Below are 54,602 nucleotides of genomic sequence, written 5' to 3' on the forward strand. Positions count from 1 at the left end.
TTGTATCTTCCTGACTGACTTATCCTTTCATTGCAGCTGCCGGAAAACTCAGGCTGCATTGGACGGTTGTATGCTTGACCAGCTGGGCATAGAGCGCCCACACTTAGGCTACTTTTCAATGCCTCGCATTCACCACACTGAGCGGCCGAGACCAGAGAAGGGCTACCGCGACGACTACCCTCAGACACCCAAGCTGGAAGACGACTTCCCAAGGCAGCCTGCAAAGTATTTCACGCGTTCCGCCTGGAATTCGTAATCAGGTGCCACGGTTCATGTAGGGTAACTCTTTTGCCATGTTACTTGCAGGTAGCTGTAGAGAGTATGACCATAAAGCTTTTCTGGTTGAAGGCGGTTTTGCTTGTGTCATTATTTTATTAGAAGTCGCACAGGAAAGCGTTTTTCTTGATAATTAGGCAATATGCCACTTCACGCAGGTACTTTTTATTCCGATTGAGTCAATTAGCACTGAACTCATTGCAGACCCAGCAATGTTGTATGGCCTGCTTCAGTTGCAATTAACCCCAATCCTAGTTGATACCTGGCCAGTTCGCAAAGCTCAATCGATATTTTCAATCAGAATTGAGGAGCTGCTTCTGCTGGCCTTATGGTCAGGAAACATTACTAAAAATGAAACATGCAGAAAGATAAAGATATTGCTTGGAAAGCTGTAGAATTAAAGATAACTGTCTATTTTGACCAGTTTGTCTTGGTATATAAAGTTTTGTGTATACTTTCAACACCAAGTTGGAGGTGAAGGTGGAATTAATAATTTTCCATACTGCCTGCTAGCACCTGTCATTTCATCGTAGACTCATTTGCTACAGCCTGAATTATTATTATGGCAGTGCCACCTGCCATACTGTTGGTTTCCGTAATGCCTTCAGCAGAGAAGCATGGCAGGCGAGGGCCACAAATAGGCTTTTCTGTTGGTTAGGTTTTGTTAGTTAGGTTGTCTTCACCACATAAAACAGTATGGTGTGGAAAATGAGCACAAGAGACCAAAGGCCACCACCAAGCAGAACCTACGTTCACCTAGTTTCACAGTGCCAGCACTAACAGAAGGTGCCCAAATTGATTGAAGAGCACAGTTAGGACAAGAACTGTTTGCAACGGCACGGTGCATCCAATATATTGAAAGACCAATGAAATCCGAGTTCGTTACACAACCCGACTTGCATATACTTTTACTCAGGACTTAAAGGGGATAGCCTGGGTGTTCAATATTGTCACGTAGTGGTGACGGCAGTCGAAGCAGTGATGAAGACGGACAAAAGGGTCTTCTAAAAGAAAACTGTTTATTGGGCTGACTTGCACCCAAAATGGACTGAATCACTCGGCGGCGGCAAAGCGACAAACGTGCTCGGCGGTCGTCGAACAGAATGCCCGCCGCTGTCGGCCGTGCTCAATTTAAAGCTGACAGCGAACTTTCGAGATAAAGCGTGCAAAGTTACTAGAACATTCCGGAACAACGTAGAATCAGCTCTGCCTGGCTGCGAACAGTCGAGATAAATCTAGTCGCGTCTTGCATCGCAAACAAAGTGATAAAGTGGTGTGGCGGCAGATTTGAAAAACGAACAAACACTGCAAATACTCGCAGCAATATAGCCAGTAATTCGAAATGTCTATGATTAATATATACAGGCATGACTGTAGTATAGCATTTTGGAAAAACAGCATGAAAACCAGGAGCTTCGTGATTAGAAGAAAGAGCTTGCTTGCATTAGCAGTGGCAGTGGCATGTAGTATTATGAAAATTTAATTATGTGCCTTTTCTGCAATATTGCTCCAGTTTTTTGGCACACTAACAAAGTTCTTTGGGTCTCATGTTTTAATGCCATTCACGTGGTACCACGTAGCTGTTTCATGATGTCCACTGTAATGGCATTTGCAGTTTAATGAGCTTGGCACAACTCGTTCACCTTTGAAATGTGTATGTACTTTGCTCCCGGTAGCCTATATGAAGCAGAATGATTTCCATTGAAACATCAATTTCTCAAATTACAAAGAGCTTACTCATAAATGTCAGTAAGGTCTTTTACTTATTACAGTGCCATTCTTTGCAAAATAATTTTAATGCAGTTGCATTTCAAGGTTTATGGGCAGCATTTAGAGCTTGAAAGCAAAATTATCTATTTGGGTGAAAATTACTAAGTGTCAAGGCATTGTCAATATTGTGGCATAATAGTATGACATGGATTCTAGATGTGTTACACCAGCTTTGAAAATAATTACATGAAGGAATTTAGCAATTTATTGGGTCATTATGGCACAAGGCTATAATTCATCCATTATGTTTTGTAATTGCCTTTATTACTAGTAAGACACCGAAACATATCATTGAGGCATCACTGTTGATAGCTACATTGCAGTGCATGAGAAAATGGCCATAAGTCTTAGTGCTAATTTGTCGTAGGATTTGTACTTTTATGATACGGCACTGTGGGTTCGATTAATAGTATTTTTCCCACCCTGGAGAAATCAGGTGCTCTCTATTATTCTGTGATAGGTCTTGAGGCTGCCGTTATCAGTGAGCTGTTGCTGCAGCTGTTACAGCTCTACTGGTGCAGTCAAAATTTGATTTGACGAAACTTGCTATCACAGAAATCGTGATTCAAATTCAAATTCACTTTATTTCTGGTAGAAAGCAAGTATACAATTTTGATTTACCAGTGGAATTCAATCCTTAATCAAATTTTAATGAATGAATGAATGAATGAACGAATGACATAATTTATTGGTTGAACATTAGGGTATCCTAATATGTAACTAGAATAGCTGACTGGTACTGACGAGAGCCAAGCAGTCTGAAATGAGTTAAACTGCCCACCATTTACAGTTTTAGGGAGGCAAACACTTAACACTAGCTCTTCTGCCTGCCATGGTATTTTTGGTCTTGACTGCCCACATTAAGCTTATTGCGGTAAAAGACCTATGGTGTTCACCAGTTCCAAGGCATAGCCACATCTCATACCCTTCAGTGGAGAAGATGCAAACAAGACCCTCCAAATTTCCTTGTGCCGTTTTGTATGAATTTATTCCGTGCAACGCTTAATGCCTTTTGCCTTTGCATCTACCCTTATGACTCACGTTTAGCGTTAATTACCTCTAGTTTCTTTGTCTGATGCTTGCTCATGTCTGATGCTTGCTCACACATACACAGTGGCTGCATTCGGTTCTCATGTGTGCTTAAAGAGGTGATCGACCCACCACGGTGGCTAAGTGGCTGTGGTGACTGTCTGGTGACCCCAAGTTCGCAGAATCAAATACCAGCTGTGGCAGCTGCTCTTTGATGAAGGCAAAGCACAAAAACGTCCGTACGCTATGTGATGCAAGTGCATGTTAAAGATCCCTAGATGATCTAAATTACTCCGCAGCAATTGACTACAGTATCCCTCACAGCTCATGTACTGAAAATGCAAAAAAGACAGCTACAATAGAAACAGCAAAACAAGAAGATATTAGTTAAGGGGACCAAATATTAGTTCATTTGATATTCACTTCTGTGTCATGAAGGCCACTATGTGGAAGTGTTAATTGGTCCAGCTTGTATTTGCTTTCCAACATCTGTTATGTTTGTATTTTTGTTCCTGAATTATAGTTATCATGTTTGTGTTTCGTTTGGTGCTGACAATTCATCTTTTGGATATTAAATCCTCTATAACATACCACCATAAGAAAGGTGATCGCAGTGGAAGCTGGGCTTGAAATTCTCAACAGAAGGTGTGGCTGAACATTCTTCTGGAGATGAGACCTACGCGGCTTGCTGGCTTGCTCTTTTACCGAGCATGTTTTCCCCAGTGTGCACTTTCATCTTAAACACACATGGGATGTTATTGCTTATGTAACTGCTTTTCTACTCGCTCCTGAAACCCTTTGCTGACCTGCAGCACTCTATGAGGCAATCTCTTAATTTACCTCACCATCCTTTTGACAACCTGCCTGTTTTTTTTATTTTTTATTACTGCTTGTTGTCTTCACAAATATTTACTGCAGTGTACAACCAACGGCAAAATAAGTCAGGGCATGCGACAGGCGGCCAGAATCAGATAAAACTGCATTGTCGCGCCGTCTGACGTTGCACTTCTGGGGTCGAGACATCGCAGTGCCCGTGCGCGTCCTTTCATGCTCGCAGCCATATCTTTTGTCACCTTCAGAGGACTAGCTGATAGCATGCAGCGTTTGGCGGTAGAGGCCGCTCTCTTTATTCGCTACCTCACGCTCGCACTTTGACGTGCGCCCGCCGAACTGCGAGCGTTACGCTCTGAATAAAGAAAGCGACCCCTACTGCCAAACGCTGCATGCAATTAGGTAGTTCACTGCAGGCGAGCAAAAAGACAAGGCTGCGAGCATGAAAGGACGCGCACGGGCACTGCGATGTCTCGACCCCAGAAGTGCAACGTCAGACGGCGCGGCGATGCAGTTTTATCTCATTCTGGCCGCCTGCCGCATGCCCCGACTTATTTTGTCACCGTTTGTACATTTCATTAGTACAGGGTATTGTGGCTTCATATCAGTGCACGTGCCATTTCTCTGGCCTCTTTCATAGCCTCTGCCCTGACTCCTATACCCATGGTGATGTGGCCTCATGAGTTGTCTTTACTATTCATAGCATGTTCAGGGCATAGTTTTGCAGGTCAAATAGTGGTTATGGCATGCAGGCTAGTTTGAACCTGGGCCTCATTCGTACCTTGTCAGAGTCTTTTGGTTGGCTGAAGACTGAGGCTTGGCTGAGAAAATGAAATAAGAAGGTTGCACAGTTAGTATCAGAAGTGAAGAGCATCCTTTCTTCCTCCGCTTTGTCGTTTAGATCACTCAGGTCCAGCCCTTCCCTTCCAGGAAAACAGCCAATCAGGCACCATACAAATCAGGCACTGGCTGCCATGGCACTGTTCCAATATGCAGCATCTGCTGCTACCTAATGTCGTATCACAGAGCTGGTAAATTGGCAACTTCCTGAGTGTAAAAGTTGATCAAGGGACTTTCTGCAAAGCATAACGAGGTGCGACATCGCTCAAAAAAGCTTGAAGACAGTAGCAGGGTGCTTGTTGCTAAATACAGCTGCTGAACAGCTGCTGAACAGATGCTTAAAATTGCCTCTTTGTCCGGCTATTTTGCTAACTTTAACGGCCGTCCTTCTTTTGAGCTCACTGTTAGACGATGGCTCTGGGCTTCCCATTCTGGGACGGAGTGAACATTTATACTTAGGAGGGGGCATGCACTCCTGGCTTCATGAAGCATTGGGATTTTGTGTCTTTCGGTTGTTTCACTGTTTGCAGAGATCTGTTGTGAACTGAAGACAGGTCTATAACAAGATGCAAACTTGTCAGAAATGAAGCAAACTTTGCAGTCCTGCCTGTGCCCCGACCCCTGACAGCCACACCAGTGAAAGCTCTCAGTGGTAGCATACAACACCTTAGCCTTTATACTCTACACTTAACATCAACAGAGTAGCCGAGTGCAAGTTTTACCGCATAGTTCAGCCACTAGATGGCTCAATTCGATTTTTTATTAAGAAAATTTCAGTTGCATCAAACATGACTATTGTGTTGTGCCATCTGGTGCTAAGTTAGCCACAAGAAAGATCTTTCACGCTACATTAGATGTCATCCGGCTACTTGCTGTGAATATTTGATGCTTTCATTTACCAATGTCAACAAGGTGGACTGTTTTCGTGGTATACTAGCTACTGTAGTTTTTTCTTACTCAGAAACAAGCTGCAGTGCCTCTCTTAATCATTATTATTCAATAACTGCCTGGAACTAGCCAATCAAAACTACAATGAAATACTGCCAAAAGCGCATCCACCATTGCAACTTAGTATAGTGAGCATCACTACCTAGTACTACCTAGTTTATACTACTACCTAGTTAAGTAAAGTACTACCTAGTTTATACTTGTTTTTGTATTAATTCTTGATCTGAATAAGGCTACTTTGCATAACTGAAGCCCTTGGATTCCGTGATTCCACAAAAAATTGCCTATTTAATCATTTTTCGCAGATTTTTGTATTCGTAACCAAGCTCTCCTTTTTTGATAAATTTGTTGTTGCAGGCATCAGTAGGTATGACAGAACGGGGGGAAAATGAATTGTTTGCCTTATTTGCATGAATACAACACAAGGGGGCTTTGAGACCACAGAAAAAGTTTTTAAAAATACACTATTACAATAACAAAGATCCCAAACCGTAACTGGAAGAGGATTCACTGTAGGTCAGGTTAATCTACCTGAAAAAAGGCTAGAGGTTGCAAGCGTGCATGGACTTTGTCAACAATGGCTAGTTTTAGCTGCTGAGTGGAAAGTGTACCTGAAAACTGCTCATGAACTGAATTCCAGTGGTACACTTCACACCGTTTCTTTCTAAGCAAGACGAACAAGGTGAAGATTTCAATGTCCTGTCTTTCTGGGCTGGAATGGAAGTGACCCCAACACACTCTTCCATTGCAGTCGTTGTAGACGTCTTGTATTTAACAATCGTCATTCTTTGAGTGAAGGTATTACGAAACATTGCTTGATGCTCAGGTGCAACAGCCACCTTCAATTTTAGAAGACGAACCTCTGCAGCATTCAAGCAATGTGCTCAAAAAATAAGTTTTCGTGATGTTTTTTTCATGTGTCTTATTCTTCCCACAGAATTTCACAGGTTCTTAATTCCGCATTCGCAGAATTTCGTGGTTTTTTTTATTCTGCATCCACAGAATTTGGAATATTCCAATGCTGAAAATTAGGGGTCTTAGGCGTAATAAATTCTATAATAAATTAAACTGTACCTTGTACTTCTTTTTAAAGAATTGTTGAAGTGATTAGCGGTGCAGTTATCGAATATTTATTCATAAAATTTATTCATAAACATATTTTTTTTTATTTATTCATAAACATATATACAGCAGAAAATGTTTTTTGCTTTTCAAAGCTTGCTGTGGTAACTCAAAATCTTAAGCATGCAAGAAAACGTGTGGCATGCCCATGTCTACGGCCTGAGTTAGTCAGACTGCTGTACGAAATTTATTATCATCCAGGGCTATCCAGGGCTAAACCAGGGCTAACCATGCTTGCGCACAATAATTCATGATTAGCCCCATTATACTTCTTCTTCATAGGTTCTTTCTATCTGTCGGCACTTGGAAGGAGCTTCCCAAACAAGCATCAGGTTACAAGTTTAAATTTATTTTTCTATATCATTGTCCGAATTCCTCAGTCCCTCTCAAACACACAATTAAATAGCGTTACAAAGCAAAGAGCACCAATCGGGTCCGAGGTTCAGCCCCCGGGCGGCACTTCCCGCCCCCCGATGGTGTTCCCTTTTTCCCTGGGAGATCGCCGTGAATCACCATTGCACACACATTCTCGCCACTCTGGTGACACCATCGCACAGCTGGGCCTCATGTGCGGGTCCTCTAATTCTTGGAAGAATCTGTTTGCCATCACTGCCGTCATCGCCGCCGGCCCCACTGCTGTCTTCACCAAGGTCGGGTGCGAACCTTCGCGTATCATACCCGCGCAACGACGTCGGTGCTGTTGACCTTACTGAGCTCGCCCCACGGCACCACCCGGGTGCAGCACAACCACCAAGCCAGCGGCCTTCACGCATGAAGTTCTGATGCACGCCCGCACCCGACACATGGGGGGTTACTGAACGGCGCGACACCAGGGCTAATCCCTTTAGGCTCCGGCGACGACTCACCACTGTGCAGTTGCCGCCACCACGTGCAGATGGCTTATCGCTGCATCCGAACGCTGTTGTGCGTCTCGCCGTCTCATCTTCTGTTGACCGGTCGTACACGAGGGGGAATGTTGTTCTATTGTACTAAGGCAGGTTGGAGGAAACCGCTTGTTTCTGGTCCTCAGGCGACGTTGCAGCATGTGTCGAGCGTAACAAGCCCCAAGCTAAACCCTAAACCACCAGTGGTTCTTTTCTGACATTTATTTGCTTACATACCACCACTAACTTTGACTGTCATCACTTTAGTGGAAGGAGTATGAGGATTTGTAATTATGGGTGAAGTGGCATTTCAGGAGAGACGGTGCTGTTTTTTTTTTTTTTTTGCACACTGACTCTTTCCTCTGCAATATTTGTTGAAGCCAAATGTGTCATGGGACATGTAAAGTCCCAGGGAAAATGTTCAGGCTGTTTTCCAAATGCCTTGGACTGTTGCCAGCACATGTAGTAAGGCTTCTGTGGTGCTTTTGCTCCAAAATTGCAAACAGTGGTCTGCTCTCCTTTACTTGCTTTCTGATGCTTTGGGTTTACAGATGCACTACAGGACTTCACTCAAGGCCTTGACAGCAGCTTTGGTCGCATGTGAAGTGGACCGTGTTTTTTTAATGAAGACAGTAGAGCTATCTGATTAGTAGAGGTTACAAGCCAACAGGGCCTCAGATGTTTGTGTTTCGTTTGTAACATACTTTGAAATCTTGCTGTTATAGATCACTAAGTGACCCAAAGCTGACTCCCCTCCTAACCTGCAGCACCCATCACTGACCTTCAAACTGCAGAGTCAGTGTGACATTGAAAACCTTGCACTAATAGTGGCAGAGCTTAGTGTAAGACAGTAGGCAAAAGAATGGAATGGTTGGCGTGGCAACAGCCTCAAAGCAGGATAGGTTAAAGGCAAATACAAAATAGAATGGTCCGGCAGAGAAGGCTTTTTTCCAGTGCAATGGAAAGGCAACCTACACGAGAGAAGTTCATGGGGCTAATGCTTGACTCGTCATCAGCTGCAAAGTCCACTGCAGCCTGCGCACACCCTTAACAAGCACAGTGCAGCAGTAGGGAAAAAGTACAGAGAACAAGAATCGGTTGGACAGTCTAAAAAATATGAATGTGTCAAAGTGCTGATGCTGTCAGGCAGCTATACTATAAGAGCATAAATCAAGATATGTTCCTCGTTTGTTCACATGAGTAGCATAGACAGTGTGCACCGACACAGTTATAGCCACATTTGTGGATGCAGAAAACACCTGGTTAATGTAGTGCTTTTCTTCTGATTTGAGCTACCTGCGGTCTGTGCAAATGTTGGAATACACCTGTACTGGAAGTAATGAAGAGCATTGCATATGTGTCCTCTCTCTCATGCCTGTCATTGTATGCACTGAAAAATGCGTTTTACACCAACTGTAGTAAACTATGCCCAGCTCTGTGCCCTGAAGCAGCAGGAGTGGGAGTTTGACTCAGGTACGCCAAGCCTTCTTTGGCTTTGGCAGGTCTGAATTTGACTTCGTTCATTGCAAGAATAAAGAAATAATTATGTTGCTGCCTCGCACAACTTAAGTTCTTTTCTCTGAAAGACCCAAGAGGGGCGTTTGTCTCGTAGCCCTTGCATTCACTACCCCGTGAAAAGTATGAAAGGTGCTTGACAGTTCCAGTGTTTGGTTGCTGAGGTCGAGGGGTCGAATCCCAATTAGGGCAGCCGTGTTTCGTTTGAGACGAAATGCATAAACTCTTATGTGTTGAGCAAAGTCTGTGTGTGTTAAAGAATCACGGGTGATCGATATTAATCTGGACCCTTTCACTATGGCATTTCTTACAGTCCATGTACAGCTTTGGGACAAGCCACTTACTATGCCATGCAATGTTCAGCACAGTACTGTAGCTTCAGTATGTGTTGCACATGTGTTTGATGATTGCTGCTAACTCTCATAGCACTTCATAATGTAACAGGAATGGGGTGCATGATTGGGTAATTACTTGTGGCCAGAAGAGAGTGGTGAACTGTTGTTCTGGAGTCACTGAGAAAGTCATCTGAATGACTAGCAGGAGCATTTTTAATTCTGCGGGCAGATCAGTGCCAAAAAAAGGAGCAGGTTGGATAGTACAGCTTGAGAGGACTTGCCAACTTGTGGAACTTCACATACCATCTGGTTTCTCCTGATGCTCCTACCACTAAAATGATAGAGTAGCTGTCATTTTCGTTTATTTTGAAAATGCACTAAAAAAATATGTTGCATGTTACTGTTGCATTGATGCTTATGATCTTCTTTAATTTGTTGTCACTTTTTGTGCTGTGTGTCTCTTCATTTGTCATCAGTTTTGTTGTTAATCTTGTGGAGTCAGCCGACAACTCTGGAGGCAAATCTTTTAATCAGATCCATTGTGCATGCTCACTTGAGAACTTTTGTTGTGGCTCTCACCATGCAAGGACCAAGCAGTTCTTGGAGGTCATTTAATGTAGTTCTGCACTGTGAAGTAAAGATAAAGTGTTAGTGCTTTGCAGGTAAGTGGAATTAAGTGGATTTCACAGGTGTAAAACAAGAATACAAACAATAAAAATAAGAAAAGCCACTCCAGGCACAAGTTACTTCTTGAATGCACAAGCTTTTGGTATTACAAAAGAAGCCCTTTTAATTAGTCCGAGAAAATATTTTCTGTTTGCTTGTGAAGATGTAAATTTACTGCAGTTACCATTGCAATAACAAAGGTGGATGAGTTACGCAGGAGCCCCTATGGTTCCTTCTAGGGAATAGGCACACATGAATAACCACTAAGAAAACAGGTACCTCATTGGGCATAGAAATGCCTAAGGATAAAAGAGGCACCAGTTTTTCAGATTGTGATTCTTACTGTGCACAAATCTGCCAACTTGCAGAGACCTATAAAGGACCCTGAAATGATTTTTATGGTCATATTCTAATGCAACAGATCTCTAAAGGGAGTCTTTGTGAGTATCTGAATCAAATTTAAAATCTCTGCATGGACCCTATAATTCACGAATGATTTTTAAAAATTGTTGCTCACAACCGATTAGGGGAATGCTTCACTGCGTGTTCTTGGCCTTCTCATCGGGCGTACCCAAGTGACATGGATGGGTGTGGCAGGGTGCAGTCCTAACTTTTTTTTTCTCGTGGGTCGGTGTGTATGAGTTCGGGGGGTAGAGTAGCACCAATTTTAATCTGGATGCTAGCTTAAAAGGTTTTGCGGTGCAGTAACACGTGATGGAATATTGATTGTTAGTGCGCTTTTCGTAACATTATTAAACATCTTTTTATGGTCCTTTTAAAGTGAAAATCTAGTTCAATGGCCTGTAAACACCTAATTTTAGTTGCATGTTTTCTTTGATCAAATTATGCGTTACGCATTAGAATACAAGGGTTACCGCATGGTATTCGCCTACAACTGCTAAATAAATCATAATTTAGTTTCTACTCTCATGCTGTTTCAGTATCGGTTTCATCACCGAACGATGGCTGTGACAAAAAAGCCTTTAGTACAAACGCTGATACGTAATTTAATGCACTACAACACGTAAACCAGCCTGCTTCAAGAGCTGGAATGACAACAAGCGACATTTCAGCAGTTATGTTGCCTTTTTTTTTTTTGTGCCTCACATGACCGAATTAGCGTGAACTACATGTCACAGCCATCGTTCGGTTGATGAAACCGAAACAGCGTCAAGAAGAAATTCAATTAAAAATTATTTAGCGGCCTTAGGCGAATACGATGTGCGATGTGGTGATCCGTGTACTTTAATGTCTAACGCATCATTGGAGAGAATAAAACAAGCAAGTGAGAATTTGGTGTCTATAGTACTTTAAGCATTTTATGCAAGCATTTATGATCAGATGTATTATGAAAAATATGTACTATTGCTGAAAATAAAAATAAGCATCTGATTGAGCATTACCTTGAGCTTTTACACGTCATCATCAGCAAGTAAACTTAAAAAAGCCCGCTTGCAGCACAATAGTGAAATTTTGCATGAAAATGAAATTAAATATCGCAGCAAGAGTGACAAGGTAAATATCTAAATCACAAATGGCAGGACAGTCACCTACCTGGCTGTGGTTTCCATCCAACAGTCTCTCCAGCAATTTGGCGGTTGAGCCAGTTCTCTAGTGGTCGGAAGTACTTTCGAACAGCCTTTCCCGACAGCTGGCTAGTTCCAGCCAAAATTTGGAGGACGTCTTGCCATGGTTTGCTTGCACCGAGCTTCAAGCTCTTTCTGTGGGGCAAAGAAAATCATCCTCGCATTATGAGAAATCAGGTTAAGCAAGATCACCAATTGGGCAAGCTGGTATACTTACTTTTATCCTTAATATTACTTTACTTATACTTTTTATAGTTTTTATACTCAAGTAGCTCAAATCAAAACAAACTCTGTTGGTACTCAGTGTCCCCATTGCTTGCCTGTTCCTTGCGAACGTGCCTTTCACACTAAGTGAGAAATGTGGTGTTCAGGGAAATAGAACTGTAATAAATGTTCATTAGCAGTTCAGTAAAGAGACGAAGTTAAAAGATATTCATTAGCATCACCCCCTCACTACTTCATACACTGGTGGAGCGACATAGCGTATACCTAGTGGTGATTTGCGTCCCAAAGACTTCTGACATGCAACAGTTGGCTTACTTCAAGATGTCTCCAATTTTCTTCTTGCCGTGAAGCTGACAGTCAATAAGATCTTGTTCCCTATTCTGTGTGTCCAGCTCGCACATATATTCAAACATCTGGAATGTCAGGATGATGGATACAAACTTCCTGAAACCAAAGCATGTAAAGCATTTCTGTATGCCTATGAAAGGGGTATGCTTCTTCCCACCCACTTGCAGCAATGTGACAGAAGCTGCTCTATTGCAGTAAGTTAAGATTTTTTTGGTGAACAAAATATGCAAACCATCTAGCCTTCCTGCCTTCCAGGACAATACATATTGCTGATGTCATCGACCGTCCAAGTCAATGACATGAGCAAAAGGTATTGTCCTGGAAGGCAGGAAGGTTAGCTGGTTTGCATATTTTGTTCACCAATTAATCATATAATATTTGAGCATGACCGAAAATTCCAAGTGATATGAAATAATATAGGTCGAAAGAAGAAAGTGAAGTCACGATTTTTTCTTCTAGTTTTTACTTTTGCTAAAAAACCAAAGCAAATGTAAACAAGATGTGCACATCTAGAAAGGGCATTGAAGTGGTTTTTCGAGGCTGCAGGTGACTGTACATATACTGAAATATGTAGATAAGGTTATCTGAGCAAAATATTTCTTTCTCATAGTTTAAAAGAAAGAAATTTGTCAGAGACATTTCAAAACTAATGCTGTACTAAAAGCCTCATCAAGAGTTGGTGTTATTGCTTTTACGCTACTATATATTGTTTTTCTTGTTCATCAGAATCACAGTAATGTTGTTAGATGAAAGGTGGTGTGGCCGCTTGATAGCTCTGAAAGTGTTGCAAGTGATGCCAGAGTTTCAAAACACTATTTGTGCTGTTTGCACAGAAATTATAGTACTTAAAACAAGCAGCCATAGCATAGTTATAGACCTTGCTTACAAGTTACAATATTGTAAGTGATTTTGCAATACCTTCAAGTGGCCAAGCTATGAAAAACATACCCAGGTAAGGTTAATGGGATTCTGCTGGTTTCTAATGGTTTCATCTGGTCCCAGAAGGAAGCCTTCTGGTTTGCTGCTGGTTCAAATGGTTCCTGTAGGGCACCAACTGTTTCTTTGCTTGGATCTACTGGTCCCAGAAGGAAGCTTTCTGGTTTTGTGCGGGGGTCTAGTGGTCCCAGAAGGAAGCCTTCTGGCTTGCTGCCGGTTGAAATTGTCCCTATAGGGGGCCTCTTCTGGTCCCTGCTGGGAGCTTCTGGTTCTGAAGTGGGATCTACTGGCTCCTACTGGGAACTTTTTGTTGTTCGATTGACAACTTTTTTCTGTTTTTGTTGTAATGGTGTTCCTCAATTAACAATTTTTCACCTAAATCTCTTAGAGTTTTTTCCGCTATAATTTGCAAAAAGAGTGTTGAAATTTGATGAGAAAACTATATATACATTAACTGCTCTCCACTACCACCTGTGGGATTCCCTCATTGAGATAGTGTATAGCATGGGCTCATAGTAGCACTTGTATTAAATGTGAGTGTATGTTAGTTTCTCATATAAGTTATGTGTATTGCAGTGTTTTGTTGTTGGTCTTGTTGATGCTTGCTACAATTAAAGCTATGTGTTCTCACTATAGGCAGATCTCCGTGGTCCTGCAAGGCGACACATTTCAGTGTAGGTTACTTCTGTTTTCTTGAATTTTTGGAGTGTGCTTATTATCATTAAGCAACTCTTTAAAACATTTTGTAACTTGTCAGAAAGGTTTGAAAGCTAAGGACATATCACACGGATGGTTTATCGAAATAAATTTTCCTGCTATCAGCAGCTGCTGGTTCCAGCGGCTACTGGTCTAGCAGCTACTTGTTCCATCAGCTACTGGTCCCAGCAGCTAATGGGCCCAGCAGCTAATGGGCCCAGCAGCTATTGGTCCCAGCAGCTGCAGGGAATGGGCCAATAAACCATTGGAAGGGGGTGCCATAAAAAATCCCATTTGGACATTTTCACCTGGGTATGTACAGCATCTAGCTGCTGTACATTGTTTATCTCCCTTTAAGTTAAGTTTGATTGATTGAAAATATGTTGATTCCACTTTGTTTTGCCTGGAAATGCTACAGTGCAGGAATTTACGAAATTTGCATGCAACAAAGCTAAACTTTTGGTTTATTCTATGAGCTATGAAATCCTTTTCAGGCAACACAAAGTTTCATTGCACAAAATTTACAAGTAAAAAGGATGCCTTTTTCGTGTTAATTCAGGCTTGCATGTATGGTGACTGAATGGCAAGCTACATTATGCAGAGACTGATGAGAAAGGCAAATGAAAGTTAGTAGTGCATGGTGTATATGCTGGAAGAAAACGCAACGTGTGCTTCACTCTTGGTGGATAGAAGCTGCATGCTGCACTTGAAGAGATATGCCCTTTTTGGACTCACCCTAAGTAAGGGACATGAGCAAGCACATTGGGATCCACACCTGCATCAAAGTCTTTTGATCCTCTCTTAACTGGTGGAGAAATTCCCTGGTAGAGGGTTCTGCATAGGAATGGAAGAGATATGGGAATTGTGATATGTATAGCAACTGTAGTACGCAACATGTACATTGTACACTCCTCTCTTATCTTCAGCTGAAATTATCATGCAGAAAGATTGTTACCATGATAGGACATCTCTCTTTGCCAATAACAGATAGATTGATTCAGATATTTTACTTCTCACAAATCCTTACAGGTGTCCTTCAGGTCACCTTTACTTTTCTTTCTGGCCAGTTCAGATATTCTCGAAATGACCAATCCTAAAACATTGTCCCAACGTCATCGTGATGGTCACACAAAGGTGGATATAGCGCTTATTTGTTGAACAGCGCAAGAAAGTGAGGATGGATGGAAATTAACATAGCAGCATTGCGTGTTGCATCCTAGAATGCATCCTAAGCCAGGATTCCATGCAGTACATTTCACATTGCTGTAACTTTGGTAAATCATTGTGATAACAGTCATTCATAATCAGGCAAAATATGAGCTCCACATTTGCTACATATATTTTGTCCTGTGAAATGTAGCCGGGCATATCATCGGGCAGTAGAAGATTGTTCATTCATATACAAACCTGGCATACAACAGTATGCATGTTGCAACAGTGTAGCCACCATCAATTCATTACATTATTTTTTTGTTATTTGGAGGAGCAAAGTTTGTTACTGAAAGCTGTATTCTATACTAAAATCTGTTGGCACTTGCTGATATCCTGCTTAAGTCAGTATAGTAGCACAACCACTGATGCTTTTCTTATTGTGTGGTAATGTGAGTTCTGCTGATAATTCTTGTCCCAGTCATTAAAAACACACAAAGAAGCAACCCTCATACGTACCTGTACTTCCAGAACCTTGTGTTCATTTCATCTAAAGGTATGACTCCTGCAAATATGCCTCCTCTCCACCTGTCAACTAGGAATGCGTGAGATAAGAGTGGAAGGACATGCAGTGCCATCCTCAAGAGGTGTCTTATTTGATCTGTGTTGAACAGACACAAGCAAAACATTGCAAACTTATGTTAACTGGAAGGGTGTGAGGTGGTTGATAAAAATGTATTTTTTACTATTCATCAACAAATCAACAAAAATCAGTATACACTATATGTAATAGACGATGCGTTTGCAAAAAATTCTGTTGAGTAGTATGGTTTGAGTGGGAAGAAAAGGTTGGTACCACATGCCACCTTTTTTTTTACTAGAGAGGAAAGGAGAAATTGTCAAGTATTTGTTATAAACAGACTTTTTTGTCAATGTCTGGATTACAAAAGCAGGTGTGTTTGAGCAATTGTCTTGTAACAATTTTGCTGTTTGTCATTACTCCCGCTGTTCAATTCTGCATGTTCCAATGACAACACACACCTGCTGCATGCTGTTCATAAATCTGTCCTTTCAGTTCAGTTCAGACAGAATATTTATTCACGTCACCAAGATGTTAGGGGCATAGACAAAGAACTCATAATGTAGCTTCATGGCTCACTTGAGCCTTGGACAGATTCTTAGCCATCATTTCAAAAATTGTTGCATGTTCTTATATTGGCCATAACATAAACCATTAAAATCAGCTTTTTGAGTGGCAGATAACAACAGGTAGCAAGTAAGAACTCAGCATTTGGTGACTGTAATTATTATAAATTATTACAAACATATATTACAAAAAGTTCATTCACATCCATAGGCATGTGCAGAGGGGGCAAAAGAGGGGCAATAGCACCCTTAGTCAGCATGAGGAACGGAGGTCAAATTTTGTCCCCCGTTGTTCTCTTCTACCCAGAAGACTTGAAGAGGCAATACCATGAACATCGCCTCTCCTTCCCTATGGAGAGACCTGTGCATGCCTATGGCTACATCTTTCATGTGCATAAAAGTAATGCCTTCAGTAGGCTCATAAAATCACTTCAGGAACCCTAGTTACTCAAGACATCTTGCGGTGAAAAAGAAAAAGAGAGTGTGGGCATCGCTTGAGGGTACACCCTTGTCTCGATGCTGCCAAGCCTTTAGTGTATACATAGAAAAGTGTTGAGACATGCACTGCAGATACGTTTTGTTCTGGTTCTTAGTGTATCTTTCGTTACTAATTGCTGAGCACATAGCCCAGCCAAATGAAAAATCTATATGAAAGGAATGTACCATAACAAAAACATTGTTCTACTTGCCATAATTCTTAGGTAGAATCCCAAGGTTCTGGAGTTGCTTTGGTGCTGATGTTGCTAATCCAATGAAGCCTGTAACCCCATCTCTGAAACCTGCAAACAATATATGTTGTCTCTTAGGTAACACCGAGCATTATAAAAACATTATAAGATGCCCCTAACCAATCAGGTCACCCTATTCTAAAAGTCTCGAATGTTAAAATTTAGCAAGTAATGTTTCATGGTGCTTAGTGAAGATTAGTTGAAACATTCAAACTGAACATTATGTTAATGCTATGTTTGAAATATTGTTTTAATGTTACAGTTTTAACTATTGAGGAGAAAAAACATTCGGTCCAATTGGGCTTCCAAATACACAATTGGAACCAATTGGACATTTCATTTGGTTGCAGTCGGTTTCACTGGTATGTTATTGAATCCAAATGGAGCCAGTTGGGATGTCCAGTTGGTTCTAATTGTCTATTTGGAAACAAGTGAAGCCTATAAGAAGATTACTGTTGACTCCCAACTGAAATGGCAGCTCGCTTCTAGTGGGCCACTGACAAGCCTGCGTGACACATAAACCATAGGAACACTAAAAGCTTGAAGAGGTCACACAACACCAAAGTGTTCAATGTATATGCACTGAGATAACTTTTTTTGGGGCTTATATACTACATGTATTGGACCCTCCTCCTGAAGCTAGTGGCACTCGTCCATTGAGAGAAATTGTTCATTCAATCACGACTGCAGTGAAGGTCAAAATGACGAAAACAATTCAGAAGATTAAGCTCCCAGTATTTTTTTTCAAGAACTTAATTATTTCGCTGGTCTGCATTTGTAGACAGCAATATACAGATCCCAGTCATCGAAATCATTGGCTTCTAATTATGCTTTCCAGTTTGAAGCTGCAGTTGGGAGGTGATCCAATTTGATATTCAATTGGAGCCAATTGGAACCATTGGCAGCTCCAGTCGTAACCATATAGGATTAATTGGACTTCCGAACTGGAAGTATGATCGGATTCATGCGTCCAGTTGGCTGACCTATTGAGTCCATCTCATTTCAGTCGTATCCAAATGGAATGCCCATTTGGACCCAATTGTTCTTTTGCCTGGCAAGAAACAACATTATGTACTCTAATGCTATTTTAATGTTCAAATCACGACCATAAAACAACAACGCCAATATATACAAGCATTGTGTCTCGAAACTTTTCCAACTATGTTTGTGCGGTAATAATCTTTTTCCAACTAGCGAAACTGTTCGGAAACTGCATGTTACCCACCCACCACTATCACTCATGGCACCGTTCATGACTGGCTATATGAGCTTATGGCCTTGCTATCATTTAGGAGGTGAATGGGAGTCGCAGGTATTAGGTAGTCCTATGATAGGGTGACCCTATCGGTAGGGGACAGGCAGAACGCCAGTGTGCATGCGCAGAAGAATAACCCGAGGGCGTGCATGTGCACTGGTGCCCTGCTATTCAACTCTCCCCCTAACCGATATAGGGTCCCCCTATTCTAGAGCTTTCTCTTAGCTGTGGTGTATATTTGTGTGTGTCGCCCTTGTATGCTCCATGCTCTTTGGAAAATGTTGATTGAAGTTGTGGCGGAACACAATTGGCGGGTCTAATCCACTACGGTGGCTGAGGCATCTGCTGACTCGAAAGATGCGGGTTCAATCCCAGCCACATTTTGATGGAAGTGAAATGCTAGACGCCCGTGCACTGTACGATGTCAGTGCACGTTAAAGGGGCTCTAAAGCGGGGATTTCAATAAAGGCGCGGTATTCCTGGGATGTTAAAGGACGCTACTTCATGGATATCCTCCAGCCAGTTTTTTTTTTTTAATGCTGTTTTCTGGAAGCTGAGTTATCTGTAGTCAAATTTGAATTTCAGCGTCTTCGCACCTTTGCCTCTCCGATTGTCATTTGCAAGCTCAAAGGTCGGTGCTCCTCCGCCAGCCCCATCGCCGACGCACGTGTGGAAATTCGCTGGGGGCCGGTGCTTCTCGACCTGTCAGAGTCACACTGCTGGCTGGCCGCGGCCATCGCAGCTGATGATGCCTGTAAGAATCTAACCATAGCCATCTCTGAACAGAATTACACAGGAGTGTGAAACGGAGGAGGGCTCACACTCACGCGCGAGCATGAGAAAGTCGCCAGAAAGGACTTGCCAACTTTCGTGCGGGATTGTGGGTCCTCTGCTGAGTGTAGCAGTGTATTATTTGGCTCAGGTGTTCACCGTGAGAGAATGTAGTGATTTTTTGGGTTTATGTACTCTCCTCAGAAAGTGTTTCAGAGCCCGTTTAAAGAACCGCAGATGGTCCGGAGCCCTCCACAACTCCCTCCGCTCCACAGCCTCTGTCGCTTTGGGATGGCCCCATAAAAGCAAACAATTGGTGGGTCTAGTCTTGCAGGGGGCGAGCTGGGGTATTTCAAAGTGACAGTTTTAAAGCCCAATATGCAGAAAACCCGACGTCGTTAGCGCTGGCCGTGAACAAAAAATCCCGGATTGGTCAGCTGGCAGGATTTCTCACTCTATTGTTAACTATCTTTTTATGTAAACAAGGAGCTAATCAATCACAAGAAATAAAATTATAAGCTCTAGAATTTTGATACCAGGCTTTTGGGTGCATGTTTCCTTCTTAGTAATTATACATGGATTATGACGTGGTATTCTCCTACGGCTGCTAAATAATTTATAATCGAATTCCTTTCTCGTGCTGTTTCAGTTTCAACAGCTGAACGATGTCACTTACTTCGAAGTGTGCTTATAGGTCATGTGAGACATGAAAAAATTGTGATATAATCGCTGCTTCGTCATTTTAATTCACTACAATTCTAAACCCAACCTACCTCAAGAGCCGGATTGACAACGAATGTAAAGGCAGTGATTGCAGTTTTTTCCTGTGCCTCACATAACCGTGAGCGCACTTTAATGCCACAGTCATTGTTTGACTGTTGAAACAGAAACATGACAGAAAAATTTAGTGGTCATAGGCGAATACCACATGGTGATTCATGCATGATAGTATCTTTCGCATCATTTTAGAGAAAATATGCCACCAAAATCACAAAATCAGGTGTCTATACTCCTTTAATAAAGACAAAAATTAAAAACCTTGTTTTGCTTACTGTGATTGGCTAGTGGAGTAGTACAGGACGGCGCGGACCGTGGCCCATTGTTACCAACTGTTGCTCTCAAGTAATTTATTTGATAACTCTTAATATTCAAATAACATTGAATTATAAAGGAAGCTTTACTGCAGCTTACATTAAAATTTTATAGTATTTTAGCGTTCGGTGTTACATGGAAGTAAATCACAAGTACTAAAAACGACTCACATACTAACAAATAGCATGGATCCAAACTTATATAGCCTGCCATGAAGCATGCTATAAGTGACAGCAGTGTATGGGTAACATGCAAATTTTTCGGCTGTGAATGCAATCTACAGGAAGCATGATCTCAGATATTTAACTGCAAAGCTTGGCTAGTTGAAAAACATATGCACAAACAATGGAAAAAAATGTTATGAGACACAATGCTTGAAAATATTGTCATTGTTTTATGGTTGTGATTTGTACATAAAACGTTAGAATTCTTAATGTTTTATAGTTACAACTTCGGCATGGAAATAAAATTTTAAGCACATCATTACCATAATGCTTCTAACGTTTGAATAATGCTTATCACGCAACATCAAAGCTGTAGTTTTTTTTTTTTAAACGTTAGCATACCGTTTAAATGTAACACATATGTGTTAATGCAACTTAAGTAACAATTTTATAACAATATTTCAATGTTCAGTGCTGCTTGGATAGCTTGCTTCGGCCTCAGTGTCTTGCTCACTGAATCACACACAAAAAAATTGCTGATTCGCACTTGCCTGGTGAGGGTCCATCTTGGAACACTTTGGGTTGTTGTGAGTACATGCGTTTGTAATACACATCCGCCAAAACCTTTGCGACTGAAAAGAGATCCTTCGTCATCGCCGAGCATCCTGTCAGTCTGTGAATAAGAATTTTGGCATTGCGCATGGTTGAATACAGGCACTATGTGTGGCATAGTACAACTTTCCGCATGAATAAATGGTAACAATCAGCAGCATATGACATACCATGAAAGCATAGCGATTGCATAGTCAGCGCATTTCAGCTACAAATTGCAGAATTTAACATTTTCGTTCAAAGGCAGAGCACGAGAAGAGCCACGAAGGGAGTTCCGAGTTTCTATAGTGTGGGAAAAAAGATTGTTTTGTAGCGAGAGCTACGTTGGCTGCTAGGTCGCAATTTCGCTGTGGCGGTGGTCGCGCCGTGGTTGCACCGCTCGTTGCACCGTTGCCCAGCAACCGCTGCCGCGCCATCTGGCATGACGTCAGAGTAGAGCAGCGCGCCAAAGGGCGGTTCGTCGGAGGCGCTGTGGCCAGAGATGGAGAGCAAGTCAGAGAGGCTGAAACAAGCCAGGCTTAGCCGTCGGAACGAAACCAGGCGAAGGCGACGAGCCGAAGAGACCGAGGAAGAACGAGCAGAGCGTCTCGATAAGCAACGGCGTGAAGATGCAGCTCGACGGGTCCGCCTAGCCTCTGAAGGTGCATCGACAATGGGGGAGTCAGTTCGGTGTCCCTGAAGGAAGCAGAGATAGGAGGTGCAATGAAACCACAAGGAGGTGGCAAGCTGAGGAGACTGAAGGAAAATGCGCGAAGCGTCTCGAAAAGAGATGGGAGGAGGACATGGCTAGGAAAGCATGCTTAGCTGCCGAAGTGGAAGATGGTGACGACACAAAGGCTCGTCAGAAGACGGACCACGCGATTCGGCTGGGGGAAAGTTCGACTGCGATGCGGGTATTTCAAACTTCTTTTACGGACAATCCGCTCGGGTTTGCTTGCGACGTTTACGAGAGGTTAACCATTTGCTCTCGCTACGTATATCCTGGCATAGCTGAGCTAAGCCACAGACAATTTTTTTGAGCAAGTCAGTACGGGTATTGTAATGTGGAATGTTTAGTTTGTGGTAGGCTTTTATGATCATGGTTTAGAACTGTTAAGCTAATGTGTGTATTAACTTGGAGCACTCAGTACGATGACGTGAAGAAAGTGGAGTGAGCCTCAGGTCAAACAGATGAGAAGAAGGCGAAAAATCTGTCATATCGAGGAAATATAAAACAGACAGTATTTTTCTGAACCGATTCCAATTGCTTTACACCCGCAAACTTATGGGGATTCTATACAACGCAGGTGTATTCGGAAGGTGTTTTGAGAGATCCGGTAGTAAACATTGATTCAAAGTAGTAGGTACTGAATGCAGATACAATAAGCCAAGAGTCGCAGTTGTGTACCTCCTAAATCAGGAAAGCGTCCGTAGTTATGCAGTGCGGGTTTCCAAAACCTACTATAGTTGCTTTTCAGCAAAACTCAAAGTCACACTGCAATAGAAATATTTTGCAGTTTTAGTTTTAATCTGAAGTTCATCCTTAGCTTCCATGAATGATTCAGCTTTGCCGGGATCACCGCTACGTTTGGACCAGCGTAAACTCTCGACACGACGCAACAGTTCTGATATTTCTCTTGTAATCCAGGGAAAACGAAAATTTTTCTTTATAGTTTTGGGTGTATCTAAACACTTTATACAAGATTTAACATATTCGAAGAAACTAACAACTGCATTCACATCATCTATGACAGCTGCTGAAACGTTTCAGATAAGTGGCTCAAAGTAATCAGCCATGGCTTTATGAGGCACGCGTGTGAAATTGGGAAGTGCATGGTATACATAACTGGGTTTGAGGACATTAGATGAAGCTGAGAAGGACACTGCCTCATGGTCCGAGATATCATCTATAATGTCACAATTAACGCTATTTTCAAAAATAGGTTTCAGGGCAGCATGCTGCTGGGCTAGTTGTTGCTGCATGATGTGAAGAAGTCAGCACGAAAACTGAACGTGGGACGCAAACTTTGGTGAATATCTTATGTCTCTTTTCTTCAGCCCCTCATATAGTTTTCATAAGGCGTTCATCAGCATTCACATTAAAAACAGGGGTGGAGAGAAAAACCAAAATATAATAGCACTCTGTCTCGTGCTGTCATAAACTACATACGATGTAAGATTTCAGCTCAGGAGGAGACTGGAACACGGAGAGTTTTATATGTTACCTCAAAAAGAGAGCCATGCCACCTCCTTGGCCATTACTCCTATAAGGAGGGACAAGATTCATCCTCCCCTTCATAACGCCCTTCCCGCTTCACACCCCCTCCATCTTACTGTGTCTTCCTCAACAGCCCTGGAGTAATTGGGAAAAGAATTGCTATGAGCACGTTATTGGAATCTGTCTTACTACTTTGGGCTTGTTTGATTCTAGCAAGTTAACTGAGCTTGTTTGCCGGGTACTGGCCTGGGTTAGTCTCGACAACCTTACTCAGTAGAAGGCTGCTAATGCAATATGTCAGCTGAGAGTACAGAGGAACAGATAAAAAATCACATTTACGGCCATGTGCGTGAGGAAACAGCACCAAGAAACCACAACGCGAATGCTCGAGGTAATGCACCTGCATTGAAAGCAAATTAATGCAACATGAGCATTCTGTCATTACCGCTACAACCTCGCGCACTGAAGGAAGCACTTAAGGCACCCCTTCTGTTGTTGGGTTTTTTAACCTGGATATTTTTTTTGTTCAACTCTGTAACAGACTACTGTACATGAAGCTGCACTAACATCTTACAACTCAAAGCTGCAAGCCAATGGCACTCTGTTCGTTAAAGGGACACTAACCATGCTGAGTCATTTTGAACCCACAAGTTCTGCATGCACATAAAAAAGTCCATGTGAGCTTTACTGATGAGTCAACTATTCCGCTGTTTGCTTGAGAACTAAACCGTCATTCGTACGTTCAGCAATGGATAGCCATCTCTGTAACAACAGGTAGATTATCGGTGAAAGATGCATCGTTTCTTTGCTCTTGCAATGTGCAACGAAGCCCGTGTCACCTGTAGTCGTCGCGTATTGTGTAAAGCTTCGGAGTACAGTGCGCCGATCCCTTGTCGGACTCTGTGAACCGAGAGTTGTGCCAGAAACTTGGTGGAAGAGGCTTGAGGCCCAAGCTATGCATGAACTTGGCGGCGAAACTCCACGTTGAGTTCAATTCTTTTTCCTGCAAAACAACAACAAATAGACAGAGAAATTGGATATGTTTCTGTACTTAACTGAATAAAATAGGCAGCTGTACTATCTGATAAACACTCGTACTTAGCCATACAGCGCGACACAACGACGAACCACAGTAAACTAATGCAGCTCTATGTACATAATACCAGTGAATTTATTTCTCTCACAGCGCGTCTTGAAGCACTCAAGTGAAGGGTAGATTAGATTTTGAATTTTGCGCGCTTTCTTTTAGGGCAGGTAAAAGGACCTACATAAACTGTACCTTGCAAATATATACTTCAGTTGGTTGTTCCTTAAGTTGATCTACAACTTCCATATCGAAACTTTTTTCCCGAAGCCAATACTTAAAAAAATTAGCTGGTTAGTCTTAACTAAATAGCTAATATTGCAGAGCCACATTACTCTCTCAACGGCATTGAGTTTGTTTTCGTCGTCTTGGACACTCCGTCTTCTTAAAAACTTGATGACATACCATGGGCTGCCCTGTGTACACTAATGTATGTCTCTATGGCAAGGCCTCTTTGGGACATTAAACCCCCTAAACCGTTTTTAATTTTGACGAATTATTTTCTAACTGCCTAATCGCGTGTGACGTCGTAGCGCGCTCGCGTCATTAATCATCATGTCGCCCAGAGCAAAGTGTTTTCTTTAAAGCTGCATGCATTAGAATCGTCGTGTTACAATCACTGCATATCCTAATTTCGAGATGATACGAAGTTTCAAAAATATTCCCAGCATATATAACGCATCACTCGCAGTGAGTTGCGTTTGGTGGTGGTACGAACGAGCCGTCGGATACCGGACATGAAACAACGAGCCGCCAACGAGCTTCCAGCCTTTCAGAGGTGGCCACAGCTGGAGGGAGTGTACTATCCCGGCGCGCAACCACTGTCACAACTGCGTGCATGAAGCGAATTTTGAAACCTGTTAGTGGCAGACTTTATGACAGTAGCCATACCTCGACCATGGCGATGAATGGGGGGTGAAGCTTATCGAAACAATTAACACTTACTCGTCGCAGACGATGACTTTGCCGTAAAGGGTCGTCCACTAGTTCTTGGGGTGAACACGCAAGACGCAAGCAGGCGCGCTCCGATGCACGCCAGAGCATCCGGCGCGGCAGCGCACTGAAGCGAGTGGTCTGCTACAGCGCCATAGCAGACGATTCGGAGCGTGCATGGCCGCGCCGGACGTTCTGGCGAGCCGCGAAGCACAGCCATGCGTTGACGTGTTTACTCCAATAGTCGACGACCCTGTACTTGCGTCCTTCTCCAGTATGTCTTGGATATGTGCCAAGCCTATTCCTCCGCCATTTCTACAAAGCATGCCTTGGAAAAATGGCGGGAGAGTTCGCTGCCTCGAGGGGAGTTTGTCCTACCAACGTCACGACAAACTGCGGGACATTGGCCGGTATACGCTATGCTAAACCTCTAATAATTAGGTGCAGTGCTGGCATCTACAAGTTCCACGCACGTAGTCGCAAGCACCGGCCTCAAGCGAGCGAGAGAGAGAATAAACTTTTATTGCAAAAGAGGAAGACGCGGTCTGGCAGGCAAGCTCCCTTTGAGCCGAGGATTAAATTGATTAACCGCAGCTCTCCTAATGGGCACCGAAACTGCACTGGACGTCCCCGGGATGTCCCAAGGATTGTTGCTGCCCATTGGGCTGACAGCAAATTGCGGGGAAGGTATGAACTCGGACGGCTCATGCACACCTGCTCTCGCTAGAAGAAGCCTGCACTGCTCGGAAATATTGTCTTAAGGTAAGCCAAAGGGGATATTGTAAATTGATTTACAATGGATCTGCCCCTTCGCATTACTGGACTAAGTTCAGATGAACAGAATCTGGAATTGACAGTATAAACGGCGGTGCATGATGGCTAAATGTGCATTCCGCAGACGTTCAGCGCCGTGCTGACCGCCAGTAACTTGAGTTAATTGCGTCTACAGAGCGCGTTTTTTGGCCCTTTAAAACTGACTGCTGGGCAAGGTTGACAGAACAAACTTAGCTCTTTGTGAGCAGTGGAGACTTAATCCTTTACCCGACAGTGTAGTAAACAAAAGTAAGGAGGAATAGCTTTTCTTTGGCTAGGTGCTCTTGTTCTTGTTTTAGATCGCACGAATTTTGGATTATATGAATATTTTCCACCTTTCCAGGGAATGCGTATCGTCGGTATTTGTCTGCGCTCTGCTTTCCCCGATTGAAGTTGCTGCAGTTTAATTTACTGATGTGTTTCACGAGGTATCTATAATATGGGCAAGTTTTGCAATCACAAGCAATACTTGTTCGCGCTGTCCGTTGACAAAAACTTCATACAGACCGTCTCAAGAATGTATCTGTCCGGGTATAGGCACTAACTCTTTCAACATACCTATCAATACGACAAAACATCGCCTACTTAAAAAACATGTTTAGCATTCCCTGTGCTTATAAATTTATAACTACTCGACAAGCTGTATACGTTCATGTGCAAGTGAATGTAAAGCAGGAGCACCACGAAAAACTTTGTATTGCTCACTGACAATAAACTGGGAGCTTTGAACATCAGCAGGCACAGCTAGTGTTGTGTTTGTTTTGCACCGCGCATTCGATGGTCGTTTGAACCCGGCGCGTCGTCGTCCAGAACGTTCACCTCTCGCGCAGCTGGCGGAGACAGCGGCTCCCAGTGTCAACGGACATCCCGCGATCAGACACAAAAAACACAACAGCCACGGTCAGGAATACCGGCCCGCTTAATGTTCATGCCCTTTCGGGTCGTGGCGCTGCAGTTCTGCATGCCCTCATTAGCTGTCCTTGCTTACGTCGGCGGCATCGCTCACGCGGCGCCGGTTACCCCTTTTTGCTTTTGCTATGCATTCATTGTTCGGGTTAACTTCTGATTCGCCACGCGGCGTTTAAAGGCGGAGTTCGTGCACACGTTCTCCTTTTTTTAAAATCTTGTGTTAGCACAACTTTCTGAGGCAGTTTGGTCGCCGTATAAATTTTCGATTTCAATGAAGGCGTAGCTAGGCGGGCTCAAAGCAGTCACAAGGTTTGGGCGCCGCCGACGTCAGTTCATGCTTTGTGCCAAGCTGATCCCTGAGGCGGCTAGCTCCCTGTATGTGCTAAGCGCGGCCGCAAGACTGCGAGCAGGGGCAGATCTTATAAACTGGGTGTTCGGCATGCGAGTCTCGCTTTGCTCTGCGGCAGCTGGGCAGCGTTCTGGGGTGGTACTCGCGTGATCATGACGCGCTCTGCGCGTCTTGTCGAAAATAGGAACACTCTAACGCTCTGTGCTCACTGCACGGTAATTTGCGTTCAAGTGTATATCGATCGTTTCCGTGTTATCCGCAACCGTATGTATTATACGAACAGAAATGGCCACACACTGTGCAGGCAACGCTATATAGGACCGCTAGGCCTGCACTCCAGCTAAACACCAAACCATAGAGTTTCTTACTATTAACTAGAGGGAAAGCTGGCGCCCCGCCTACGGGAGTTTGCATGGAGCTTCCTCGAGACCACCTGTACCACCATGGGCGCTCTAAGCATCATGGGGCGGAGAGCTACCGTCGTCCGGACCCCGTAGAATATCTGTTACGGGTCCCAATTGGACTTATTTTTGGAAATGTAGCGGAGAGTTTGAAGGTTGCTTCGCTTCCGCCACCGGTTGGCTCGGTATTGCACTGCCTCCGGGATCGGACTTAGTCTTTATACCACGCGTCTTTACTATCCTGTCTTTCTATCCCATCTTTCCACCCTCCTACTATCTGCACGTGGTAGCGATTGTGGCTCGGCTTGAGCCAGTGGGCAGGCCTGTGCACTTTCCTTTTCTTTCTTCCTGGCAACAACAGACAGACAGACTGCAGAACTATGGGGTCCGGCGAATATCTGATACTGGTCCTATTTGAACCCAACATATTAAACTTATTTTTGGAAATGTGGCGGAGTGCTTGAAGGTTGCTTCACTTCCGCCACCGGTTGGCCCGGTATTGCACTGCCTCCGGGATCGGCCTGGGACATTATATCGCTCGTCTTTCCTATCTTTCTATCCTATCTTTAAACTGTCCTACTTTCCGCACGTGGTAGCGATTGTGGCTCAGCTTGAGCCAGTGGGCAGGCCTGTGCACTCTCCTTTTCATTCTTCCTGACAACAACAGAAGAAGACTGCAGAACTACAACTTTTGGCTAAAAAATAATGAAAAAAAAGTTCGATAATCAAGAATGTCCTATCATTCAATATTCTGTCCATATATTGTAACAAATGAGCAGAAAAGCATGTAAATGCAAAGTTTACTCAAAATAAGCGGTGGCTTGCTCTCCTATTGGCCAAGCATTGCAGACCACAAAAGCCAATATTTTGTGCTTAACAGGCGCACTTTTGAAAAAAATAAGTTTTTGAAAAAAATGTCGCTTCAACATTTTAAAAGGTTTTTCCACGGCATTTCGGGAAACAAAAAACCTTTTATTGGCGTCGTTTGCTGTTGCGTTCTCGCTACTATGGTTTTTGCACACTACTTTTACGCCGAAGTCGTCTGCGCGCTGACCGCGTCATGGATACGGAATGGCACATCTGAGGTACGCCACTCTATGTTCCTGAAAAAAAAAAAAAAAAAAACCTACTGTTCCGCACCAAGTAGCTCATCGCCCCATGATGCTCTGCGCGCCCATGGAGGTACAGATGCAGCGCCGCCAGCTTTCCCTCTAGTTAACAGTAAGAAACTCTGTGCACTATACTGGTGGCGTTCTCAGTAATATTTCGAGAACGAACGCACAAACGAACATGTGCGACGAAGCTGGCACTCGAGCAATGTGTGAAGCTTGGGGGGAAGAAAAGCAAAGCAAAGCAAGTTGTATCCTGGCATTTGGCATATTCTCAGAGCAAAATTTAAAGACATACAAACTAATTGGGCCGGCAAAAAAAAAAGAAATTGCTTTCCGAGGTGGTGACAGTCCTATCATATATTATTTGTCTCTAGCAAGCGGCGCTTGCTGGCGCTGCATGTTACTCGTCGAGCCGCTAACATATACGCGTGCCAGAAAGATTCAACACAGAGACTGTTCGACCCACTTAATCATTAATGATCGCCACCCAAGGCCTTTGTCTTTACGCTCGTGTATGAATCAAGATCGTCCAATGTACCCGTTGCCGAATATGGATGTGGAGCCGCCATCGTTGCATATGTAGTATATATATAGAAGCATTCACGCGGTGTTACTGTTGCGCGTAATGGGGTCAAGGCGGTAGCAAACGCTGGTGATATCGCATTCTTTTTTTCCGCATTGGCAAGTCTAAAACAACAAAAAAAGACTGCGTTCACGATAAACATGTTTCGTATAGTCTCTGGCATGCGGATAAATTGCTCTAAATGTTCGGGTTTATGATGCGGCTCATGGGGCCCAGCACCAATCATTTGTCAGAAGAAGATGGTTTCATGTGCCGCCGACTTCCACTTCACGCACATAGGTTAAGGTCCCAATCCTGGACGGAATCGGTCCTTGATCATCATATCTACATTCAGTTTTGAGCAGAGCTCATACCTGTATTATGATTCTCTAAGCTAAAATTGGTACATACCGCGTGTCCTTCTCGGCGCTACGCATCAGAATCACTGCTTTCACCGAAACAATGTGCCTTATATATTTGAAAAAAAAAATCTGCACTTCATCACGAGCGGGGACACTCATAGTGACTGCGGGAAGAAAACGAAGACGTGCGGACGGCTCGAGCAGCGCGTTAAGCCCCAGTAAAGGAAAGTGAAGGGGGCGGACGTCATGGCCAGGCTCTCCGCCAAGAAGAACGCCAAGGTGGTGGTGCGTATTCCAGGTCTTCGTCATGCGTTGGAACAGGGCAGCACCGAGAACCTCTGGCAGACCCTGCGGAGGGCCTTCCTGGACATCCAGCAGAAGCGAGACACCGGCCGCCGCTTCGACGAGCTGTACCGCTTTGCCTACGACATGGTGGCCCACGACGAATCGGCGCTCCTGTACCACGGACTTCGCGAGACCGTGACCGAGCACCTGGTGAACAAGGTTCGGCCAAGCGTCTTGGCCTCTGGCGACGACACTTTCCTGCAGACGCTAAATCAGGCCTGGAGTGACCATCAGAGAAGCATGAACATGATCGCGGACATCGTTATGTACCTGGACCAAGTATACGTGCCAAAGAATAACGTCTACAGCGTGCACAACCTTGGGCTGGTCCTGTTCCGGGACAACGTAGCCCGCTACGATGACGTGCGAGACAAACTGCGTGAGATGCTGCTTCAAATGATAAACCGAGATCGCGAGGGCGAGGTGGTCGACAGGCCATTAGTCAAGAACGCCTGCCAGATGCTGATAAAAGTGGGCGTTGATTCAAGGTCTGTCTACGAGGAGGACTTTGAGCGGTCGTTTTTGGACGAATCGGCAAAATTCTACTCGCTGGAGAGTCAAAAGCACCTGGCGGAAAACGACGCGATCGCCTACATTGACATGGCGGAGCAGCGCATCGTCGAAGAGTCGGAGCGGGCAAGGCATTGCTTGGATCCTTCCACTGATGGCCCCATCGGGCAGGTGGTCTTCCAGGAACTGGTCGCGAACCACGTGAAGGCTATCGCGGAGATGGAAGGCTCAGGCGTCGTCCACATGTTGGAAACCCAAAATTCGGAGGAGCTATCGCGCGCGTTTCGGTTGCTTAGTCGTGCTGAGAACGGCCTGAAAACAATAGCACAATGTATGAGCAAGTACCTTCGTGAGCAGGGCAGATCATTTATGCCGCAGAAGGGTGACGATGGAGACCCATTTCACCTTGTGAATAATGTGCTCGACCTTAAGGACCGTTTCGATCACATTCTGCAAAGCTCGTTCAATAACGAGCACATTTTCAGACAGACGATGAATGCCGACTTCGAGTACATCCTCAGCTTATCTAGCAAATCGGCCGAGTACGTCGCCATATTTGCGGACGACATGCTTAGAAAAGGGATAAGAGGAATGACTCAGCAAGAAATAGAACAGGTCCTGGACAAGATTGTCGCCGTCTTCAGGTTCCTGCCGGATAAGGACATTTTCGAGCGCTACTACAAGCACCACCTGTGTCAGCGGCTGCTGCTCAACAAGTTCGCTTCACATGATGCCGAAAAGAGCCTGGTCTTAAAACTCAAGACCCAGTGCGGTTGCATGTATACCTCAAAGTTTGAGATCATGTTCAAAGACATGTATATATCGAAAACAATGACAGAAGAGTTTAAAGCCGCCGTGGCCTCCAGTGGTACAGACTTGCAAGGATTGGACATGCGTATGCGCGTGCTGACAACGGGCTTCTGGCCTTTCCCTGCGGCCATACAGCAAAGCAACATTCCCGCAGCTCCCAGTGGCGCTTATGAGACGTTCCGGAGGTTCTATTTGGCCAAGCACACAGGCCGACTGCTGACGCTACAGCCGCAGCTGGGCTGGGCAGACCTGAGTGCTGTGTTCTGCGGGCAGGACCAGCCGTCCACTTCGTCAGCGCCCTCCGTGGTTGTCAGCAGGCCGCGGACATACATCATCGTGGTGTCGACGTACCAAATGTGCGTGCTGATGCTTTTCAACAATCGCGGCAGAATCCCGTACGAGGACATTGCCTCCGAGACGGCCATCCCCGTGAAGGATCTGGTGCGCGCCCTTCTGTCGTTGTCAGCAGGCAAGGCCACTGAGCGGATCCTCAACAAGGAACCCGAGTCAGATGACATCGGGCCAGGCCACGCGTTCACCGTGAATGAATCCTTCACATCCGAAGAGCGCAAGGTAAAGATCCAGCCGACCACTACCAACAAAGAGAGCCGCCCGAAAGATCGCGAGAGGGTGGTGGTCAACGTGGACGAGGAGAGAAGGTTTGAGCTGGAGGCCGCCATAGTGAGAATAATGAAGAAACACGTAAAGTTATCACACGACGAGCTCGTCGCCGAGCTCATCAACCTGCTGAGCGCTCGGTACACCCCTAGCTCCGAGGCCATTAGGAAAAGGATCGACGCCCTCATAGATCGGGAGTACCTGGAGAGGGCTCCCGAAGACGGGCAAGTGTACACCTACATTCCATGAGAGAGCATGGGTTCGTCTACCACCTGGCAACAAAATCCTCTTCGTATAATAAACGTAACCGGTATTCGTACTCTGATTTTTCATTTCCTGAAAGCCGCTAGATAAAGAAGCTAGCGCACGTTGAAGACATAGCGATTATCCGCAAGTGTACTCTGCAGTTGCGGCACGCGTGACGCATTCATGCCGCGATTCACAGCAGCATAGTGAACAACAAATACTTTACATGTCCGTGCCGTATTTTAACTAAAAACTAAAAAGCTAAGGAAATGCAAGAAACTGCTTTTAGCGCTACGACGCATACGTAAAGCTGGCCGCGTACAAAATGTCGCCAAGCTGTCCTTCCTCACAGCATTCAACCTACAACACGCCGTCAACGTAGGCGACACATGCTACTGTACAAGAAAACAATTTAAACTAATACTTTCGCCTGGCCGAGAACTTACTTTTAAAACGACAGTTTCTCACTGAGTCATAGCAAAGCCGGAGAAGCAAGCACAAGAACATCTGATCTCATGGTTTGAAAACTCTAAGATCAGAAACACAAGTGCACACATTACCACGCATTCGGGACAGCGCCCAGCCAGTGCTGCTCTAACCCCTATTGCGCTTTGTTGAAAGGCGACTCGGTCATTTTTTAGAGCGGAAGCTCTTCTCAGCGCATGCAAAACCTTAAGGTCATTTCGCTCCGAAGAATGACCTTCAAGCGGCGGAGCGAGGGGTGTGGCCGTGACGTCATACCATGTGACCAGCCTCTAATCGCGGACGCGCAACTCCCCGTCTCGCAGGCCTGCGTGCTGGGGACGGGCAGAAACGTCTTTTCTGATGGAAATAAAGGTTGTTCGATCGATCGATCGACCGATCAATCAATCAATCAATCAATCAAACAAACAAACAATCAATCGCCGCGCTTCGGTGCAGCTGCGGCTGCGGAGCCGGCGGCGTTCGCTCGCCTTCGCAACTGTGTTGAACAACGTGATTCAACGCTCACCTCGCAGTTGCGGTGAAGCACGTGACTCGCTTCGTTCATCTGATAAAAAGCGCGAAGCGTTGCTTGACGTTCGCAGATAGCCATGGAGGAGTCGTGCCCTGGAACCAGTGCTTCGGCTGTGTATCGTGGACGGTTGATTGAATCGGATGATTCTTATGATCAAAAACATCGACAGGGCGCGTTGCGAAGGATAGAGCATAGGGTGCCTCGCTGTACGTGCTCCCCCCCCCCCCCCCCGGCGCGCGCCATCGAGGCACCCTAATGGAGCAAGGACACGTGCTAAGGTTGAAGCAGAAGCCGAAGAAGAACGAGAGGCTCATCAGGAGAAGCAAAGTTAAACTGCAGCAAACCTTGTCTGACCATGCTTCCGCTCTGTAAACTAGGTTCAGCCGAGTTGAACCCCGGCAATTTTTTTTTTATTCTTTACGCCAAGGATGTTGTCAACGCGCTGTTTTCTAATGTTCGTAGCTGTGCGCCTAATTGTCGCAGCCAAGGGATCTAGAAGCATTTGTCGCGAATTCCAGGTACTGGGAGAGGGACATCGAGAACTGCCACTCGTACACGGTGTACATTACCGAGAACTCGTTGTCAGTGAGGTCCTGTGAGCTGGGTATTCTCCAGCTTTGCCCAACATGTTTTCCATTATGGTAAATGAGAGCTCCACCCGGTCGGGGCACATGATGTATGTTGCCATTCGACGACGACGAAGCGGAATCGGTGGACGTTGCGGCGTTAGTAGAATTCGATCCCTCGTCGAAGCCGACCTTCTTCAGGACGTTTGTCCAGTCCTTTCCCACCATCTCGCCTAGACAAAAAGAACAAGAAAAAAAAAGATAAAAGTCTCAACGTGAACTGTCAGTGACGAATGTATACATAGGGCGTACGGTATACCGGTACTTGGCATCTCGTAAGCGGACGAAATTCAAGGCTACAGTCTCTAGGCTAGACTTACATACTGTCATTTCGACGTCTGATGATGGCAGGTTCGTATTTATAACATCACGATTCTTCGAGACTACGCCTCTGGATCAAAGTGCCCTCTTGACTTGCTGACCTGCAGCCATGCTGCATAGTATTTGTAAAAGGGGAACTGATCTTGCCGTCTGTTTATTTTCCACTAGAAAAATTTTAACAAACGGCCTAACAGCCTAACTGTAATCTGCAGAAGGTTACGAGAGTGCTTTTAAAGCGAAAGCTTTACTGGCCGTGAACTTGCGATTTCGCCGTGGCCGCACTACGAGGAGGCACATGACGTCACAACGCGCGCCTCACATATCTCGATGGACACCCGAACCGCGCTTTCTCCTTTCCCTCCCTACTTTATCCCTTCCTTTACGGCGCTCTTAGGGTGTCCACAGAGATATGTGAGACGGTTACTGTGCTTTGCGCACTCGCCGCGCCATCTGGCATGACGTCACACCGCGCGGCTCGCTGCCGCCGCCGTTTGGTATGACGTCACACCGCGTTCCTCGTCGTTGCGCTCGCCTCCGCTCGCTTCGCCGGCTGTGTCGCATGCCTGATAACATGTCTGAGGATTGAAAAGAAGAGCTCACGTGCGCCGCAACCACAGTTGTGTGGTCTGTAATGCGACAACATAGCTAGACAACCAGACTAACCTGGACTTGCAATCAAGATTAACCAAGGCTAACCATGCTATGCCATAGCTTTCGCTACGTATATTCTGGCATTGCCGAGCTAAGCCATTGCCAATTTTTTTTTGTGCGACAGCACTTCTGGCCGCACTCCTCGGGCTTCAGCGGTGTGTGTGTGTGGGGGGGGGGGGGGGGCACCTCAATCGCGCTGTAGTGGGCGGCGGCGTCCATCCACAAATTGAGGCAGTTATGCGCCTTTCCTCTCAAAACCAGCTGAAGGTTAAGATTCCATTGATTTTGAGAAAAGAGAAGGCGCATAACTGGTCCCTGGGTCACTGGATACGTCAATCGTGTTTTGAGGTACGTGGCGTGGCGGCTGTGTCCACCTGCAAAAAACTGCTTTCGAACCCGACCGCGGCGGCTGCGTTTTTATGGAGGAAAAACGCTAAGGCGCCTGTGTGCTGTGCGATGTCAGTGCACGGTAAAGATCCCCAGGTGGTCGAAATTATTCCGGAGCCCTCCACTACGGCACCTCTCTCTTCCTTTCTCCTTTCACTCCCTCCTTTACCCTTCCCTTACGGCGCGGTTCAGGTGTCCAACGATATATGAGACAGATACTGCGCCATGTCATTTCCCCCCAAAACCAATTATTATTATTATTAATATTTCATGCTTAGCAATGCTAAAGGCCAGCCATTTTCTCTCTAAAGTAGTACAGTTTTTCGCGTAGGTGTGCATGCGGACCCGCCGCGGTGGTTCAGTGGTTAGAGTGCTCGGCTACTGATCCGGAGTACCCGGGTTCGAACCCGACTGCGGAGGCCGCGTTTCGATGGAGGCGAAACGCTAAGGCGCCCGTGTGCTGTGCCATGTCAGTGCACATTAAAGATCCCGAGGTGGTCGAAATTATTCCGGAGCCCTCCACCACGGCACCTCTTTCTTCCTTCATTGTCTTAATCCCCGCTTTATCCCTTCCCTTACGGCGCGGTTCAGGCGTCCGCCGGTATGTGACGGATGCTGCGTCATTTCCTTTCCCCCAAAGCCAATTTCTCATGTCTTGCTTGCGCTGAATGACAAAAATTTTCCTAATACCTGTGTAAAGAAAAAGCGATACATGCAAGAAATCGAAAAAAATTATGGACTCAGAAAGAACAGAATGGTAACGGTCTTTGAGAAGCGCAGGTGAGCATTTCCAAGGTGCGAAAAGATATTTGAATTAAGAGTCGCTGCGAGCAAAATAGCGGCGTTTATGTCAATGTTAGGAGTCGAGTGTGCCTCATCTTTCGACCAGAAACAAGCAGTAATGTCTGTGGAAGCACGAGTAACACACAATGATGCGTTCAAGAACACAGGTACAAAATATTTGTACAAATTATATAATTCGCACAAAAAATATCCACTAAAATTGCCTGGTTAGGTGTAAAACTATAACATTACGTCCAGCTCCTCTCGTTGCAACGGCACAAATCGACCGTCTCGTTGTGCCCCCTGGAACCTTTGACCGTGCAGAGGAGACTTCAGGCGGAGACTTCGCATTATGCCGCATCCACGTTATCCCAAATGCCGCTGCACTTCAAGCCTGGGCTTGTCGTCGCCGGAAGGCACTACGACTCGCCCGATGGCGCGCTTGATCCGCCGTGCTCTTAGGAGAGGAAGCAGGACTGCAACGCAGACAACGTCGACGTAAGCGGCGTTCGCGACCACGCACAGCGGACACCAAACCTTCATCAGGCGTGTGCCTGGTCTTGGCGAGCTGTGGGCATATATGTCAGGCTCATAACTGGTGACGAATCATCTTAGGCACCTAATAACTGGACGCCGTAGCCTGCGAGCTGTCTTGAAGAGTTCCTGCGGTGGCGGTTGACGGCAGGGTGGCGATTAGGGACCGATCGTGGAGTGCGTATACGCCCGAAGGTGGCTTAGGATCTCGGGGCTGCTTGGAGACTTGCCCGTCGTAATGCACGCTGCTCGGCCGGTGCCAGACAGGAGAAAGGCCGCTTTCCGCAGCGGCCGCTGGGATGTCTTCGGCCTCGGTGCCACCTTCGTCGCCATCTCGAGGCAGTGCGCTGTCACTCCGGAGCCACCCTTCGGGCTGCACCTCCCATTCCACTGGAAATGTGGGCGCCAGGTGATGGGGCGGAGGGGCTTGGGAGGGTGACTCGGCCGACATGACCATGTTCAGTGCAGCTAGGTGTGCCTAAACGGGCCGCAGGAAACCAGGTCGGCGTAGCTTCCTGCTCCGAGGGAACATGGCGTCTCTGAGTTGAGCTCGGCGCGTGGCGTAGTTCGCTCGATCGGTTGGGCAAGGCTGCATTGCTGTACTGGCCTGCGGTGCGCACCGCCCGCATTCTGGAAGGAAGGAAGGCCTCAGACGTTGCTCGCACATACCCACTACGGGGGAGTGGCCAATTACATTCTTCCCGCATTCTTTGATGGGAATGGACGCACATATCGTCGTCGTTGTTGTTGTTAGCCTTTCAAAAGATTGCCCATGCCCACACTGGGGGATCGGCGAAGAATTGGGAGGCAGAGGCTGCTATACATGTGTACTCAGTAAAGGCAAAAGAAAAACACGCTGGAAAGCAACACCGGTGGATTCTACCTCAAGAAGGGCATGGACTGAAAAGGGATTAGAGTTGTTGTTGTTGCCTTGGTCACATGGGACATACCCACGACGGGGGATTGTCTAGGGTTCAGTGGGGAGACCCCATAGAATAGGGTAAACTGGTGTTAAGCTAGTGATTGTGCCTTGGGTGAAATTTCAGAGTAATTTAAAAGAAAAGGAACAAACAAAATATCGGCAGAGAATATCTGAGAATTAAATAATTAAATATATGAAAATACCTAAACTCTCTTTTTAATGCGGAAATTTTTAAAGCAATTAGCGAGGGAATCTGCCGGTAGCTGTTATATAATTGTGCAGGTATTTGCAAACTTGATGCAATGCAAAACCCCTGGCGCTTGCGCCGAAAGAGAGAAGGAGGGGAACCGACAAAGTGAGACCCAACTTCGTAATGGGAATTTCCAGGTGTGCTCTCCTCTGATGTGCAAACCTCCGGCAAGAAAGTAGGAAATAATTAATAATAATAATAATAATTGGTTTTTTGAGGAAAGGAAATGGCGCAGTATCTGTCTCATATATCGTTGGACACCTGAACCGCGCCGTAAGGGAAGGGATAAGAGAGGGAGTGAAAGAAGAAAGGAAGAATTAGGTGCCGTAGTGGAGGGCTCCGGAATAATTTCGACCACCTGGGGATCATTAACGTGCACTGACATCGCACAGCACACGGGCGCCTTAGCGTTTTTCCTCCATAAAAACGCAGCCGCCGCGGTCGGGTTCGAACCCGGCCGCGGCGGCTGCGAGGAAATGCTCCCATGTCTCGACTTTACCACAAGCCGCTCAAAGGTTTGTGGAACTGAACCCGCATCTACATAAGTAAAGATTTAAATGGGGAATCCTGCACCGCATGAGTGTCATCGCTACCTCACACTGCCGGGTTTTACATGCACGAGTCTTCCATGGGTACATGAGATTTTAGTAGTCGACAGTAGAGAGTAAGGGATCGTTGCATGCGGCGGATATAAACTGAAAACGCTGAAATCGAGTCATTGCAAAGAGAACAAGATTAGGGACGCTGCTGACAACTGGTGCATATAGAGCTGCTTTTGCCAACAAGTCTGCTGCTTCATTTTGTAAAATACCGCTGTGGCCTGGTATCCAAACAAAGAGCACCTCTTTCACCCATGCAGGAATAAAAAACTTTAGTGAGCGTTTCAAAAAAGCGCTTAGTGTGGACTCCAGCGCCAACGAAACAGAGAGACAATCTGAGAGGAATATCACCCGAGAAACAGTTGTGGGAATTTCCAAAGCGGCCAGCCCAGAGCCATAAACTCTGCTAGAAATATGGTTGTGTAATCCGGGACTCTGACCGAAAAGCTCCACGAGAGAGAGACTGAGAAAATACCAACCCCTGCCTTCCTTTCGACCCCAGACGCATCTGTAGCAATTACAGTATGTTGCGGGTACTGGGCAAGGTGATCCAAGAGGGTTCCAGTTAATATCCTTGCAGGCAGATGCTTCGCATTAGGTGGGAATATGAAATCAAAAGCAATATGCACAGGGGACGCTGCCCAACCAACTCTGCATACAAACTTGAGAACCACACCAATATTAAATAACAGATTCTGAGTAAATACAACCTGAGGTAGGCGGAACCTTGGCCAATGAGGAGTGAGAAAAAGGGCAGAGTGGGAGACGAAAATAGGAGTAGCCACACCAGAAGCCGACTCAAATGCTGGAAAAAAAGTCCTGACCATTAACAGGTGAAACCGGGAGGTAAGGTCGGGAATACGAGCCTCCAAGTACAGAACTGCGGTAGAAACTGATTGAGGGAGACCTGGGCAGAGGCGCAGTGCGCGCCTTTCTAGCAGCAGCAACGGATGAAGTTTATATTTAGGGGAGGCAGAAAAAAGTATGCAGCCAAATTCCAAAATGTGTCTGACATAGGCTTTGTAACGAGGTACAAGCGTGTCCTGGCGCATACCAAATTTCCTATTACTTATCCGTAGTAGCCTACCTAGTGCACGCTCTCCTCTCTCCACGTTAGTTTTGATGTGGGGCCGCCAATCCAAAGTGGCATCATAAATGACGCCTAGATACCTCAACGAGTAAACCTGAGGTATGATGTGCGAGCGATAGCGTAGTGATATATACAGAGGTATGTTGGTTTTAAGAAGTAGTACGCTGCTTTTGTGCACATTTAATACCAAATTTAATGTATCAAGCCAAACCTCAATCGCATTGAGGTAATCCTGGAGAGAACGATATAGGGCATGAATGTCTGCAGCAGAAGCAAAGAAGGCTATGTCATCTGCATAAACATATACTGTAACTTCAGGGTGAACTGGAATGTCGCACATCAACAGATTAAATAGAAGTGGCGAAAGTACAGACCCTTGTGGCACGCCTCTGGTTTGGGCATAGGTGTTTGAACTGAAGGAACCGTCGGAGCAAAAGAACTGCCGTCCTGTTAAAAATTCGCGGATCCATGCATAAATGTAGTATGGTGTGCGTAATAATGCCAATTTAGAGAGAAGGATCGAATATTCAACACTGTCACAGGCCTGTTTGACGTCTCTGCGCTCACGTGAGTACTCTGCCTTCTTCCGCTTGCGGTCTTCGATTTTATCGCGTTTCCTGCACATTTGACGGACTCCAGGGCCGGCTTTTACGAAGCAAAAAGTTCTGTTTTGTCTTAATCGCTGTCGAAAAAAATTGAATTGGTTTTTGAGAAAAGGAAATGACGCTGTAACTGTCTCACGTATTTCGGTGGACACCCGAACCGCGCCGTAAGGAAGAGATAAAGGAGGGAGTCAAATAATAAAACAAGAAAGATGCCGTAGTGGTCGTCTCCGGAATAAATTCGACCACCTGGGGAACGTGCACTCACATCGCACAACACACGGGCGCCATTTGCGTTTCGCCTCCATCGAAACGCGTCCGCCTCGGTCGGGCTCGGAGCCGGGTACTCCGGCTCAGCAGACGAGCGCCCTAACCACTGAGCCACCGCGGCGAGTCGCTGTCTAAACCTGCGTTGGTTTTTGGATGGGAAAGGCGCTTAACTGTCTCACTGGGTCAGGTGGCAGCAGATGTCGGTGACCACCGGAAGCTATTACAACTCTCACTGTCCAAAGTTAGGGGAACATCGGCTGGAACGTCCGTCCATTAGAGCCCCAGTATTATCACGTCTGTACCCTAGCCGCCATTTTAGTCTGCAAGCTACACCCACACTTGCAATACATCTTTCATCACCATTGGTTTTCCAGGCGATACTGAACGTAAATTTGGCGTGGGTTTGGCCGAGCACGTGGGCTGAACACGCAGTGCGCATTACAGATGGCCGATGGTCGAGATAAGGAAACTTTAAGGGGACCGCTGCAGGTGCATATACGGGGCAAGGTTCATTGGATATCTTTAGGAGAGTCTTTCGTCATGAAATAGACTTGGGTGGGATGATGCAGGCCATTATTACGTCGCCTACTAGGTAGGGTCTACCGGCACGAAGTGAAGACATGAACTGACCGCATCACGTGATCCGATCACGGCGCTCCAGGCACATCATCACGTGCTGTTATCTTCGTCGCAGCCCCGATGGTGGTTTTGACACATTTGGCACTATCAAGACTGTTCATCGTCAGTGCTTCTAAAGTAATTGATGGCGGTGTCATGTTTCTAAAGTGAACAATATATTCTTGCAACAATGTGGCGTATTACAAGTGAGCTCTGGGCTTTAAGCGGATTTCTGTACTCTACGGGTCTCACCTAGAAGATGGGCAGGAATCGTGCCGTCTGTTGGCATGAAGGAACCGTATTTCCCTCGCAGAAGCTTCCGCACGAAGGCATGTAGCTTCACGTAGAGCGGGTACACCTCCGTCCAGGCATCGATAACTTTTTCGCCGAATTTATGGTCTCCGAAGCGATCGAACCACTCCTGTGACATGTGCTCGAACCCTGCGCATGCGTTTGTGAATCGTTGTATTGCGGCCCACGCAACATATTTTCTTACCAGCGACACGGTTATGGTTACAGTGGTGCCGTACCGCCAGTGTGACATGAAGAAAAAAAATCTTCTTCAAAGACGGCAACCATATTTGCATAAACATTCACTGACTCAAGTCTGCGGCGGCTCAGCGACGTTAGTTACGAAGCTGGCGTGCGAAAAACTGTTTGCTGTGTTCAACATAGGCGCGCTATAATTGCGCATGCTGGAGAACGCATGTACAGGTAGCTCTAATATAAAAGGGAACAGTCAGTTTTGACATAAGAGCGAACTGCGTTCTTACTTCTGCACCGAAGTTGCATCGTCTCATGGACATTATCAGTCCGGAGGAAAATTATTCGTGAAAGGTGTGACTGTCACTCGTATTTATGGGGTAATCATTGGTTGAATACGGATGACGTGTTCCCTTTAATCATGGAGCTGCCTGCACTCTTGTGTTAACAATGGCGCGTGCATTCTTTTCTGAAGTTGTAGGCGATGTTTTGCGTACTCCCCGATGTTACGGTGGTATAGGAAAGGAGAAAAAGAGGAGGAAATACTTTTGAGAAAAAGCGTTGAAGTGGTTTACGTAGGCAAGGCAAAATTGTCGGCGAATAAAATTAACAGCTGTTTACATCCTCTCCGCTGATTTCATCTGAGCACGTCTCTTAACGAGGTACTCCGCTACTTTTACGTGAACGCGTTTTTTTCTCCGCTCCAGAGAAAAAGCTGTGCCACGTACTTTTCCAACTGTCTGCGTTTTCTTAAACGTGTGCTCGGTACGCGGGAGTTTTTGAAATTAGCTGCCAAAGTAATACGGATTCCGCGGCCGGGATGGAAGTTGCGAACTTGACCTCAGCAGCCATAAGCCAATGCCACCCAATAACTCAAACTCAGTGTTTAACCACCTAACTCTAACTATTTAAGCAATTAACGAACCAGCCTTTCTGCATTACACCGGAACGAAACAGTGACAACGATAGCTGCAGTATACGCAAGGGAGCTTGCAAAAGATATATAATCAGCAGCGGTAAACAAGCCATTTAATAAAAAAACACCTACCTCTCTAAACAAAACGGTAAGCTGCCAGACTTCGCCCCAACCCCCTTTATCGCACGAAGAAGTGACGATGACAGGTGTATGAGCCCTTCCCTCTTGATTTTTTTCTGCTTCACCCTTTTACAGTGTCATCAGCATAGACATGGTTTAGGCCTGCTTAATCACTGTCTCACCGTCTGCCATGGCGGCTTTCTTGGCGAGGGGTAGGAAGCCGATGTAGAGCGGCTTCACTTTGCTGCCGAGAGTCGAGTGCCACGCGTCCCAAGCTTGGGCCAGCTTCGAGTAGTTCTTGGAGTTGGCCATCAGTCTCTTCAGGTCTGTTTCATGAAACACACGAAGACGTCGGGAGTTCTTTATATATACTGTACGTTCGCGTTTCAAGAAAAATATTTCTACTCTCAACTGGCTCTGTTTGAACAATGGAAACTTTCGGAAACACATCCAGCAGAAGATTTTTACGTCTTTAATCACATAGAACCAAAAATATTTTAGCCGAACTTTGAGAAAACAGCGCAGCTCTATTTTAAGGCAATCGATACGGCAAACAGCAGCTTCCGGCGCAGATGCAGTTTGGTTATTATGTCTGCAGTGGCACAGAAACGTTGAAAATGAACGAACCGACACAATTGGTTCTGTTACTTGGCAAGGCTTAATTGAGTATAATTGGAAACCGGAATTAATAGAAGTTGTATTGACGCTGCTGGGATCAACGAAAAATAGCGGGCTCGGGTTACTGTTTACCATCAGCACAAGTATACTCGAGAGTTTTTGGCAAAAAAGCAAACGCGATTTATATTCCAAGGGAAGGTAACGAGTCAACGAATTTTACATGCCGGCTAAAATGTCTGCTTTCCATTAAAGTGTTTCTCTCTCTCTCTTCCAAGGGAACAAAAAACTCGCCAGAGGCGGCAAGAAAACTAGTTGAGTAGATGAGATAACGAAATTCACCGATATGTCGTGGTCATGGCTGGCTCAAGACAGGGCCGATTTGAGCAAAACATTTGTCTTGCAGTCGGAGTAGCTTGGTTAAAAGTGATGATGATGGACGGTGTAATTATCCTAACAGCGAACCCCCGTTAGCAAGACGTCGTCTTGCACAGGAATAAAAGAAGAACGTAAGTAAACACCTATTGGTCATTTACCTGGTTGAAGTCGTAGCTTAGATTTGCCATCGAGAGTTACTGTCGATTCATGGAGCATTTTCGTCATGTTCTTCAAATAATCCTTGGCCTGAAAAGAATGATGTTCGAATGAGTTTTACAATTGGACGCGACATATAGGAACTGCCAGAACATTTTCAAACACTAAAATTGCGTATTTCGCTTAGATTGAAAAAAAAAATGCTGCGTATAAAATCCTACTATGTGTAGTGAAGCTCGTATTCAAGCCCCGTTTCTGGGGGGCGTGGTCTCTGTATGATTATAACGCGGTGCCCTCTCGACACAAACCAACTCCTGTTCGTCATCAGTGTCCCTTAGAGCATTAATTGCTCGTGTAAACGCCGCTTTAGGGCATTCTCAGGGTCGCTCTTACTACTTGTTCTCTGTGGGCCTAATTCAGTTTTCCTCCGTTATGGAAAGGCATCCATAACTGCAGTTTGAGCAGTTTTACGCCACAAGCGCATACAGCTCGTTCGGCCGAAAAGCCGTCGGCGTAGTATAGTCGGCAGCGCGTGTCCGAAATAATCGGTGGCTGTGTAAAAATATCGTATCATGATAATTTGTTGTTATAGTGATTGATGATTGATTGCTGTGCGATAGGCGATTACGAGTTAATGAACTTATTGTAATTAACTGATCAATAAAGAAATGAAAAATGAAAAAGTGGAAAAAGTGGTTTCGAAGGTGGCGTCAAAATGCTCAGAATGAAAATTCAATGCTTTGTGATGCTAATTAAGAAACATAGAGTGTGTAATTGATCAAATATTTAATTGAAACAGTTGAGAAAAAATGAAAAAATGCGTTCAAAGATGTCAAACTGCTCAGAATGGAAAGCCTAACCCACTACGCTATTGCGTCATACCCTTAAGGTGGAGCTTAAGTGTCCTCTTCAAATTTATTGGGAAATTTCATATTTCTCGGAACTTGCTGTTCACAGCGTGCTGAAAAAATTTGTTTTTAAGAATGCAATTGGCGCAGTAATTGTCTGACATCTAGGTGGACAACTAACCGCGCCGTGAGGGAAGGCATAATGGAAGTAGTGAAGGAAGAAAGGGGTACCGTAGTAGAGGGCTCCGGAATCATTTCGACCACCTGAGGATCTTTGAAGTGCACTGACATCGCACCGATGTCCTCTTATTTGGGAATCCTCCCTACAGACAACTATGCTTTACTCGCGCTGTCTCTCTAAACGTGTGCATGTGTATGTGCTTGCTTGTATGCGTACATCACTGAACTTGTCACCGACCTTACAAGTAGACGAGTTCCGCACGGTAGCTGCTCATGTCTTTCTGGGGAAGAGGTACTGATCTCTGATCCGATTTCCTGTCTTGCGTTGTGAAGTGCGAGGTTACAGGCGGCTTTGTCGTCCGTGGACTGCGGTGCGATCATCGAACGCTTCTTGCATGCAGCACGGGTTCACCTCTCAAATCCGCGCTGGCCTCGTCAGTTGGCCAGTTTCAAAAGCAAAGACGTGAGAGGCGCCATTGACGGCTCAAAATCGAATCCACGAGAACGTGCACAAACTCCATGTCATTGCTTTGTAGTCATGTTTGTGCTCAGCCGCTGTGTATCTCTTGCGGCGCACACAAACGCTGTTACAGAATACGTGGATGGCTATAGAAAAGTAGTATTAGCACTTACCGTGACATAAACGAGGAAAAATTATTAGTTTGAGCGTTCACAGTAATGTAACTAAATAAGTTCAAGCCTTATTTATTGGCCGTTAATGGTTTGCGATTTATTAACAAAAAAAATCATTTGGTGTGCGTCAGTGTAGGCTTCACCGTACAGCGCAGAAAAAAAATGTTGCGGGCAGCATTTTTGATACCACATTATCGAAAAACGGCTCTTCACATAGATGCATTCTATTAGCCCCCGTCTTGAACAGTCATTAAACACCCTGATGGGCATGGTGTACAGTTTGCTTTGGCATTGAATTTAAGGTCTATGCTTGTACTGTCTCTTCGAAATTACGATAGCCGATTAAATGTGCTGCTTCATAGCGTGCAAGTAAGCACAGTTGCTCGTGCTGCACAGGACGTTCGTTATTTCTCAATGTGGACATGCATACTGCCGTCATAGTGAAAGGTCGGGTGTTTTAAAATGAGACATTCCCGGCACCGGTATAGAGTGCGCTGAGTGAAATTATGCTCGTGCAGAACGAACAGAAACCAATGCCGTTACCTGGTTGTAGTCTTCGAGGCAGAGGTTGCTCAGTCCGACTTTAGAAATGCGAGCTAGTGCTCGCACCATCTGGTCGTTTTCGATGCTGTCACAGCTGTACCGCCGAGCTGCCGTGGCAATCACGTCGCTTTTTTCCGAGGCCACCGATTTGGCGCGATTCTGGTAAAGATACGAATGGGTGTTAGCGACACTTTAAGTCTGTCAGCATGTGGTACTGCCGACACTCCAGAACTCTGCTACGCTCACAAGAGGAGCCCTAAAACACCGCTTTACAACAGTCTTTGTCGCGCACAAAGTTGTTTGAATACTTTTCAGAGAGACAACAGGGCTCAGCACTCTTATATTTTTTTATCAGCGACTTATTCAGTGCCATCGAAGTGCACTCGTTTGCTCGGGATTAACTATTCGCTGCTCGTACTAAGTGGAATTATTAATTGGTTTTTTTTGGGGAAAGGAAATGGCGCAGTATCTGTCTATATAACGTTGGACACCTGAACCGCGCCGTATGGGAAGGGATAAGGGAGGGATTGAAAGAAGAAAGGAAGATAGAGGTGCCGTAGTGGAGGGCTCCGGAATAATTTCGACCACCTGGGGATCTTTAACGTGCACTGACATCGCACAGCACACGGGCGCCATAGCGTTTTTCCTCCATAAAAACGCAGCCGCCGCGGTCGGGTTCGAACCCGGGAACTCCGGCTCAGTAGTCGAGCGCCCTAACCACTGAGCCACCGCGGCGGGTACTAAGAGGAAGCGAGATGGACTTTTTTTGCGGCATAAATGGAAAGAAGCTCACACAGCACAAATGTAACTGCCTCCTGTGAAATGTTCTCTATAAAAAAGCATGGTAGACTACGAAACTGCTCTGTGCAGCTGCGTTCATTTCCACTTGCAAATTGTTTGCGGATTTGGTCATCATCCCCATCGCCGTCGTCACCGTCATAATGAGTCAAGCAACGTTCACTGCAGAAATAAGGCCTCTCCCATTGATCTTCAATTAAACTTGTGCTGCACCAGCGGCAGGAAACGCTGCCCCGCGAACTTCCTAGTTCATCCCCGCACATGACCCTGTACCGTCTGCCAAAAGTAACCGGGGCAATGCTAATGTGTTTCATAGCCGCGTAGCGAAGCACTTATGGCAGCCCTTATAAGCGCTGAATCCGTGTAAAGTGAGGTTAACCCTTCTCCTCAGGGTCTTACACCTTTCGGTCTTTAGGGGTGCTGTAAAGGCTCCGTTATGCGGTTCAGTTACTTTTGGTTTGGTTCAGTTACTTGTTGCTCAGTTACTTTTGGCAAAAGACGGGTACCGATGGTGCCGTAAATGCTCCGTTATGCGGTTCAGTTGCTTTTGGTTTGGTTCAGTTACTTGTTGCTCAGTTACTTTTGGCGAAAGGGGTACCGCATAACAGCCAAACCACATCAGCGCTGCGCGGGATAATGCTGCGGTGCTCGGTGTTACGTTTCTTTGTTGCACGAGGGCCGGACACAGAAAATGCTCACCAGCGTCTCTGCGTTTTCCTTCGTCATGTTCGTGTGGTAGTGCCAGCGGGCTCTTTCCACGGCATCGCCGAGCTCTTGCAGCGTCTGGTCGGCGGCTTTCAGGAACTTCGAGGCGACTGCGTGGTCACTCGAGGTGGCGCTTGGTTTCTCAACACCTGCAGTGTGTTCCGACTGCACAGAGCGTAAAGGCTACTATTAACTTACTCGCAGGAGATTTACTACTCACTGACTATATATACTATATTGATTCTCGTGAGCCCGTTCACAGAGGCGCAGGACCGGACTTTGCGGTTACTTATTCGCCGAATAATGCCAGGAGCCATATTTAGGAACGATTAATTTCATTTCCACTACATTTGGTTGTGAGTTCAGTCGTAACGAAAGCAGCAGGATGTGGTGAAGTAAACAACCAATCACAGTAAGGAACTGTCTGGTCGCGGTGCCGCCGCTATCCACCCCATTCAGTCGCTGCATCCAGTTCGGCCGAGCCGCAGGGGCCATGCTGCGCAAATTTATTGCGTGAACAGCGCAAAGTTTATTTTCCGAGACAAGTAGCGCCGATAAAGCTTGCAAGGCGTGTCGAACATGTTGTGCTCATAGGGATTCTCAACATTACCTGCAGGAAAAAGTGGCGCCACCGTCTACGCGAGTTTCTTAAAGAGCACTGCATCCACCGCAGGAATGCCGGGAAAATGAGATTTCGTTTCGCGGCTTGGCTAGTGTGCGGCCGAAAATATGGATTCTGCCTCGAAATCGGTAGCTGCGATGCGACGGAGGCGATGTGATCTCTCTTTTGTGCGCAGATATATTATTTTAATCAAGTCCAGCTTTCTTGGACGAAAACTTTGAAAATTGCAATATTCTAAGGTACTGTTATGTAAATATTTAAGGTAATGGTTGATTGCTCCGATGCGTAGCAATACCTTTCTTTTAAAGTTTTTCCATCTCTCGCATCGAGTAGTTAAGACTACCACAGAAAACCAATGGGGAACTTTTTGACGATACCAAGAACTCTAATACAAAAAATGCAAGCCTGCCTAGAGGAGATCTGCGGGTATATTCATTGTTGTAGTGAAATCTTATAATATATAAAAAATGCATTCATAAACTCTTTCTCGTTGAAAAATACTTTTGTCCGGACTTGCTGGGTATGAATGCGTTTTTCACTCCTTCGATAAGGTTAACGAAAGTGAAAGTTCTGTGCTAGGCTGCTATCAAAATTTGCACAGTCTTACGTCGAGGTTTGTCTCGAGAAGACTCGTATTGTTACCGCTGAATCCACGTCTTATGCCCAGAAATCGCCAAGCCAAATACAAAACCGCATCTTCCCGGCATTTCTGCTCTTCTTCATGATAGATGAACTATCGCAGCTCCACTTTTCCCTTTAGGTGATATTGAGAAACTCTATGGTCATACTCCGTCATTTGTAGGCATCGGTGCCGGTCCACCCATGTGACATGGACTTGGGGAGTGTTTGTGCGATAGGGTGCCATCATCGACGCTTTATTTGCAACGGCTTATGTCACCGGGAGCAACGAGCAATGTAGGTGGCTAAATGAAAATAAAACGAAATGAATTAATAAAAAATTCGGCCCCAGAGCAGCCCGCTCACCTCATACCTTTTCAGATGGCAACGCAACCTAATAGCGGTGCGCGAATATTTTAAATGTTCGAACAGAAATCGAGTTCAAATAATTGGCTTCGAACATCTAATCGAATACCAAATAATGAATTGCAGGTGCATTTATTAGCAGTGCGTTCTTATTTTTGCGTACTCGGATATTAAAGTTTGTAGAAGGATTGACCAGCCTCAGGCTAGATGCGTGTATCAGGTCCATGAAATCCATGAAATCACGGGTTGAAACAATGTCGAAAGAGAGTTCAGAGTTAACAGTTACCTACGCTCGCATAGCTTTTGTAGAACCCGGTGTTTATACGTTGGCAAAGGCAGCATTTGATAGTGCCACGACCATAGGCTTTGCTACTCGCCGCTTTCATTTCCTGAGGCGTCGCGCTATCCGTGAGAAGCACAAACACATGCGTGAGAGCGGAGTTCGGCGGCACATGATGGCTACAGCACTTGTCATAAGTTCCTCAAAGCCCCAGTATTCGACAACGGTATAAAGTTGACCACCAGGCCCACTAGACAGTGGCCATTTTATTATTTAGCCTTCACGACCTCTTTTCTTCTCACAGGAACTCTGTAAAGCCCAGTGCGCCTCATGCACTGATTCGTTGACGCAGTAGTAGTAGTAGTAGTAGTAATAATAATAATAATAATAATAATAATAATAATAATAATAATAATAATAATAATAATAATAATAATAATAATTGGTTTTCGGGGGAAAGGAAATGGCGCAGTATCTGTCTCATATATCGTTGGACACCTGAGCCGCGCCGTAAGGGAAGGGATAAAGGAGGGAGTGAAAGAAGAAAGGAAGAAAGAGGTGCCGTAGTCGAGGGCTCCGGAATAATTTCGACCACCTGGGGATCTTTAACGTGCTCTGACATCGCACAGCACACGGGCGTTGACGCAGCGACCTTTTCGTTTTCGGGCAGGGCAGTCGCGGGGGCCCCTCGCCACAACGCCATCTGTTGTGCACGCCGCCATCGCACTCGCTGCTTCGGAGGCTAGACGACGACTTTTGCGACGCCATCTTTTTGGGACCGTCTCTCGGCCTCAACTACAAAGACAATCGCAGGCGAAACTCCGTCTAATGGGGCCAGTAAAGCTTTCACCTTAATAAATGTGTAATATTCGATTGCTATTGGAAATTTTCGAATTTTTACACACCCCTATACATAAGCACTTCAAGGCCTGACCTAAAAAAAGTATCACACAGCCAGGGGAGATCGTAAATATGTTATATGCTGCTAGTTTCGAGCGTAAAAGATAGAAAGACAACAAAGTTATAACAGCAGAAATCGGGCTCTAAGTTACGTTCTTCACATCCAAAGCGCAGTGCTAATCACCAAATCGCAGAGCCGGCTGCAATGGTAGTATAACGGTATCACGGCCATTTCGTCTGCCAATGGGGTAGAAAAAAAAATGAATCTGATAATTTGTTCCTTTTTTGATTGTCGGCTTATGAAATTGAAGAAACGGCATACGCAGCAGTCGCATCACTCCGGAAGAAGTCTTTAGGCGATCGTAACCACCTGGCATGCTCAGTTGCGCAGACTGAGTTGGAAATTTGGAGTCGAATATCTTGAAACATGGCCTTTCTACCAGTATTGTACCAAATACGACCGCCTCTGTTTCTCCAATATGAACATGGTCGCTAAGTGGCAAAAACAAATTTCTACATCGATTTTAAAATAATTAGAGCAGTGAGAGCAATTATTTTCTCACTTCGTGTCCGCATTTTCGGGAAATGCATGCACTCTCAGCGTTAAGTTACGACAATTGAAACGGGATCTGCTTAACGAGAAGATTTTAGTTGAGTGAGGCTAAATACTAACGCATTTTATTTTTATTTCTACGACGCAAATATCGTTGCGTGCAATTCTTATGGACCCCTGCCTGTATTTCTTCGTCGGCAAGCAATATTTTTGAGTGTACGTTTTCTTGTCATAGTTATTTAATAAAAAATCACTATGGCAGTTCTGTGGAGCGAAGAAAACCGCAGTTCGCGGTCGTGACTAATCATGGCTAATCGTGGGAGGAAGTACAAATACGGCAAGCTGTGTTTAAGGGCAGAATTTTTTCATGAAACAGATGTTTGGCAACAAATAAAAAAAATTTGACTTCTTTCTATCCGCGAATACAGTTTTAAACGAGGTGATTAAAAGCACTTTATATCGTTTATTATAAATGCTGTAATGCACAGGAAACAAAAAGGAGCAAGAAAGGGAAATCTCAGTTACGCAAACAGCAAGAATTGAAATATGTCATTAATGTGACGCGTGCGACTTACGGTGCCTTCGATGGACGAGACAAGCGCACCAAAGATAATGACGCACAGCATTGTAATGGTCATTTTTGACGCGCTGGTAGCTGCCAGTTCATCCGCGGCTTCCCGATGGACGCAGATGGCTCCGAGCCCGGCACGAAACCACGCAGTTAATATGGAGACTGACCCAGAATCAGCAACGACAGATTGGAGCGGTAGACAGCGGCAGACAGTGCCACGTCAGGCGAGTATCCCATTATTATTGGAGGACCAGCGCTGAAAGTGAATACGAATGTCCGAAGCTTGTCACCGGGGGCTGCGAAGCCTTCGCTGCTGCACACCTTTTCCTTTTGTCTTCAGGCACACCTGTGTCTTTAGTCTGAACGGAAAATTTTAGGTCACTCGAGGGAATGAATTTCTTTTATTCCTTTTATCTCCGATATGCGCTTTACACTTGCGTTGAATTTTAACAGGGACGCAGCTGTTAGCCCAGAGCTGCCAGGCTAGAACAAACCACGGTGCTTGGTTTTATGGGGGTTTAACGTTCCAAAGCGACTCAGGCTATTAGGGACGCAGTAGTTGAGGGCTCCGGATAATTTAGACCACCTGGGATTCTTTAACGTGCACTTACATCGAACAGTACATGGATCTCTAGCATTTCGCCTCCATCGAAATACGACTGCCACGGCCGGAATTGAACCGGCGTCTTTCGGGTCAGCAGCCGAGCACCATAACCACTGAGCCAACGGGGCGGCTAACCACGGTTCTGTATGGTGTGAAGAAACGTAGGGGTCTACGACAGCAGCAGCCGAAGAATACAAAGTGGTTTTTGTTATCAGATGCTAAGCATAAAAGTTGCATAAAAATGAAAGCATGATTTAGTTAGGAAGTTGCCTGCATGCCTGCTACTAGCAACAGGAAAAAGAACAAATAAAAGGTGTAATTTATAATATGGTACGGCTCTGTAAACTGTCCGCATTAGAATTGTGGATGTGTTGCGAATTGCGTAACTGTCCTTCCGCCATATAGTTCGGTCTACGCGACGGTGCGCCCAGCCGTCTGCCGTATTGCTGTCTGCCCGGCAGATTCCCTCCGTCGCCGGTGTAGCTTTAGCCATCTTTGGAAGCTTCTTGCAACACGCGCCTATCAGATTCGTTGTAATCGAGAAAACTGTTTTAACGTGAGGGCGTTAGTACCCCAATGTCGGAAAAAATGCAGGGTTTCAAGCAATATTGAACCCTGTTAGACGCGCGAAAGCACGGTTTTCCTTGCTTGTCCAAATTGCGAGGCAGAGCCTTCAGCATCTCGCCCGTGACCACCGAAACGTTGACGGCCGGTCCCTTTATTCCGAATTGTCTGTGGCTTGAGTATAGCAATTGACGCATCTGCATAAATGGTATACTGGAAGGAAAGCATGCGTTCTGCCAAGTCATTTAGCGGAGGCAAATCGGGAGGGATCGGCGGATACTTATAGCCGTTGCTCACGCTCTACAGCGGCACCGTCTGTTTACGTAGCGAAGCTTTACAAGCTTTGCACAACTTCACCATGGCTACGCCTGTCTAGGGGAAAGTAAGCAGCAATGTCGGATGCATGGCTTCGCTTACCGTGTCCAGATCTTTGAGATGCCGCAATCGATCGCATACGTGGCACGGATAGCTGAACGGATTTCGCACAAACTCTCGCTGATACTTGGCCCAACCGCATTTCAGAGTTTACCTGTCGTTCGCTCAGTTCCGCGGTGAGACGTTGGCGGCTCTGTTCACGCAGTAACTCTTGTCTTGCCCGTTTTCGGTTTCGCTGTTTCTCAGGGCGAACGGCTCGCTGTTCTGGTGTTTCGGCTGCTGCCGTAGCCTGACACTTCCGTCGCTTATGCGCAAATTTTTCATCTCGTTTGGCCAAGTTGCTAGATGGACCCGGCTCGCTTTTCACCATCGCATGCTTCTGCTGAGTCGTCGGCACATCCGGCGGCGATATCAAACTCAGGTTACGATGTGATTGAGGCTAAGCTGATCTTTTTTTGTTGTTGTTCGCGTCGCAGAAGAGAGATGATGAAGACAGCCTTGTGCAATGCGCAGCGCGAGATCAGCCAAGCTTCGCACAAACTCGATGAGCCGGTTGGACCTCGTGAAGTAGTGCTCTCGCACTGAAATTGTCCGGCCTCGCAGCCGCTCCGGCCGCTCCGGCAAACTAGGTGAGCCACCTAGGTCGCGTGACCTTGTGGTGTCATCACAACCTGCCCACCGGATTGTGAGCATACTGACCACCGTGGCACGTGGCAGTTAAATGATTCGGTCGCGAGAGGTTGCTCGGTAAGATCAACCTGGGCCACACAAGCCCTTCCGGTGGCTGCACCACTGCGCCAGAAGTTGCATGAGAACTCACAGCGATCCATGAATGTAAACCCGGTAACCAATTCTGCAATTACCAATTCCGCAATTGCTGAAGTGTCCCCTCCTGTTTTAGAGCGAAAGCTCTGCTCGTCGCACTACCACTCCCAAGGTCAATTTTGGCGTGCGTTTGGCCTTGAGCAGGGGGAGCGGAGGTGTGGCAAGTGACGTCATACCACGTGACTCGCAGTGGAGAGGCGCCGCAGCTGCGCTCGCCCGGACTTCGGCGCCAAACCGCGCGTAAGCATGCTTAACAGAGCTTTCCCTCATATCACTTGGTTTAACGAGCGTTAAACCTCTGCTAGTTTGTTTTTTTTTTCTTTGATTTTCTACGTTGAAAGAGTGCAGTTGTATTAGAAATACATTTGATAAGAAATACTGACAGGATACTATGTTTTAAGAGAAAACTAGTAACTGCAACCGGGGACTATATTTCGCTTCGTAGGAGGAGAGGGCGTTTCGGCTGCTGTTCTGCAATTTGAACGGCACTTGCTTGCGTTTGAACGTCAAAATTGGGACGTTTTGTCAAAATGAGCGAGGGTCGGCGCTTCATGTTTTCTTCTTTCATACAATTTTCTGGCGTATCCAAGCATTGTTCTCTGGGCTCTGTTCAATCCAACTTGCGACTTTCTCATGCCACGCAACCTAGGTTAGCGGTACCGCAGTCGCCTATACAGGATTCGCCTGGGCGTTTCGTTTATTAAGTCTATAGCTATGAGTGTGTGAATATCCGAAATTTTCAACAGCGTGCGGAATATCATACTATGCCATTATCCGGAAGAAACAGATAGTGCATTTTCATGATTATTCGAAATTAATCGAATACGTTCTCAAGTTTTCGAATACTTTTAAAAACGTCTTTTCAAACCGTACTTTTCAAACAGTGATGAGGAAACCATCACTGTCTCGGGGAGACCGTTAGTTGGCATACCTGAAGGCCACGGTGCGAGAAGTTTAACATGTTTGTGTGAAAAAAAAAATCAATGGGGAGTATCGTTATTTCAGTGGAAACGGTACGGCTACATGTGTCCGCAATAAAACTTCGCTTGTGAATCAGCGCCGGTGGTGTCTTTAATTCGCCTTTTGTACTCGTTCTTTTCGCAATCTTATAATAGAACCAGGCC

General features: G+C 45.5%; 2 protein-coding genes and 2 pseudogenes across 4 annotated transcripts in view; 3 read left to right on the forward strand and 1 right to left on the reverse strand.

Moving 5' to 3' along the window:
- The window catches only part of ND-19 (NADH dehydrogenase [ubiquinone] 1 alpha subcomplex subunit 8), a 6,161-nt gene extending 5,814 nt beyond the window's left edge, over window positions 1-347 (forward strand). The window contains exon 3 of the mRNA XM_077627445.1: window positions 37-347. Coding sequence (XP_077483571.1) covers window positions 37-256 — 220 coding nt within the window. The 3' untranslated portion in view covers window positions 257-347. The remainder of the gene's footprint in view (window positions 1-36) is intronic.
- Window positions 348-7,650: 7,303 nt separating this feature from the next.
- Window positions 7,651-51,318, reverse strand: LOC144093751 (angiotensin-converting enzyme-like protein Ace3). 3 transcript variants are annotated; one of them, XM_077627447.1, is made up of 15 exons: window positions 51,115-51,317; window positions 47,195-47,365; window positions 45,698-45,856; window positions 43,496-43,583; window positions 42,527-42,670; window positions 41,078-41,266; window positions 33,742-33,971; window positions 23,961-24,124; window positions 20,864-20,985; window positions 16,992-17,081; window positions 15,676-15,751; window positions 14,743-14,841; window positions 12,343-12,471; window positions 11,771-11,937; window positions 7,652-10,177 (listed from the first exon to the last, which is right to left on the reverse strand). In XM_077627447.1, the coding sequence occupies exons 1-15, from the start codon at window positions 51,175-51,177 to the stop codon at window positions 10,158-10,160; spliced, it is 1,911 nt and encodes a 636-aa protein (XP_077483573.1). In that variant the 5' UTR covers window positions 51,178-51,317; the 3' UTR covers window positions 7,652-10,157. The 3 variants fall into 3 exon arrangements, with proteins under 3 accessions (XP_077483574.1, XP_077483573.1, XP_077483572.1); XM_077627446.1 differs by having other exon boundaries at window positions 7,654-10,177; window positions 15,676-15,817; XM_077627448.1 differs by lacking the exon at window positions 41,078-41,266 and having other exon boundaries at window positions 7,651-10,177; window positions 15,676-15,817; window positions 51,115-51,318.
- On the forward strand, window positions 28,005-28,140 carry LOC144095758 (U2 spliceosomal RNA; annotated as a pseudogene).
- On the forward strand, window positions 29,826-32,267 carry LOC144094774 (cullin-3 pseudogene; annotated as a pseudogene).
- Window positions 51,319-54,602: the final 3,284 nt, after the last annotated feature.

The sequence above is a fragment of the Amblyomma americanum genome, chromosome 6 (assembly GCF_052857255.1).
Source record: "Amblyomma americanum isolate KBUSLIRL-KWMA chromosome 6, ASM5285725v1, whole genome shotgun sequence".
Lineage (NCBI taxonomy): Eukaryota > Metazoa > Arthropoda > Arachnida > Ixodida > Ixodidae > Amblyomma > Amblyomma americanum.

Coding starts and splice junctions, on each gene's coding strand:
- LOC144093751 (XM_077627446.1), bottom strand. CDS start 51,177: ATGACCATTACAATGCTGTGCGTCATTATCTTTGGTGCGCTTGTCTCG. Junction 43,584..45,697: donor GCCTCGAAGACTACAACCAG/GTAACGGCATTG, acceptor CATTCTTTTCAG/GCCAAGGATTATTTGAAGAA. Junction 11,938..12,342: donor AAAATTGGAGACATCTTGAA/GTAAGCCAACTG, acceptor TTTGCCCCACAG/AAAGAGCTTGAAGCTCGGTG.